General features: G+C 40.4%; 3 protein-coding genes across 5 annotated transcripts in view; 2 read left to right on the top strand and 1 right to left on the bottom strand.

Moving 5' to 3' along the window:
• The first annotated feature begins 13,403 nt into the window (after positions 1 to 13,403).
• On the top strand, positions 13,404 to 28,624 carry LOC124144722 (protein O-mannosyl-transferase TMTC4-like). Its single transcript, XM_048391029.1, has 17 exons — positions 13,404 to 13,476; positions 14,078 to 14,418; positions 15,248 to 15,467; positions 16,150 to 16,237; positions 16,586 to 16,698; positions 17,357 to 17,449; positions 18,539 to 18,703; positions 20,065 to 20,267; positions 20,744 to 20,924; positions 22,200 to 22,256; positions 23,155 to 23,226; positions 23,992 to 24,071; positions 24,480 to 24,587; positions 25,078 to 25,219; positions 25,739 to 25,853; positions 26,394 to 26,576; positions 26,935 to 28,624. The coding sequence occupies exons 2-17, from the start codon at positions 14,111 to 14,113 to the stop codon at positions 27,069 to 27,071; spliced, it is 2,265 nt and encodes a 754-aa protein (XP_048246986.1). The 5' UTR covers positions 13,404 to 13,476; positions 14,078 to 14,110; the 3' UTR covers positions 27,072 to 28,624.
• A 988-nt stretch (positions 28,625 to 29,612) lies between these two features.
• LOC124144756 (serine/threonine-protein phosphatase 6 regulatory ankyrin repeat subunit B-like) lies at positions 29,613 to 41,974 on the bottom strand. The gene is made up of 2 exons (XM_046514301.2): positions 40,288 to 41,974; positions 29,613 to 31,639 (listed from the first exon to the last, which is right to left on the bottom strand). Exons 1-2 carry the CDS (start codon positions 41,972 to 41,974, stop codon positions 29,613 to 29,615), a joined length of 3,714 nt encoding a protein of 1,237 aa, XP_046370257.2.
• Positions 41,975 to 70,816: 28,842 nt separating this feature from the next.
• The window catches only part of LOC124144723 (protein O-mannosyl-transferase TMTC4-like), a 16,691-nt gene continuing 15,418 nt past the window's right edge, over positions 70,817 to 72,089 (top strand). For all 3 annotated transcript variants that reach the window (XM_048391027.1, XM_046514267.2, XM_048391028.1), the window contains exon 1: positions 70,817 to 71,128. The gene's annotated coding sequence lies outside the window, so the exon portion shown is untranslated. The remainder of the gene's footprint in view (positions 71,129 to 72,089) is intronic.

Raw genomic sequence — 72,089 nt, 5'->3', positions numbered from 1 at the left:
TCTACCATAACATATTGTGAACGCCTTACTAAGGCCTTGACAATGTCAAAGAGTATCTGTTCCTGTAGTGAAAACGTTCCTTTGTACTGTTTATCTAGGTGAGTGAGTGAGTATGGTTTTACGCCGCTTTTAGCAATATTCCAGCAATATCATGGCGGGGGACACCACAAATAGGCTTCACACATTGTACCCAGGTCGGGAATGGAACCCGGGTATTTGGCGTGACGAGCGAACGCTTTAACCACTAGGCTACCCGACCGCCCCGTTTTATTTAGGGGAATTATTCCCATGGAACAGATTATACTATGTGTTTTAGGCCCTGTATACATTTCCTCGTAAAAATGTACACTAAGCCTAATTTTTAAGAAATATACGACGAGGTGGAGTTATTTATCGTACACTAAAACTGTGCCCCTCGTGGTTTATTCTCCCTGCATTGTTTTATTGTGCGATAAACAATGACCACGAGTTGTTTATTTCTTATATGAGATATCAACATTATTTACATCATGCCAAGGAATGATAATAAATCATACAAGCTTTAAAAATATTTACTCGTATTTAAATAATGATGACTCCCTGAATACAACCCGATCGGAAATGTCGGACAAGTCCATTTTGTGAACAGCTAGGTTAAGTTTGGTATTTCCCGGATATTTGCTCAATTCTCACGGGGATAGTCTGAAACTTTTCTCCAAATACCGATTGTCATATCTCGCCCACTCTTGGGTACGATCGTTCCGCCATTGCATGTACTGTGTTGCCCAGCTACATCAGCGGGGAACGACTCACTAGACACTTCCTTCTTCAAGAAACATAAACACCAAAGGCTGGAGATACTTGAATACTGCAGGTACTGCTAGATATAAAATGACAGTTACACCCATTTCGAGATTGAAACAGTCAAATATCAGAACGTATCACAATGACCAAAAATATTCATAATAGAAGATCTTCCACGTGGTGACTGCCTCCGCGGTCTAGTGGTAGAACGTTCGCCACGAGAGCATCATAGCAAAAGCCGTACAAAGATGCTTGTTGTTACCCTGCCTGGCGCTAGGCATTAAGGGGCTAGGTCAAGGACTGGTCGGCTTTGAGTCAGTATACTGTGTCTGAGTGGGGTATTGATGTTAACTGTGGCATGGTAGCTCGGTGTGCTAGCAATATTAATCGGCATCAGTCCGGACTAGTACAAGCAGCCACACGCACGCACGCACGCACGCACGCACCACATGCATGCAAGTCGCTATATAAGGGAAACAATCTTGGACACGACATTAAACCCCATTTCACCACACCTCTTCCACGTGGTTGTAGTGGCATGATCTGTTTCACAGTGAATGTTTGATGTATTACCAACCTCGGTAGAGCCTCTGACAATAAGCCCCGACAAATCCCTCGACACAGTGGCAGGTCCTGTTTTGCGGGTAGAAGACAGCCCCATTCTCGCATGGATTTATCTGTGGATATTACAATTATAACATATGTAACATTGAATGTGAGCCTGTGCGTGTTGACTCGCCGCTGTGATTTTAATGTATTTCATAATGTGTCCAATGTATAATGGGGAAGGAGATGCAGATGCAGAACGGTGCAGTCAGCAGTGAGCAAGTTTTATCACGATATAGCCTGAAAAAAATGCGCTTAATAACAGGGCAATACTGCCCCCGACACAACATGAATCTGAATCCACACAGGTACTTGCCAATCAAGGAGAATACACGACCATCGGGTACGCGACCCAGTGCTATTAAACATCTCAGATAATGCAGAATCATGTCAACTGGCTATATTAATTAAGAATTGACGCGACTACGTTCATACGATGTTAGGTGAGTTGGGTTTAACGCTGCTTTTAACAGTATTCCAGTTATATCACGTCATGTCAGCTTAATGAGGGAAACATAATCGGGGCGAACCCGGATTCGAACCCACAATCATATGTTTCTGGCGTGCCCAAGGGACGCAACTCTGCACAGCGAATCTCGGCGCCTTAGACGACTGGGCGACCTGTGCCCCCTTACTCTATGAAGGTTCACACTCACGCAAAGTGAAAGTCAGTTCATATAATTTTTATCAAAATGTTTTTTTTACCTTAAAAGATGTAGGCCTAGATTTTTATTTAGTACGTGCGACTTCATGTTTACAGTGACGGCCATACAACAACCAGCTGTGTCGCGGAATAAAATAAGTAAAAAAGAGAGGTGACAAGAGCAAATGTATGCACAACTGGCACTTCAACACCAGTGGACACAACACGTGTATTCAAATACTATCACCATTAGATGAGACAGGTCTGTCAAAAACTACTCTAGTCAGTCACAATGACAGCGCGTCGTAATACATTTACATCAAGTACAAGACGCCGAAATGGCCGACACAATAAATGTGACGGGAGAGATTTGTTGTTGTTAATGAATCTGTGGCGGTTACATAATTTAGTCATCATTGATCAGATGGCCGATCATTGAAAGATGATTAAAGATGTGTCAAATATACACTAAGATAAATGCATAGTTTGCTGAAGTCTGTCACTGTCAGTCTAGACACGGACGGAGTCGATACAACGATAGTGTGGATGTGCATTTCTTCGTTTTGTTCACAAGGGTGGATCACAGCCAGGATATTCCTCAACGATCATGCAGTCAAACTATCTATAAATGATCAGATAGAACGCTTCTGTATTTATTCGCGCTTGGGAATTCCCAGGTGTTCCCCAGGAATCTGTAAGTAGGCCGTCCGTGTTTACATCATTTTAAGAACACGTCTCGTGAAAAACGTATGGACGTCAAATTGTGTCGTTCATACACTTATGAACGTCATTTTCGCGGTCATGTGACCTCTCGTCCAATGGAAAAGCCGTATATCTTGTATACTTCAAATTAAAACATTATAGTCGGTTGACAACTGATCACTTACAAAAGTTCTGCATATTTTGTTTCTCGACTAACGTGGAATGAAGGAAACTAGTAACGATATGTACTGAACACGTCAACACGCTAGAACAACACAATAATGGAGTGGTTCATCACATAAATCACAAACTATATTGTACTGCTTTTGTTATACTATAGGCACGTATGTGATGAAAAGTGTTGACCTTAGAATCTACATTTGTCATATAAATCAACCTTAATCCAACCGTGAGGTTACGTGGCAGAATAGGTCCTCAGCAACCCATGCTATTAAGGCGACTATTTTGTCATAGGAGGCGACTAACGGGATCGGGTGGTCAGGCTAGCTGACTTGGTTGAAACATGACATCGATCGTAATTGCGTGGATCGATGCTCATGATATCAATCACTGGATTGTCTGGTCAAGACTTGATTATTTACAGACCACGGTCACATAGCTGGAATATCGCTGAGTGTGGCGTTAAACAACAAACCAACAAACCAGCCAGTTACTTACTATTGCCGTTTGGCTACAGTCAGCAGTAGTTGCAATCCCTGAACAGTTTCCCTCTGTGTAAAACCGACTCAGCTGACACGCGTAGCCACCTGGAATCTTGCAGTAGGAGGCTGAGAGACATTCCGGGTCATTCAGGCAGATCACCGAGCATTCGATCCTGCTTCGGGCTCGCTTGGTTGTCACAACGTCACTGTTTGTTCTTGTGAACGGGCAACTCCTGAACGAAACACGTCTTCTTTCAGCAAAGATACGTCCAGAGTACGCCTGTAGCAGCAGGAAGACCAGGACTGGCTTCATCTTCCATACAGTCAGTCGTTGCCTAATTGATGTGTGTCTTAAGAAATCCCCTTAGGAAAAAAACCACAATTATTTTGATGCAGAAAACAAGATCGGTTTTGAAACGAATATGCACACTTATTAATACAGAAGTTGCTACATTAATATTAATATATATATTTTAATACAGTCGGTCTTCATCAACCCATGCTTGCCGTAAAAGGCGACTATTCTTGTCGTAGGAGGCGACTAACGGGATCGGGTGGTGAGACTCACTGACTTGGTTGATGCATATGATGACCACCAAATTGCGTGGATCGATGCTCATGATGTCAATCACTGGATTGTCTGGTCCGGACTCGATTATTTACAGACCGCCGTCATACAACTGGAATATTGCTGAGGACGGCGCTAAACAACAAACAAACAAACAAACCAAACTTATACAGAAGGTTATATTTCCATATATAAGTATACCGATATAAATATAATTTCTCAACAAATGTGAGCACGGCAATACAGCTACAACATTGTTTATGCTGCTAGCTACATTTCTTGTGTGCGTTTTAAACAGTTTCGGAAGCTTAACAAGTTGGGTATACACGGTTCTATAATTCCAACTTCATGAAACAACGTTTGTCTGAGCCCTTGTTCACCTTCTTGATGGATTTCTGTGTTTGTTTGGTTGTTGTTTAACGCCGCACTCAGAAACAGTCCAGCTATATGAGGGTGGTCTGTACAAAATCGAATCTGGATAAGAAAATCCAATGATTAATATCATGAGCATTGATCCACGCAATTTGGATAAGATGACATGTTTCAACCATGTCAGCGAGCCTGACCACCCGATCCCGTTAGTTGCCTCTTACGACAAGCATAGTCACCTCTTGCGGTAAGCATGGGTTGCTGAAGACCTATTCTATCCCGGATCTTCACGGGTGTACTGGATGGAAAGAACGATTCGAGCAAATTATTTGGGAAGATACATATTATTGTTTAAAATCACTGTGTTATTACTGCTGAAAAACATCGATCAACACAATCGTTCAAGCCGTGCTTTTACTGGTTTCAGCGTTTCTGAAGTCGAATATATGATGACGAAAAGTCAACGCAAAATAAATACATATCTTCACAAAAATGCGAATAATAGCGTACCAAAAATGAATCAAAATATTTCTATATAATTTGACAGTTTTCTTATTCCAAAAAAATCAAACTTACAGTTTTGTAGTTGAGCTACCGTTTCAGATTTAATGTTTAAAGTAACGTACCCTCTGGACGTTCTCCGAGCTTGCTGCTGACGCTCCTTAATAAATAAGCAAAAAGTAGTTCATCCACGACACAGAGCTAGAAAAGAGGAAAGTCAGCAAAGACACGTTTACACAATGATGCCTGGATGTTGTCACAATATAACTACTTCCTTGCTGTAATGTCACAACTCAGTGTTTCCCAGCTTTCCACTGACTTAAAGTGTTCGAGTTGTGTAGCCGTTTTGCATAATTGATTAACCTTATACCTTAGAATTGATTTTCACATTGTGCGAGGTCGATGGAGTAAGGTCATTTATAGTGTAAGGGCAGCAATGTATGAAAGTCCGAGCTTGCGATGTTTATGATCACAAAATGAAAGCAAATTCATATTTTTCCATATATTTTTGTAGGTATTTCGTAGGAGTTTTATATACTATCATTCCGTACATGTGACATAATGTGTCTGTATGTGTGCAAAATTACTACCAAAATTGTCTTGTGCTAAATAGTAGACGAAAAGCTAGCGATTACATGAGCATTTGGACCTATGAAGACCCTGGTTAGAATTGGTCTTCAGAACCGCAATTCGCTGTGCAGAGTTGCGTCCCTTGGGCGTTCCAGAAATATATAGTCGTGGATTCGAATCCAAACTTTCCTCTGATTTTGATTCTAGTTTTTTCAGCACCATACCGCGTGTGTGGATTTCCCAAAACTCGCAAAGGCCTGGGGCCTGCAGCCTGTCGGTCTTTCCTCCCACACCATGCTGACATGCCTTGATGTAACACCTTCATTGCAATAGGGCTAAAAACTATTTTAGTAGTATTTTTGGGAATGAGTGAGTTGGGTTTAACGCCGCTTTTAACAGTATTCCAGTTATATCACGGCGTGTCAGCTTAATGTAGAATGAAAGCCCGTTGTGATGTAGGTCTCAGACGTTTACCACTTCGGTGAAACCACGAGCACGGGTATGGTGCTGACAAACCTAGAAACATAATCGGGGCGAACCGGGATTCGAACCAACAAACAAAGGTTTCCGGCGTCCCCAAGGGACGCAACTCTGCACATCGAATCGCGGCGCCTCAGACGACTGGGCCGCCCGTGCCCCCTGTAGTATTACTGGATTAATTGGGGTGCCGGTTGTACCTAAAAACCCCGTTAAGGGTCTGTCGGAGATATAGTTTCATTGTCAGCTTAACATATAAGAGAAATACTATAATTCGATAATTAGTCATATTTATTTATAAACCTCGGCGGGATACGAACCTGCAATCTCTTGGTTTGTAGTCCTCCACGTTACCACCATTAACCGAGTTTGGTTAAGTTGTAGATTTTTATGTCAATATTCTACCAAGGGCGTGCGAAGACCTGGTATGTGTGGTATGCAAGTGCCCGTGAATATGATTTGCACAGTTTAAATTCGAAACATTTTTAAACCCGTTAAATTCTAAACATGTTTAAATTTTACAAATGTTCAAAATCTAAACATGTTAAAACATCTTTTAACGTGTTTAAATTCTGAACATGTTTAGATTATGGAGATGTTTAGGGTGTGAGGCGAAAGCTCATTTCATGTGTTTAGACCTTAATGCGTTTTGATAAAATACACCAAATGTATACTGTAAAACAGGAAAATAATGCGAGCAGAATATTAATGCTAAAAATGCGAGTGACGGAAGGTCGCATTAATTTAAATATTCCATTTAGGATTTAAACACATTTCTAGTCATTTTTAGATCTAAACATGTCTTGTCTGTGTTTGCATTCTAAACACATATTTCACAGCCTAAACAACGGAAGTACTAATAAAATGCATGCCAGTCAGGACACCCGTGTTATACCAACCAGTTAGAAGTGGCGTTGTGAATAGCGCGGTAATATGCCTCGTTTTGGGATTAAGCAGGACACCCATGTTAAACCAACCAGTTAGAAGTGGCGTTGTGAATAGCGCGGTAATATAAGCCTCGTTTTGGGATTAAGCAGGACACCCATGTTATACCAACCAGTTAGAAGTGGCTTTGTGAATAGCGCGGTAATATATGCCTAGTTTGGGGATTAAGCAGGACACCCATGTTATACCAACCAGTTAGAAGTGGCGTTGTGAATAGCGCGGTAATATATGCCTAGTTTGGGGATTAAGCAGGACACCCATGTTATACCAACCAGATAGAAGGGGCGTTGTGAATAGCGCGGTAATATATGCCTAGTTTGGGGATTAAGCAGGACACCCATGTTATACCAACCAGTTAGAAGTGGCGTTGTGAAAAGCGCGGTAATATAAGCCTCGTTTTGGGATTAAGCAGGACACCCATGTTATACCAACCAGTTAGAAGTGGCGTTGTGAATAGCGCGGTAATACATGCCTCGTTTGGGTATTAAGCAGAACACCCATGTTATACCAACCAGTTAGAAGTGGCGTTTTGAATAGCGCGGTAATATATGCCTCGTTTTGGGATTAAGCAGGACACCCATGTTATACCAACCAGTTAGAAGTGGCGTTGTGAATAGCGCGGTAATATAAGCCTCGTTTGGGGATTAAGCAGGACACCCATGTTATACCAACCAGTTAGAAGTGACGTTGTGAATAGCGCGGTAATACATGACTCGTTTGGGTATTAAGCAGCGCTTGGAATGAGCAATCAATGGCTACCTTTAAAGAGGTGCTATGTTCCACAGGCCTATGATAATTTACAACGATCATTTTCCTGCTAGATTCATACACATTATTAAACAATTTGAAGATGAAGACCAACAAGGGTGTGTTTGAACGACTTTTCTACTGGCCCAAGCTTGTTATCGCTTCAACAATGCACATTCATCGTTCAAGTTATTGTAAGGGGTCGTGCATTTTACAGCACACATTCACTGTAAATAGAGCTCTAGGAGCCCATGCTTGGCATAAGAGCCAACTAGTGAGATCGGGTGGTAAGGCTCGCATGTCATCGTATCCCAGTTACGTAGATATATGCTCATGATGTCGATCACTGGAAAGTCTGATCCAGACGAGATTATTTACTGACCGCCTTGATATACCTAAATATTGCTGGCATTTTGAACAAACGCAGAAGCCAACAAAACTTTATCAAACGTGGATATAATAAATAATGGGATGTAAATAACCGTGGTATACATCCACACTTGAACTTTAACAAAATCTCAAGCAGTACTAGCAACGGGAAATGTACACTTGTGTGTAAACAGACGCCTTCTGGTTCGTGACTGGGCCTCGAACAATTCGCGTCACGACCGCGATCACGAGACGTATTGACTTCTGCAGTGTCTATCTGTTCAAAACAAGTCCCCTCAATCTCGACCGGGGTATGGAATAGAAATATATTCTAAACGTTAGAGCGTTTTATAAAATAGTCAATGATAGTATTGAAATAAAAACTACTAAAAATGTCCAGTCGCGGACACGGTCGCGGTGTAGGGACGCGTTGTGAACAATGCTTCATTGATGTAACAGCCACCGTAGATCGGCGTTATCAATACCACGCTACAGTACTGAACGGCATCTGTTCTGTTCAACTCTAAACACAGTGGAGAAATCAGGCGTGGCAGGTTCTCCACGTTGACTGCGGCTACATTTAACCTGAAACACGCGTGGCTGCCAATTGATCTGAAAAACAGCCGGAGTCTCTCGGCTGGGAACACTCTGCTTAAACTATATACATAACAGCCACTTACCTGGTTAACATTAACTCATGTCGTTTGTTCCTAATCAAATTGTGGATTAGCTTGTTGCAATAAAAGGAGCTGCATGGTAGATTGTTTGTCATGTACATGTACACAATCTCCATGGTTTGTTGCAATACACGAGCTGATAGATTGTTTGTCATGTACACAATCTCCATGGTTTGTAGCAATACACGGGATGGTAGATTGTTTGTCATGTACATGTACACAATCTCCATGGTTTGTTGCAATACACGATCTGGTAGATTGTTTGTAATGTACACAATCTCCATGGTTTGTTGCAATACACGGGCTGGTAGATTGTTTGTCATGTACATGTACACAATCTCCATGGTTTGTTGCAATACACGACCTGGTAGATTGTTTGTAATGTACACAATCTCCATGGTTTGTTGCAATACACGAGCTGGTAGATTGCTTGTCGTGTATACAATCTCCATGGTTTGTTGCAATACACGAGCTGGTAGATTGTTGTCGTGTGCACAAGCTCCATGGTTTGTTGCAATACACGAGCTGGTAGATTGTTTGTCATGTACATGTACACAATCTCCATGGTTTGTTGCAATACACGAGCTGGTAGATTGTTTGTCGTGTATACAGTCTCCATGGTTTGTTGCAATACACGAGCTGGTAGATTGTTTGTTGTGTACACAATCTCCATGGTTTGTTGCAATACACGATCTGGTAGATTGTTTGTTGTGTACACAATCTCCATGGTTTGTTGCAATACACGACCTGGTAGATTGTTTGTCATGTACACAATCTCCATGGTTTGTTGCAATACACGGGATGGTAGATTGTTTGTCATGTACATGTACACAATCTCCATGGTTTGTTGCAATACACGAGCTGGTAGATTGTTTGTCGTGTATACAATCTCCATGGTTTGTTGCAATACACGAGCTGGTAGATTGTTTGTCGTGTACACAATCTCCATGGTTTGTTGCAATACACGAGCTGGTAGATTGTTTGTCGTGTGCACAAGCTCCATGGTTTGTTGCAATACACGAGCTGGTAGATTGTTTGTCATGTACATGTACACAATCTCCATTGTTTGTTTCAATACACGAGCTGGTAGATTGTTTGTCTTGTACATGTACACAATCTCCATTGTTTGTTTCAATACACGAGCTGGTAGATTGTTTGTCGTGTATACAATCTCCATGCTTTGTTGCAATACACGAGCTGGTAGATTGTTTGTCATGTACATGTACACAATCTCCATTGTTTGTTTCAATACACGAGCTGGTAGATTGTTTGTCATGTACATGTACACAATCTCCATTGTTTGTTTCAATACACGAGCTGGTAGATTGTTTGTCATGTACATGTACACAATCTCCATGGTTTGTTTCAATACACGAGCTGGTAGATTGTTTGTCTTGTACATGTACACAATCTCCATGGTTTGTTGCAATACACGACCTGGTAGATTGTCTGTAATGTACACAATCTCCATGGTTTGTTGCAATACACGAGCTGGTAGATTGTTTGTCGTGTATACAATCTCCATGGTTTGTTGCAATACACGAGCTGGTAGATTGTTTGTCGTGTACACAATCTCCATGGTTTGTTGCAATACACGAGCTGGTAGATTGTTGTCGTGTGCACAAGCTCCATGGTTTGTTGCAATACACGAGCTGGTAGATTGTTTGTCATGTACATGTACACAATCTCCATGGTTTGTTGCAATACACGAGCTGGTAGATTGTTTGTCGTGTATACAGTCTCCATGGTTTGTTGCAATACACGAGCTGGTAGATTGTTTGTTGTGTACACAATCTCCATGGTTTGTTGCAATACACGATCTGGTAGATTGTTTGTCGTGTACACAATCTCCATGGTTTGTTGCAATACACGACCTGGTAGATTGTTTGTCATGTACACAATCTCCATGGTTTGTTGCAATACACGGGATGGTAGATTGTTTGTCATGTACATGTACACAATCTCCATGGTTTGTTGCAATACACGAGCTGGTAGATTGTTTGTCGTGTATACAATCTCCATGGTTTGTTGCAATACACGAGCTGGTAGATTGTTTGTCGTGTACACAATCTCAATGGTTTGTTGCAATACACGAGCTGGTAGATTGTTTGTCGTGTGCACAATCTCCATGGTTTGTTGCAATACACGAGCTGGTAGATTGTTTGTCATGTACATGTACACAATCTCCATTGTTTGTTTCAATACACGAGCTGGTAGATTGTTTGTCTTGTACATGTACACAATCTCCATTGTTTGTTTCAATACACGAGCTGGTAGATTGTTTGTCGCGTGTACAATCTCCATGCTTTGTTGCAATACACGAGCTGGTAGATTGTTTGTCATGTACATGTACACAATCTCCATTGTTTGTTTCAATACACGAGCTGGTAGATTGTTTGTCATGTACATGTACACAATCTCCATTGTTTGTTTCAATACACGAGCTGGTAGATTGTTTGTCATGTACATGTACACAATCTCCATGGTTTGTTTCAATACACGAGCTGGTAGATTGTTTGTCATGTACATGTACACAATCTCCATGGTTTGTTGCAATTCACGAGCTGGTAGATTGTTTGTCATGTACATGTACACAATCTCCATTGTTTGTTTCAATACACGAGCTGGTAGATTGTTTGTCATGTACATGTACACAATCTCCATGGTTTGTTGCAATACACGAGCTGGTAGATTGTTTGTCTTGTATACAATCTCCATGGTTTGTTGCAATACACGAGCTGGTAGATTGTTTGTCGTGTACACAATCTCCATGGTTTGTTGCAATACACGAGCTGGTAGATTGTTTGTCATGTACACAATCTCCATGGTTTGTTGCAATACACGAGCTGGTAGATTGTTTGTCGTGTATACAATCTCCATGGTTTGTTGCAATACACGAGCTGGTAGATTGTTTGTCGTGTACACAATCTCAATGGTTTGTTGCAATACACGAGCTGGTAGATTGTTTGTCGTGTGCACAATCTCCATGGTTTGTTGCAATACACGAGCTGGTAGATTGTTTGTCATGTACATGTACACAATCTCCATTGTTTGTTTCAATACACGAGCTGGTAGATTGTTTGTCTTGTACATGTACACAATCTCCATTGTTTGTTTCAATACACGAGCTGGTAGATTGTTTGTCGCGTGTACAATCTCCATGCTTTGTTGCAATACACGAGCTGGTAGATTGTTTGTCATGTACATGTACACAATCTCCATTGTTTGTTTCAATACACGAGCTGGTAGATTGTTTGTCATGTACATGTACACAATCTCCATTGTTTGTTTCAATACACGAGCTGGTAGATTGTTTGTCATGTACATGTACACAATCTCCATGGTTTGTTTCAATACACGAGCTGGTAGATTGTTTGTCATGTACATGTACACAATCTCCATGGTTTGTTGCAATTCACGAGCTGGTAGATTGTTTGTCATGTACATGTACACAATCTCCATTGTTTGTTTCAATACACGAGCTGGTAGATTGTTTGTCATGTACATGTACACAATCTCCATGGTTTGTTGCAATACACGAGCTGGTAGATTGTTTGTCGTGTACACAATCTCCATGGTTTGTTGCAATACACGAGCTGGTAGATTGTTTGTCATGTACACAATCTCCATGGTTTGTTGCAATACACAAGCTGGTTGATTGTTTGCGAAACATGTACACAATCTCCATGGTTTGTTGCAATACACGAGCTGGTAGATTGTTTGTTGTGTACACAATCTCCATGTTTTTTTGCAATACACGAGCTGGTAGATTGTTTGTCATGTACATGTACACAATCTCCATGGTTTGTTGCAATACACGAGCTGGTAGATTGTTTGTCATGTACATGTACACAATCTCCATGGTTTGTTGCAATACACGAGCTGGTAGATTGTTTGTCGTGTACACAATCTCCATTGTTTGTTGCAATACACGAGCTGGTAGATTGTTTGCGAAACATGTACACAATCTCCATGGTTTGTTTCAATACACGAGCTGGTAGATTGTTTGTCGTGTACACAATCTCCATGGTTTGTTGCAATACACGAGCTGGTAGATTGTTTGTCATGTACACAATCTCCATGGTTTGTTGCAATACACAAGCTGGTTGATTGTTTGCGAAACATGTACACAATCTCCATGGTTTGTTGCAATACACGAGCTGGTAGATTGTTTGTTGTGTACACAATCTCCATGTTTTTTTGCAATACACGAGCTGGTAGATTGTTTGTCATGTACATGTACACAATCTCCATGGTTTGTTGCAATACACGAGCTGGTAGATTGTTTGTCATGTACATGTACACAATCTCCATGGTTTGTTGCAATACACGAGCTGGTAGATTGTTTGTCGTGTACACAATCTCCATGGTTTGTTGCAATACACGAGCTGGTAGATTGTTTGCGAAACATGTACACAATCTCCATGGTTTGTTGCAATACACGAGCTGGTAGATTGTTTGTCGTGTATACAATCTCCATGCTTTGTTGCAATACACGAGCTGGTAGATTGTTTGTCATGTACATGTACACAATCTCCATGGTTTGTTGCAATACACGAGCTGGAAGATTATTTGTTATGCATACAAGCACAATGTAGCACTTCAGTCACCACCTCTGTTTAGTTTAAGATTTATTATACAGGGACCAGTGTCTGTAACGCACAATACTAAACGTGTTGAAATTGTTTGTCACAAGCAAAATTGATTTGTGCACTCTGACTTGTGTAGTCGATATGATACACGTGTCACCACAACGGCCCCTTCGACTGTTGGGTCAATGAATACGCCACTGAATATCAAGCGTTCCTAAATTACATTCACGGCCCAAACAGGACCTGGTGAAGCATGGAATAGCCAGTAAGTGAAATACTCATATAAATGTGTAATATTTACATTTTTCTTTAGTACGAAAGCCTACTGGAGCCACTGTAGTAACATAATGTTTTGTCAAATCGAAATTTCCCGTTGTTTCTATAAATAATAGAAATAGCGAGAAAATTCGATTAAACAAAAATGGTACCAGAGTTGCATCATTAGGCTTTCGTACTTTAGTAAGTGTACAATTGGTACTATGTGTAAGACTAGTGAAGATCCGGGGAATATAATGTCTTCAGCAAAAAAGCTTGCCGTAAAAGGCGGCTATGCTTGTCGTAAGAGGCGACAAACGAGATCGCTTGGTGAGGCTCGCTGACTTGGTTGATGCACGATATCGCATCCCAACTACGTGGATCGATGCTCATGATGTCAATCTGATACAGACTAGATTATTAACAGGCCGCGGTGATACAGCTGGAATATAGCTGAGTGCGGCGTTAAATAACAAATAAACGAAACACACAATACTATGCGAGAAGCCTAAAAGTGACTCACATATGCACTACCCTACTGACAGTGCTCTTATTTACATATAAAAAACGTCTACCATCTACTAGTATCACATGCAACCTCTCCTCCCCAGGATAATATATCAGTCATCATAGTAAGCGCTGAGATGTCCAGGCCAAGATTCCTCAAGACCAACATGAGCAACTCCCAGCAACCAGAGTGGGATGACGTGCTGCCTGTACCCAAACTCAGCTTCTCTGTGGCATCTGTCATCGTCTTCTGTCTGGCGGTACTGTGTTTCGCGAACAGCTATGATGGGGAGTTTGTTCTTGATGACAGCGTGGCCGTCAAACATAACAAAGACTTGCTTCCCGGAACACCACTCTCTACCCTGTTTGCTCACGACTTCTGGGGGAACACGCTGGGCAATAGAAGCCACAAATCTTACAGACCCCTCACCGTTATGACGTACAGGTGAGGAAGTTCATCATCTTCAGCAACTGAGGATGTAATGTAAATATAGATTGTCAGTGCAAGAGAATAACCATCCTAGAATTTCTACCGAAACAGATTCCATTTGGGGTAAGGGGCAAAATAGCTGTGGAAATGATATGACGTACAGGTGAGGAAGTTCATCATCTTCAGCAACTGTGGTTGGTAACGTAAATATAAATTGTCAGTGCAAGAGAATAACCATCCTAGAATTACTACCGAAACAAAATAGCTGTGGAAATGATATGAATGGACCACTGAAATTCAGTGATGACACCAGGTGTTCGCGAAAAGTAGTAAAAGCGACAAAACTCTTTCCATGATCTTAAAAAATAACATCCAAACAGCACCTTGTACAAGTAATTTGAATTCTATAAGCAACACACGTCGCCATGAGCAGATAAAGTCCTGAGCCTATAACTGACCCATTATGTTTCACTGATGTAATTCCTGTTTCATGTTGGTTTGACCAATGTGATGTTGATTATGCCAGGGACTCTATAGTCTTTGGATAGTCGCCATGTTTATACTGTTGCTTTGATCAAACACGGAGTGGTGTTAGATACTGCTACAAAAACACATCTTATTCTCTGACGGGAGCCGTAACAAATACTATTTTACACCCAGGTGGTCCAGCGAAGTTAAACCTGAGAACATTTTTTAAGAATATATGCATTTTGTCAAAAAATCCCAGCAGTAAATTAAATGCTAATGTTATTGCTTGTAGACGTGATAATCTCAAGTTAATAAAAGTAACATTTCACGCCAGGTGATTTATACCAGAATAACATCTTTGTCTTCTCCATTGCAGATGGAACTACGCATGGTCAGGATCTCTGCACCCTGAAGGCTTCCACGTTGTCAACATCATCCTGCACGGCTTGGTGTCGGTCATCTTCCTGGCAGTATTCTCTGTCCTCATGTCTGGTTACCAGGTGGACCAGGAATCTGCCAGGCCGGTGTTTGCCTCGCCCCGAGCTGCTCTCCTGTGTGCTGTGTTGTTTGCTGTGCATCCCATTCACACTGAAAGTGTGAGTCAATCTAAATGCATGTGTATCTACGGAATCCCAAACAAGCTACATGGAAGTAGGAATTACTATCCTGGGTGAATTAAAAGTCTCAAGTCTTGGCGATTGACTGACTTTCAACAATACTTCACGAGGGACATACATTCCGTAATTCATCGTAATTCGGATGTTACTGCATTCATGACCTGTAGTCTTGTTACAAAGAAAATGTAGCAAAATGTGCATTTTCCGATCACAAGAATACACATCAGTTCAGTAAATTTAATTCTAAAGTCTTCTTCTGACGTCTCTTTGCGACAATGCTTTTGATAAGGCCCGCTTTGAAAACAATGAAATCAATGGACCAGTTGGATTGAACTGGCTAGGCCGTATACATTTTACAATTTGATTTGACTTGATTTGAAGGATATGCATATCAGAATAGGAAACGAATGTACACACGATTCTTTCAAGGGGTAAAGACAATTCATCTTTCCCTCAATGTCTTGTGGGGGCACGGGTTACCAAGTCGTCTAAGGCGCCGCGATTCCCTGTGCAGAGTTGCGTCCCTTGGGCACGCCAGAAACCTATGATTGTGGGTTCGAATCTCGGACCACCAGGAACCTCAAAGTTAATCTATTTATTCACTTTGTCTTTTATTACCTACATACTAAATATGTGTCTCTTTAATACCCACTTGTTCCAGGTAGCAGGGGTCGTGGGTCGGGCTGATCTGCTGTGTGCCTTGACCTTCCTCCTTTCATTCCTGCTGTATGCCAGGGCCTGCCTCTCACGTAAGTTCTTGTAGCTACATCCCTACCTTAGCATACAAGTTGGTTTCAAATATTTTCTGTGAACTGGGTGTTGAACGTATGGCTACTGTGGCTATGCGTACCTGGAGACTCTTCTTGTTGATGTCTGTCGTAGATGTTATAATGTTCCTGCGGTTTCATCTCTGGGAAGAGGTTGTGTGTTAACCATGTGATTAACGGGCAGGCACGTCGAGCCCCGGCGTCAACTCCATGCGTGGATATATTGCATGAAGCCAATTACAGCTGTCACTCACTCACTCACTCACTCACTCACTCACTCACTCACTCACTGGTTTCTCTCATATCATGGATCTTGTTGCTGTTTTACAGCTTCATCCCTGGCGAGTTACCGTCCCGCATCCTTCTCCCTGGTGTCTGTACTGGCCAGTATGTGTCTGTGTGTCGTGTCCACCTTCTGTAAGGAGCAGGGCATCACTGTCATAGTAAGTGTATTCAGGGTGTCATCCCTGGTCAGTTACCGTCCCGCGTCCTTCTCCCTGGTGTCTGTACTGGCCAGTATGTGTCTGTGTGTCGTGTCCACCTTCTGTAAGGAGCAGGGCATCACTGTCATAGTAAGTGTATTCAGTGTTTCATCTATGGTCAGTTACCGTCCCGAGTCCTTCTCCCTAGTGTCTGTACTGGCCAGTATGTGTCTGTGTGTCGTGTCCACCTTCTGTAAGGAGCAGGACATCACTGTCATAGTAAGTCGGTGCCAATGTACATCGTTTTTATGTGAGCCATATTTATTGTTTTCAGTCCCGTCACCCCGAACACTTCCGCCTGCATCAGAATTCATCTTACATGATTTTCTCATAAATGAAAAGTAGCACTCTAGCACACGATGCGTGTTGCCACACTGTATACTCCCTGACTTGATTACTTTTATGAATTATATAATGTAATTCTCTTCAAATATATTTTGCCAGATAGACACACTATTAATGCTATCCAATGACAGCGACTGCTCGAGTTCTTTTATAATTCGACACTGCTCAGTTTCCATAGAAAATCTCTTTGTATCTATTCAGCTTGATACACATTATCCAAGTTTGTTTTATAGTGATTAATAGTATAGTGAGTATGGACCCGGTGTATATGCAGGGCATCTGTAGCGTGTTTGACATCGTCGTTGTGTGTGAAGTGGACCCATTCCAGTGGCTCGGACTTAAGAAGGCAAAGGACTCTTTAAAGAAGGTAAGTAAATCATATTAACGAAACTAAACATACCAAACTCTGCAGACAGATATAGTGAGTGAGTGAGTGAGTGAGTGAGTGAGTGAGTGAGTGAGTGAGTGAGTGAGTGAGTGAGTGAGTGAGTGAGTGTTTTTCTTACATTGGTTTCTATAACACCTGGTGTCATCACTGATTTTCAGTGATCTATTAGTTTTTTTCATTTTTTTCACAATTTTGCATTTTGCGCCCAGTGGAGTCCGTTTGAATAGATAGAGACATTATTCTCTGGCGTTGACATCTTATTTTGCATGGATTGTGCCGGGTTGTCTCTGGTAGTGTTTGACTGTGTTTGATTATGTTTGAATGTGTAGGATTATGTCGGCGCTTAGTAAGATTGTTTACTTGTTTTGTATTGAGTACTGGGAGTCTATTTGTTTGTATCCTTGTGTAACCACGATTTGGACAGATACGAATCAACGTAATTCCAAGTTAGGTGAGGTCGGAAAGGTTTAAAAAGAATGTGCTACTGTTTTTAGACACAGAAGCACCGACAGTAACGTCGTCTCATAACTCTTAACAATATACATTCCAAACACATTCTGTATTCAAGGGTATCGGTCCAAGGAGGTATAATAATGTCCACGATATTCTGTGATAAGCACCATGGCGGAGATTTTGAAGGCATGTTCTACATCAGCATTCGACATCAGTAGACCCTCATGAAGGGGCAAATCTTACAATGTAGCTATCAATTATCAGTCAGAAGATGTCGGATATTAAGTGATTGCGTGAGTTCGCTTTTAACAGTATTCAAGTTATATCACGACGTGTCAGGTTAATGTAGGAGGAAAGCCCGAAGTGATGCAGGTCTCAATCGTTTACCACTTCGGTGAAACCCACGAGCACGGGTATGGTGCTGACAAACCTAGAAACATTAACGGGGCAAACCGTGATTGGAACTCACAATCATAGGTGTCTGGCGTGCCCAAAGGACGCAACTCTGCACAGCGATTCGCAACGCCTAAGACGCCTTGGCCACTCGTTCCTCCCGGATATTAAGAGCGGAGCAGCATGTACGATATTGTTGTATGTCTTTCCTATATGTTCCAGTTTAACCGACCTCCATGGGTTAATGGTCTCCTCCAGCGCCACCTCATCCTGTTCATTACCGGCGTGTCTCTCCTCAGCATCCGACTGCAGGTCATGGGATCAACACCTCCTGTATTCGAAGTGGATGCTAACCCACACTCTTTTGTCAATGGCACAATATTAAGAGTGAGTATATTTAGCAGAAAAAAGGTTTTAAGCTCATAGTTTTAAACTGTCCCCAAATGTTTCATGTTTCCTGTGTTTCATGTTCCCTTTAAAGGCCTAAATCGTATGAACGTGACGCAATGGACAATGATTTAACTGTGCATGAGAATCTTAAATTCTTTTTCCATGACACTCCCATAAATATTGCTTTCATGACCTCATATGCCAAACAATTCTTACGTGCCCTCCAGTTGTCATTAAGTGACCTGGAGTATCCCTCCTCTGCCAAAGACTATCACGTGGCCCCTAGGTATCATTAAGTGACGGGGAGTGACGCTCCTCTGCCAAAGACCATCACGTGCCATCTAGTTGTCATTAAGTGACGGGGAGTGAAACTCTTTTGCCAAAAACTATCACGTGCCCTCTAGTTGTCATTAAGGGACGGGGAGTGAAACTCTTCTGCCAAAGACTATCACGTGCCATCTAGTTGTCATTAAGGGACGGGGAGTGAAACTCTTCTGCCAAAGACTATCACGTGCCCTCTAGTTGTCATTAAGGGACGGGGAGTGACACTCCTCTGCCAAAGACTATCACGTGCCATCTAGTTGTCATTAAGTAACGGGGAGTGACACTCCTCTGCCAAAGACTATCACGTGCCCTGCAGTTGTCATTAAGTGAGGGGGAGTGAAACTCTTCTGCCAAAGACCATCACGTCCCCTGCAGTTATCATTAAGTGACGGGGAGTGAAACTCCTCTGCCAACGACTATCACGTGCCATCTAGTTGTCATTAAGTGACGGGGAGTGACACTCCTCTGCCAAAGACTATCACGTGCCATCTAGTTGTCATTAAGTGATGCGGAGTGAAACTCCTCTGCCAAAGACTATCACGTGCCCTGCAGTTGTCATTAAGTGAGGGGGAGTGAAACTCTTCTGCCAAAGACCATCGCGTCCCCTGCAGTTGTCATTAAGTGACGGGGAGTGAAACTCCTCTGCCAAAGACTATCACGTGCCATCTAGTTGTCATTAAGTAACGGGGAGTGACACTCCTCTGCCAAAGACTATCACGTGCCATCTAGTTGTCATTAAGTGATGCGGAGTGAAACTCCTCTGCCAAAGACTATCACGTGCCCTGCAGTTGTCATTAAGTGACGGGGAGTGAAACTCCTCTGCCAAAGACTATCACGTGCCCTGCAGTAGCTCTGGTCATATTCCCGTATAAAGCTATGAATAACGCAGACTGGAAAATTGTGATAACTATTCGTACGATTTCATTTTATTACCTCTGAAAATATATCAAATGAAATTTGGGGAAGGCTTGTATAAAGCAAGTATGTATGATCAGCTCGTGGCATATTTTAAAACTACCTTTTTACGGTTTTAGGTTTTAAACTACAATTACCTCTACGCAATCAACACTTGGTTGCTGTTGAATCCATGGTGGCTGTGCTGTGATTGGTCGATGGGCTGTATACCTGTCATCACCTCATTGGCTGATCCCAGAATACTGGCAGACATAGCTCTCTGGACTGTCTTTGGTGCCTTGATATTCCATTGTTGGAATGGTGATCTTACACGTAATCGCCGGTGAGTTGTCCTTATAGCCTTAGGGGTTACTGTATACAAGTTGCATTCGGGTTGTTGTTTGTTTGTAGCGTAAATATCAATCACGCATATGCTCATGCTGGCGGCACGTGCTACTGCTCACGGCGCACGGGTCTCAAATCAGGCGACATTAATCACTGGCCTGGACAGATTGTGTTCGCCCATCTTTAGACCTTCTCGGGCTTCCGTACAGCCCCACATGAAAACAAAAAGTACATTTGGTGTCTCTATAGACCATTTTCGGAATGCATCTATTCCACAAGCAGTGAAAGGGGCATTGTAGCATAAATTAAAACCTTCTTTAAAAAGGGTTTCTTAGGTTTTTATACTCCCAAGAGAGCTGAGATTACATTTTCGAGTGCACACCGAATCACTGAACGTTTTTTTTTGATACACTGACATTTCGATATTTACGCCTAGTTCATCTGTTTCCATATTGTAAATGTGTCTCTGTCCAGGATCCTGATAACCTCCCTGGCAGTGTTGGGTATTCCCTTCCTGCCCGCCAGCAACCTGTTTTTCCGTGTGGGCTTCGTGATCGCAGAGAGGATCCTGTACCTGTCCTGTGCTGGCTTCTGTATGTTGGTGGTGCTCGGGGCAAGGCAGATATGTTACAAATTTCATTCCACTGCTAGACAGGTGAATTTATATGTACACTCATGCTGTTTATTTCATACTTGAAAGAGATCCGAATAATAAGTGCGGCGTTAAACAACAAACAAAACACACTTGAGAGGTATCTCTGATGTGAAATGTTAGCACACTGCTTGTTTCGAAGGACCAACAAACCATTTGGATACAAATAATATCAGTTCACCGCTGTTCTGATTTGTCCTAAGAACATAGTTCAGTGGGTTACAGTTATTTTGACGAAATTTCAAAAGCGCATTATTATAGACGTACTTAAATCAGACACTGAGTGAAAGGGCTGGATACTGCTTCTTCGCCACATGGCGAATAGTAACTCTGTGAGTACATACGGCGTCTCCGGTTAACCAGGACCTTCACTCTGCTGTATTCCTGTACGTTCCCATGAGTATAAGGGCTGGGGGGAAGCCTTGTGGTTAAACCATTCGCTCGTCACGCCGAAAGTCCGGGTTCGTTTCCCCAAATGGGAAAAATGCGTGAAGCCCATGTCCGGTGAAGATTGTTAAATCACTCCATGCGTACATATGGAGGACACCAGTGGTCACTGACAAAATATCCCCTTCTTTGAAATGGTTTTATGCCAATTGAATCTGTTTCGGCGGATACTCTAGGTCTAGTGTGTTTATGTTCTTGCATTGTTTGTTTGTTGTTTAACGCCGCACTCAGCAATATTCCAGCTATATGACTGCGGCCTCTAAATAATCGAGTCTGGTCCAGACAATTAAGGGACTGATGTCATGAACATCGATCCACGAAATTGGGATACGATGACATGTTTCAACCAAGTCAGCGAGCCTGACCAACCGATCCCGTTAGTCGTCTCTTACGACATGCATAGTCGCGTTGTACGGCAAGCATGGGTTGCTGAAGACCTATTCTGCCCCGGATCTTCACGGGTCTTTTTTGCATTGACAATTTAGGTTTGCATGATACACATACCACCGAAAATATAGTCATGGCTTATGTATTCAATAAGTGCGATATTACTGTAAATCGTGAAATTAATGCGTCTCCAAATGAAAGCGACCGCTGGTATATACAGCGTTAAATCTGTAATAGTCAATATTGGTTAGATTTGTATCGAATTCATCTACAACACTGTTTCGTGGATATTTTCATTAGTAGTCCTTAGGAAAGTAGTACTATCAATAGTTTGATCACTTCCAGTGCTTGCTGTAATATGCAGTAAACAACAACGTAAATCTAACTGTATGTGTTTTAGCTTGCAAAGTTCCCATGTTATATTTGACACTGTCTATTTTACAGATAGTCTCAGCTGGCTTCATATTCCTCACAGTTGTGTTTGTTCTTCGGTCTATTCAGGTAGGCGAGAATTAATTCCCACTGACGTCTGTAGCTACTGGGACCTGTTTCAATACAGTTCTACAGCAACATCCCACATAGCTACCCCCCTACTACTACCCATTCAAATCCTTCTTAGAACACCTATCCCTACCTGTCTCACTACCCATTCACCTCTACCTTCCTATCCATCAGGTCCTTCTCAGCACATCCATTCCTACCTCCCTCAGGGGCGGTGGAGTAGCCTAGTGGTTAAAGCGTTCGCTCGTCACGCCGAAGACCCGGGTTCGATTCCCGACATGGGTACAATGTGTGAAGCCCATTTTCCGTTTTCCCCGCCGTGAAATTGCTTGAATATTGCTAAAATCGGTTAAGAACATACTCATTCACTCACTCCTACCTCCCAGTCCTTCCAAATCTTTCTCAGTAACATGTCCCTACATATGACGTTATTCATTCATCCCTACCTCTTCATTCATCCAAATCATTATCAGTACACCCCTACCTCCCTACCCCCTATCCATTCACCCCTACCCCCCGCTCCACCAACCCTTATGTACCTATTTCCCCTACATCTATCCTACCGTCCACACCCACTTCCCTATCCACAGCCCCTATCTCCCTATCATTCCACTCCTACCTCCATCAGTTTCTATCTTTCCAGACATCTCCCACATGTTAGTGGGGACACGGGTTGCCCAGTCGTCTAAAGCGCCGCAATGCTGTGCAGAAACCTGCACGTAGGTTTGGTTTCACCAAAGTGTTTAACGTCTGAGACCCGCATCACTTGGGGTTTTCCTCCCCCGTTAAGCTGACACGCCTTGCTTGTACTAGAATGCTGTTAAAAGCGGCGTTAAATCCAACCCACCCACTCACTTACTCACACATGTAAGAGATACACACGGGCTTTCCTTTCCAGAGAAGTAACGAATGGAGAGTCCCGCTGGCTTTGTTCACGTCAGGAGATAGAGTCTGCCCAAACAATGCAAAGGTAAGCCTGGTAGCATTACGTAGAGGGGAATGTCCGAGTAACTCTCCATTCCTTAAAATTAAAACACATCTGTGACGTCATTCTATTGTTTGAACGCTCCATTATTTTTCAGGAATGGAGAGTTGCTTGTCAACTGAACATTATCTTGAAGCAGCATTTGAACTTTTCAAATATTTTCAACTACAGAATATTGTAAAGTGTAAAAGTAGGGATGAGTTTTAAGTAGGGGAATATCCTCGTAACTCTCCATTCCTTAAAAATAATGGGCCTCGGCCCCTGCGGGGCCTCTGCTCCATTATTTTTAAGGAATGGAGAGTTACTCGGACATTCCCCTCTACACACACACACACACACACACACACACACACACACACACCTGCATAAGTGCAATAATCTTGGACGCGACGTTCAACACCATTTCACCTCACCTCATAAATCTCTTCTGGGCCCTGAATGCGACTCATCTAATCAGGAACATGTCCACCGATGTTTTTTTTAATTTTTAATAAACACTTTGCTGTAGTCATGCAATACTGTAGCCCCAACACAGTGGGACCTCCTGGTTAGAATCGGTCTCTGGTAACCTATGTTTGTTGCAAGAAACGATCTTAATGGATCGGGTGGTCAGGCTCGGTGACGGGGCAGATAGCGGTGATCGTACACTGACGTTGTCGGACGTTGCATACTTCATCTATCACCGGTTTATCTGGTCTAAACTCTTCTATTTGTGTGCAGTGTTAAACAACCATATTTTTGTAATTTTAGATTCAGCTTGGACAGGCCCTGTATTATGATTCTGTCAACAATACAGACTACGCCATGATAAAATACAGACAGACTATCGAGTAGGTGCTCATTTTTTCAATTGGTCAGAGTTTTTTTATGAGCATATTAAGCATTGTTGCTTCCCAGCTGCAGAAACTTCCGGCATAAATATTGAGGACTAAACACTGATACTAAAATCCTAATGATTTGGAGAAGATGTGATGTCATCATAGAAAGAATTATACATGTCCAAATTTGGCTTCCTCATTCTGGCAATTTCAAAGGACATTTACCAAAAATTTGAGTAAATATAATAACAGTGTGTCATTGCGTCAAAGTCCAACTACTAACGGCACACACACCAACAGTCATTACATTTTGAATTACAAACAGGCATGAGTTATTGTCACACACATGTTCTTGAATATGGCTGCTTACATTGTCCGGAACATTAGTATATTGTCATTGAAAGATCGGTGTCCCGACAGGTTGAATCCTCGAGAGAACACAGCAATGCTCAACCTGGCCGTCATCCTCAGACGTAAAGGCGAAATCCTTGAAGCCGAGCAGCTGCTGGAGAGATCTATCACTATCGGGTACTGCATCTGTCATCACGCCCTCTCTCATTTTTTTACCTCGTCCCTTCATTAACAGTATTTTCTGTCAGGACCTTAAAAATATTTTTCATCACACGCTTTCGTTAAAGTTAATTTGTATCACGTTCTTTCGCTCAAATTATTTTGCATCGGGCCCTATTCTTGTATATCGAGTCTTCGGCGTCAGGTTACAATCAAAAACTTCCTTTTGTATGCACAGTGTGTGAGTGGCGGTTGCAACCGATAGGGGCAGGACATGCGCACCCTTTTCGCGAACACCTGGTGTCATCACGGATTTTCAGTGATCCATTCTTATAATTTACATAGCTATTTGGCCTTTTTCGCCCAGTGGAATCGGTTTCGGCAGATTATTGTCTAGCGTTGGCGTTAGATGTTGTATTATGTTTATTTTGACATCGTATCCAAGGAAATATTTGTGAGTCAAGCATTTTAAAAAGAGGCCTTTACTTAACGTTTCGTACATTGACAGATCGGTCAACACAGAGGCGTTGATGAACCTCGGCGTGGTTCGAGCAGAACTGAAAAAGAATAAACTGGCAGAGGAAAGCCTTCTTGAGGCTATTCGACAAAACAATAAATGCGCAGACTGCTACTTTAATCTTGGGAACCTGGTATGTTTTCCTCCACAGATACATACAGTCTGTACCTCCTTAAATTTACTGAAACACCTTTAATACTATTTTGGGAAAAGGAAATGAGTACTACTAACAAAGGTTAGCTTGTGATTTGAGATGATTCTTGCATCCCCCAAAATAATGATAATGTTGTAGCCGATATATTTGTGACAAGTTTATGGTCGACTGAACACCTTTGGATTAATGATAATGTCCCCTGTGAGGGCATTTGTCATCGCCGAAGAAATTCAAAACTGGTTGAACGTTCATGTATATTTCTAATAGCCATTGCACCTCTAGTTTCTCTTGTTATAGTACACTTGTCGAAAGTTTCACACAGCGACATCCACAGAAATAATGTTGCCTTCGTTACCTTTGTGTAACATTCTTATCCATGGTACTCGTAATGTAACGTTTTGAATTCATGTGTTAAAAGTATTAACTTTATGAGATCCTACATGGAAGGTCAGCTTCAGTTCCTTCGTTATGACAGTCGTTACCTTCATGTTTTATTAGTACCGAGACACGGGACGGCCGACAGAGGCAGTCAGTGCATGGGGGAATGCTACACATATTTACCCCCACTACACGTCAGCCTGGAAAAACTCCATCCTGCTTCTTGATGACCTGGGTAAGACATAAATAACGTGAACACATATTTACCCCCACTACACGTCAGCCTGGAAAAACTCCATCCTGCTTCTTGATGACCTGGGTAAGTTCTTTATGCTTAAATCCGCACTCAGCAATTGTCCAATAATATGACTACGGCCTGTAAATAGTGGAATCTGGACCAGATAATCCAGTGATCGATATTGTGAGCAACGACTCACACGACAACTACGACGACACGCAACAAGGCACAGCTTCCATCCATCCAACGATGATGACATAAATAATTTAATTTCGAAAACCTGTTTAAACACATATATTGATCTTCATAGTTATATGTGAACAGAAAAGGAAAATAGACTACTCTTAAGTTTGAAATAACCTTCCAGTGATATAATAACCTTTTTCGTTATGAAAACATTCTCTGAAAAACTATATTTATCCAAATTGCATAATAGTAGGTTTTTTTATATATTATTATGAACATTTACGTTCTTGAATATACTATACATTTTGTATACACATGGTTTGGAAATCCGTATACTTGTCTCTCCTTCAGGGAAGTACGACCATGCTATTGAGGTTGGTAAGGCAGCATTGAAGGCACTCCCAAAAGAAGCAGATCTGATATTTCATGTGGCCAATATTTACATCCTGGCAGATAAGTACAAGGAGAGTGAGGACCTCTTCCTGGCTGGTATACAGATAGACGAACACAGCGCCCGATTCCATCAAAATCTAGGTAATATTGCATTGTGGTTGTTAAATCTTTTCCTGTGCGAAAAGGATGTCCTAAATATTTTCTGTGCTGTTCAAGATATTGATAGACCTCTTGCATTGAGTTATGAATCTATCCAGTGGAAAACTCTAACATAACTCTAACTCCCATTTATAAATGTTCAAAATCCCACTCTCAATTTCATAACTTGGTGATTTTTGTAAGGGTGATGAACTGTCGTACTCTCCTAAATGTGTTTGTATTATCAAAACCTTTAGTTTAACGCATCGGTTGATTAAAGTTATGAAAGATAAATATTCTTCCACCAGTCTATTGTCCTGTCTTGCGTGTTTACTCAAGCTGATCTTTATTTTATTCCCAGGTGTATTATATCATCGATGGGGAAAGAATGAGAAAGCCGAGGCAGCCTTCACGCGGGCAGTACAACTTAACCCAAATGATGCGACGTACGCTAAAAACCTGCAGCTGATTCAAGCCAAAATAAGAAACAACGTATAGGCAATATTTGACGTGCAGATACCAATTTCATATTCGTTAGAAACTATAAACTCAGTGGCAGCTACTTGGCATTCAAAGAAACCAAAGGCTGGATGATATAACGTAAGGCGTGGCCTCAATATACCGATGGAACACCGTTTCTGCACATACTAAAAGGCTGGCTCCCGAAAAGTACTGTAACCTAAATTCGTCACAACGAAATTTCTTTTCTGTACATGACTTCAGCGGTGTAACAACCACTCAGGACTTATGTGTGATAAAACTTGGAATGAACGCCTGGTGGTTACCCCAGATTGAGCTAATATAGCAATGGCGACCCACATCTACGAAGGGCCAGTCAAGGTAGCATCAGTGACGCGCGTGTATATTTTGGAATATATTCACACAATCAATCCACAAACAAGCTCATCTACAGACTGAAATGGATTATGTAACCGAAGATGACACCCACAAGGTATACCACCAATACGTTAACTGTGAATCTTGACACTGATGGTTCTTGTGAGTTTACTGTGAGGAACGTCTTTGTCAGCGAATAGCTCTTGAGTTATGTTTGGTTTGACCTGAAATATCCTGGTATTGTGAAACACTTTCAACTAGCGAGTAGCTTTGGAGTTATATTTGTTTTGACCTGAAATATCTTGGCATTGTGAAATACTTTCAATCAGCGAGTAGCTCTGGAATGATGTTTTGTTTGACCTGAAATATCCTGAAATATCCTGGCATCGTGAACTACTTTCAACCAGCGAGTAGCTTTGGAGTTATGTTTGGTTTGACCTGAAATATCCTGGCATTGTGAACTACTTTCCAACAGCGAGTAGCACTGGAGTTATATTTTTTTTGACCTGAAATATCCTGGCATTGTGAAATACTTTCAAACAGCGAGTAGCTTTGGAGTTATGTTTGGTTTGACCTGAAATATCCTGATATCTTTGCATCGTGAACTACTTTCAACCAGCGAGTAGCTTTGGAGTTATGTATGATTTGACCTGAAATATCCTGGCATCGTGAACTACTTTCAACCAGCGAGTAGTACTGGAGATATGTTTGTTTTGACCTGAAATATCCTGAAATATTCTGGCATTGCGAACTACTTTCAACCAGCGAGTAGCTCTGGAGTTATATTTGTTTTGACCTGAAATATCTCGGCATTGTGAAAAACTTTCAATCAGCGAGTAGCTCTGGAATTATGTTTTGTTTGACCTGAAATATCCTGAAATATCTGGCATCGTGAACTACTTTCAACCAGCGAGTAGCTTTGGAGTTATGTTTGGTTTGACCTGAAATATCCTGAAATATCCTGGCATCGTGAACTACTTTCACCCAGCGACTAGGTACAATGTGTGAAGCACATTTATGGTGTCCCTCGCCGTGATATTGCTGGAATATTGCTAAAAGCAGCGTAAAATCATAGTTACTCACTCACTCATAATGTGAGGATGTTGCTGGTTATAAGGTAAGGATATCGTGACAGTATGGAAGAGAGTAGCGCCAAATGTCAAGCAATCTCAAAGTACCTAGTAGCTGAGTACGTTTCACAATAAACTCTTACATTGGCAATGCTTTGGTTTTTCTGTTTCAATATTACTAAATTTGATTAAGTGATATAATTTAGTTTCACAAAATAATATTCTGCACACCAGAAACGAACCCAATTTCTGAACCAATGTCCAACTTTTTGAATTGGAAAAACAATAATATAAATAAATCTCTCATTCCTGAACAGCAAAAGCCACCGTTCAACACTTGCCTATTTTTCGCTTCACGAGGAAAGATAAACCGTTTCTGAATTATGCTCCGGAAACTATCCCAACCCTCATTTGAACCTAAATTCAATGTTTTTCTCTGGAAAGAAATATCAAATAATCTCTGTATATATATTATAAAACGTTTCAAGGGGAAATACTGGATTTATGAATGATGCTGCGGAAACGAAACATAAACAGCCGTTGGAACCCTTTTCTCAAATCCCCCGCAAACCCGATACCTGATACACTTGACTGCACTTTCTAATCAGGGCGTGTGTCATATGAAATATAGTATAGGATGACACTATAGTGAATGAGTGATAGGAATTGTAACGCCACTTTGAACAGTATTTCAGTCACATCATGGCGTGTCAGCTTCATGTTGGATGAAAGATCCAAGTGATGCATATCTTTGAGGTTTACCACTTCGGTCACGGATGACGGGGAGACACCAGCGCGAATGTTGGATTCGAACCCACGATCATAGATTTGAAGGAATGGACTTGCGGCGCCTTAGAAACACAGAGATTGTTGCAATCGACCAATCTTGTTTACAGCTTTTATTTACCTTGCTTATTAACAACATTTGCCACGTAACACGTCGGGGACCATTTAATATTCCAAAGGGAAGGGTAAGGGCTTCATTATGATACATGTTGTACAGTCGTCGCTTCAAGACACACACGTTCGTTTGTATGGAGGAGCCAAGGGAGCTCTCCCGGTTCACAGCCACATTCTCATGGGGATAGATGAAGTTTACTTCTTTACTTCTCACTATCAAATAGTTTAGCCTCTAAATAGAGGTTTGAGACAGTAAAAAATTATACGCTACTTCATTGTCTTCTTTCTTTGCTACCATTGTTGCATTTAATCCGTTCTTATTTCTGAGGGTTAGATCTACAATCGCATTTACAACGATGTATTTCACAATGTCAACATGTGTTCTCATACATGCAAGATGAAGTATGTTGTTGCCGTCTTTATCTACTAGTGATGGGTTAGATCCTTTCCTCGTGAGCAACTCAAATCCAGTCTTACTACCCAAAAGTGCTGTCATCATCAATGGCGTCCTACCATTTCTTCCTCTTCTGTTGATGTCCACAATGTTGCGAGAAAGGAGGAATTTGACTATCTTCCAATTTTGCGTACAAGCCAGATGAAGAATAGTGTTGCCATCGTTATTTATTTGTGCCAGATCAGCACCTTTCTTCACAAGTAAATCGAACACTTCTTTGTTACCCTGGAATACTGCAAACATCACTGGTGTCCAGCCGTTCCAACCTATTCTGTTGATGTCCTGTAACATGTTGTCCTGTGCCAGGACATACTCCACTATGTCCACATTTCCTCCTAAACAGGCTGACTGAAGAATGCTTTTACCTGCAACATATCTACTTGAAAGATCAGCTCCTTTACTAACCACTAAATCAAACATGTCTATGCATCCATTCTCTGCTGCCAGTAGCACTGGTGTCATTCCATCCTTTTGTGCACCGTTGATGTTGACAACCTCTTGTGTTAGGATATATTTCACCATCTCCATATTTTCACACAATAAGGAAATATGAAGAACGTCTTTACCATGACTATTAACGAGGGACAGATCAGCTCCTTCATTCACTAGCAGCTTCAACATGTCTTTGTGTCCCTTGGAGGCTGCTATCATTGCTGGCGTTCTCCCATCCTCTGTTCTGCTGTTAATATCCACACTGTTCAGCGCGAGGACATACTTAACTAACTCCACATTTCCCCCTTCGCATGCCATGTGGAGAAGGTTGTTGCCATCGTCATTAGTTGGGGACAGATCAGGTCTTTTCTCCAGAAGTAAATAGAACACAGCCTTGTGTCCCCCAACGGCTGCTTTCATTGCTGGTGTCAATCCATTATATCCTTTACTGTTGACATCCACAATGTTCTGATTGAGAACGTACTTCACTATTTGGACATTTCCTCCTCTACAAGCCTCATGAAGGATGGTGTCACCGTCATTGGCCACAATTAACAGATCAGCTTCTTTCTCAACAAGCAGGTCAAACACTTCATCATGTCCATTTAATGCTGCCAAGAACACTGGTGTCATTCCTCCAATGTCTCTGGTGTTTATGTTCACAATATTCAGCGTGAGAACATTCCTTACTATTTCGATATTGCCTCCTCGACTGGCGGCGTGAAGAACACTGTTATCGTCATCACCCAATATGGTCAGGTCAGCTCCTTTCACCACGAGTAAGTCAAAGACGTTTCTATGTCCAGCGGTGGCTGCAATTATTGCTGGTGTGTAGTTGTTTTCGTCTGTACTGTTTATGTCCACAAGTGCCTCTGTTAGGAGATAGTTAACTATCTCGATATTTCCTCCTGTGCAGGCTAGGTGTAATATGCTGGAACAGTTTAAATCCGTAAGTGACAGATCAGCCCCTTTCCTCACAAGTAGGCCAAACATGTCCTCGTGTCCCTTGAATGCTGCTTTCATTGCTGGCGTTTGCTTGTCTTGGTTTGCACTGTTGATGTCCGTCACGTTCTGTGTGAGGACATACTGCACTATATCTATGTTTCCTCCTTCACAGGCCAGGAGAAGAATCGAGTTGTCGTCATCATCCACGGGGAGCAGATCAGCGCCTTCCCTCACAAGTAAGTCGAACACATCTTTGTGTGCTTTCTCTGCTGCAAACATCAATGATGTCTTCATGTTTAGCTCTATAGCGTTGATGTTTGCCAGGCCCACAGACAAGAGGCATTGGACTCGGGACAGGTCTCCATCCATACTGGCACTGATAAGTTGGCTGTTAGCCCGTGTCAGGAGGTGCGGCTTCTTTTCTTTTGCTGTAAGACAACAGGGAGTGAGTGGGTTGTTTGGTCTGACGGTCTGACGGTCGGTCGGTCGGAGTGAGTGAGTGAGTGAGTAAGTGAGTGGAGTTATCACGACATTAAGACATAAAAACATCGTTTAATATAACAACATAATTATGCATTGCTGCCTATCACATGTTGGATATATTTAGCTACATTTAATGTCTGAAAATAAAAGCGACAGAGTTATTGTCGATATCATGTAAACTGCTAAGTTTGGAATATATTTAGCTAATCTATAAAATGTCAGGTTTCTATCAGGCGGGTGTGCAGACACATGCGATGGCATGTCCCCTTCACAGGCCCGGGTTCGATTCCCCACATGGGTGCAATATGTGAAGCCCACTTCTGGTAACCCCTAGCCGTGATATTGCAGGACTATTGATAAAAACGGCTTAAAACCATACACACTCACTCTGAATAAAACAATTGTGATATTCTAGGTGTAATACTGTTCATAGGTGACAGGCGTTTATAATATAATAGAAAAACATGCATGGACTTTATTCTATTCATGCTATGCCTACATAACTGATGGCTGTTGTACGCTCTCATTCACTCACGCTTTTAGGAAACTCGTTGAAGGCTTATACATTCATTGCAATAAAAGCACCAAACCAGGAAAGGCGGACCTTTCTTTTGCCTTTTACGCCCAATGGAATCTGTTTCGCAGAACAATCGAGTTAGGTTATTCTGTTGCGTTGACGTTTTAAATATAGTGAGTGAGTGAGTTTGGTTTAACGCAGCTTTGAACAGTATTCCCGTTATATCGCGGCGTATCAGCTTAATGTGGGAGGAAAGCCCGAAGTGATGCAGGTCTCAGACGTTTACCACTTCGGTGAAACCTACGAGCACGGGTATGGTGCTGACAAACCTAGAAACATAATCGTGGCGAATCAGGATTCGAACACACAGTCATAGGTTTCTGGCATGCCCAAGGGACGCAACTCTGCACAGCGAATCACGGCGCCTTAGACGACTGGGTCACCCGTGCCCCCGTTTTATATATAGAGATCCTTATGGTTGACTTTTTTTTTAAAGCGTTCCTCCCGTCACGCCTAAGACCCGGGTTCGAGTCCCCACATGGTCATGTATGAATCCAATTTTCTTGTGTCCTGCTGCTGTGCTATTGCTAAAGTAATGCTAAAAGCGGTGTAAAACCATATTCACTCACCCATTCAATACATGCTATTGCGAAAGATATGTTTTACAAATATTTTAAACTAAAAACAAAATATGTAGTTATACATTGTCGGTTAAATGGGTTTAGATAAAGATGACAGTCTGTAGTTTAACTAAACATCATGTTTCAATGGAGACGTTAACAGGAACCGACCAAAAGACTGACATGCACTGAAGATGGATGAATGATTAGATACCAGTTTAGAAGAAAATATGTCGGCAGTTACCTTCCACACAGACACCTTTCCCTGTACGGGTCTCGAGGCATCTAACACCTTGGCATGTTGGGGAATAGGTTCCAGTGTGGACCTAAAGAAAGAAGTGATTTGGAAAAAATGGCAAATAATTGGTCTTGTTTTGACTTGGTAGATAACTCATTATTTCTCCTGCAAATGCACGATTGTCTTTGCAACACGCCCGCCCGCACGCACGCACGCACGCACGCACGCACATATAGAGTATGAAACTGGACTGGTACGTGTGAAATGCTAGTTTGCTTCCAGGTAACACCACACTTTCGCAAGAGATGCCATTCGATGTTTTGGAAGAATTGTTTATTCTGAAATGACATCTGTCCTCATGCTACTATAACTACCGAATGCAACAGAAACAAACAAGGAGAAATACAAGGGAAATAGTTGTTTCCTCAAAGGATATCCTTCGGCTTTACTATGGAGTTGAGAGATTACTCACCAAACTCCATTATACAGTATGACTAAATCAAACGTACTTTGAAAACAATATTAATGTGACAATAATGAAAGTCCATCAGGTATACCGACATTTGACTGGAACTGTTCTATCGGGTACACAGCGTAGATTATTTTTGTGTGGTGTTTTTGGGATGCTACTTATCATCAGAAAAGGTGGATTTTGAACAAAAATGTCCCCAATTATTCCTTGCAGAATATTTATATTAAATCATACGGTTGACAAAACACTTTAATGCAGTATCTATGACACTTTATTAATGTGCCGTCTTATGGAATTGAGGGAACCAGGAAATTAAAAATGTTTAAATGTATATTTCTACATGGGATCCACTGTGTCTTAAAATACTAAAATACCTCTCAAAACCATTTACTCAAGGATTTGTTCTTTTCAAAAATGCCTGGTTAGGTTCCTCGACAGCAACGACTAGGTATCCTGCACACACAAAACAATGTCTGTATAGCGAACATCATCTAAATGTTCAAGGTAATCATTGCACTGCTGGGTCGTTGTACTCAGATCATGGAACACACAGTGTGGTGGCTCGTTGTAGCCAGGCCACGTGGCCGACTAGATCATCGAACACAGATAGATACCTTGCCGGATCATCGAACACAGATGAATACCTTGCAGGATCGTCGAACACAGATAAATTACTCGCTAGATCATTCAACACAGATAAATACCTTGCTAGATCATCGAACACAGATAAATACCTTGCCGGATAGTCGAACACGTTTAAAATACCTTGCTGGATCATCTAAAACAGATAAATACCTCGCATGATCATCGAATACATTTAAACTACCTTGCTGGATCATCGAATACAGATACATACCTAGCCGGATCATCGAACACTTTTATAATTCCTTGCTGGATCATCAAACACTTTTAAAAAACTTGCCGGATGATCGAACACAGATAAATACCTTGCTGGATCATCAAACACTTTTAAAATACCTTGCCGGATCATCGAACACAGATAGATACCTTGCTGGATCATCGAAACTTTTAAAATACCTTGCAGGATAATCGAACACCGATAAATACCTGGCTGGATCATCGAATACAGATGAAATATCATGCAGGATCATCGAACACAGATAAATACCTTGCAGGATCATTGAACACAGATAAATAACTTGCAGGATCATTGAAGACAGATAAATACCTTGCCGGATAGTCGAACACTTTTAAAATACCTTGCTGGATCATCTAAAACAGACAAATACCTCGCATGATCATCGAATACATTTAAACTACCTTGCTGGATCATCGAATACAGATACATACCTAGCCGGATCATCGAACACTTTTATAATACCTTGCTGGATCATCAAACACTTTTAAAATACCTTGCCGGATGATAGAACACAGATAAATACCTTGCTGGATCATCAAACACTTTTAAAATACCTTGCCGGATCATCGAACACAGATAGATACCTTGCTGGATCATCAAAACTTTTAAAATACCTTGCAGGATCATCGAACACCGATAAATACCTTGCTGGATCATCGAATACAGATGAAATACCATGCAGGATCATCAAACACAGATAAATACCTTGCTGGATCATCAAACACTTATAAAATACCTTGCCGGATCATCGAACACAGATAGATACCTTGCTGGATCATCGAAACTTTTAAAATACCTTGCAGGATCATCGAACACCGATAAATACCTTGCTGGATCATCGAATACAGATGAAATACCATGCAGGATCATCGAACACAGATAAATACCTTGCAGAATCATCGAACACAGATAAATAACGTGCTGGATCATTGAAGACAGATAATTGGTTATTAAAAGGGTAACGCGATTTTTCAGGGCATAATCATTTGCAGAAGCCTGAGGTCTTCCATTAAGTGCCCGACGAAGGAGGGCAGTTGAAAAGACTGAGGGCTTCTGCAAATGATAATGCCCTGAAAAATAGCGTTACCGTTATTATAGCTAAAATGGATGGAATTCTGTATCAAATAATAAGAAACAACAATATCGGTTTTGAAACATTTACTGCAATCAACCAAAATGTCACTGACCAACTTTTACAAATATGGAAATGTGATAGAACAAACCACATGACGTCACTTATCCCTACCCTATGACGTCACCTAACAACGGGCGTGATAATGGCCCGTCATCAAGCAATATGAGGGCATTATCAAGTTACAGTGGCCCGCTGATTCTTGAAAACATGCAGGTGGTTTAATGATATTTCTATCCATTTTAGCTATAAAACGTGTTGAAACATTCTTCAACATTCCTGTCATGCAAGTCACATTACAGAATCCTTTAAATACTTACTTTTGTGTTTGGTTTTGGTATTAAGAGAAATCTTCCACATTTCACTGTCTGGTCCAGCTGCAGTCTCAACAAATAACACATCAGGTTAACCGAATCGTAGCCAAAGCTTCTGCATAAACTTCTCGTTGTACATTTTTCATGACACAACTTGATGCCAACGCTGTCGAATATTTCTTCTGCCTTATTTTCTATCATTTCTTCCTTAATGTGAGAATGTTTCATTAGTCCATTGCTGGCACTGAAGAACCCGATAAGACAGGGTAGAATCAGATACATGATCCTGGACTGTTTAGTGATTGGTTGTTTTTATATTGTATCAGATCCTTAAACCTTCTTAGGAAACAAGTGCTTGTTGTCTTCACGACGGGCAATGGTGTTTGTCCCATAACATGGATCAACATCTCAGCCTTATGGTTTATTTTTTAGACTATAGTTTATCTATATCGTAAATTTAATTGTAAATGAACCTTATTTTGAAACTTAATAATGATATTCAATGCAGCATATATTTATATTTATATTGTATCTACAAATGCCCTGTGATTAACATTTACTGCTCTGTGCCTTTGCAATGGATACTTTAGATAAAGTGAACTCTAACTCGTCCTATGAGTGTCATATTTGCTGTCAGCAAAGGTCATCAGACTGATAGTGCTGAGATTGTTTGAAGATAGATATATAGATATATATCATCGCAAAATATATTTTACCACTCTGAAAGACGCAAACATGATACCGTTCAGAGTATAATTCCTGTAGTATTGTTTAAATGCTACAAGTCTTGCTTGTAGACCTCAAACCCATGCACTTATACTGTAGATATGTTCAGATCAAGTTTATATACATATACACAAGATAAGATAACGGGACTGCTCAGCTTATATCAGTTGAATCAATATGAAATGATACTATGAATATAAGGTAAAAGGAGTATTTACATAAAATATGTAAATGTTGGATGGAGGCATATTTCAACACGTCTGAAAATAGCCTACCGGAGCAGCAGGGCAATCTGGTTTAGTGGTAGAGTAGTCGTCCTGATATATACTACTCAAAATAAGTTAAGGGTCAAACGTATATTCCTGAACGATCGTAAATTTGACAAATTACAAATTTCTAATCGCAAGACCGGTTGAAATGAGTTTAATGTGGCCTAAAGCTTGAAGTGTGTGCAAATCGTATTCACATGCAACCACATCGACTGTGAGAATCTTTTGACAAATCACCAATTCAGCCTGAAAAACATGGCTCAACGAAACTGTTTGCATCGCCCGAACGCAGTGTTGCCCGATCATTGTGCGTTTGTTTTGTCAATGCACCCGCAGTCTGTGTTCACTGTGAACAATTAGGACATACAAATCGCTACCATGGTCGTGATGTTATCACTTGAAAGTTCATCATGGTCATGAAAAGGTCAACTGAGCAATGTTGATAAAGGAAGAGCCATTGCGCGGCTGCAGGATAGTTATTCACAGAGGACTTTGGACCAGAGAATTGGATGTAGCCAAAGTGTGATTGGTAGACTATGGCAGCGATTCCAAGCCACCAATTTCAGTCAGAATCGTCCTCGTCTGGTGGGCCAAGATCAATATCACAGCGCGATAACCGATATATCCTACACATGGCATTACGTCAATGCCCCGTCACAGCTAGACATCTGAGCGATGAACTGCGACATGCAACTGGTATTCGGGTATCGGACCAGGCCACACGGAATCGTTTGCGAGCCCAAACTATTCGATCTCAGCAGCAAGCAGTTCGACCACTGCTTCTCCAACGTCATAGGGGTGCAGTAGGGCCAGGTGCACACGTCACAGAGACAGGGCGAGTCGTCAGTGGGGGCGGATAATCTTCAGGGATGAATCTAGGTTTGCTTTACAATTCAACGATGGCAGACTCTGCTCACAGTTTGGAGAGAGATTTGCTGACGTATTTGCTGACGTCAACGTCAGATAGCGTTATCATTTTGGCGGCGGTACAGTGATGGTTTGGGATGGAATGTCTGTGTTCCACAGGGCTCCTCAGGGATTCTTCAAGATAGTAATTCTAGACCCGATTGTGCCAGGCTCGTGAATAATTTTCTCAACCAAAATGGTATTCAGCAATATCACGTTACATATCCAGTGATTGACATCATGAGCATCGATCCACGCAATTGGGATCGATGACATGCATCAACCAAGTCAGCGAGCCTATCCCGTTAGCTGCCTCTTACGACAAGCATAGTCGCCTTTTAGGGCAAGCATGGGTTGCTGAAGACCTATATACAATTGGACGATGTATACAATCAGGGATATACAATCACAAGGCAAAGCGGACTGAACAGCCTTTGAAAATCAAGAGACCATTGAAGATCCGGGTTAGAATAGGTCTTCAGCAACCCATGCTTACCGTAAAAGGCGACTATAATTGTCGTAAGAGGCGACTAACGCGATCGAGTGTGCCCTGCAAATACAACATACATATACATTAATGGACCAAAGGGGTTCCTAGATGAAAAGGTGGAGTGATCTCCATAGACACATACACGTGTCAGTATCGTAACCAGGGAGTTAATAACTGTGCATTGTAGCTGTGATGACAGATGTATTGTCCCGCCTGGTCCACTTCCTAAATCATCAGGGCAGACATGCCAGTATTGAAAACAGGGAGTAATGTGCCAGTCAGCGGCGTCAAGCCATGTGTATATCTCAACTGCACATACTCAAACCGTAGGTTCTTCCTCAATGCTGAACGCTCAAAGCAGCAATACAACCTTTAATGGAGACCAGCTTAGAGACCCTTCATGAGACGACCCTTGAGACATTATATTCTAAACTCCACATGACTATTGTGAGGTCATAATGTTGTAGGGGCGGTCGGGTAGCCTAGTGTTTAAAGCGTTCGCTCGTCACGCCGAAGACCCGGATTCGATTCCCGACATAGGTACAATGTGTGAAGCACATTTATGGTGTCCCCCGCCGTGATATTGCTGGAATATTGCTAAAAGCAGCGTAAAATCATAGTTACTCACTCACTCATAATGTGAGGATGTTGCTGGTTATAAGGTAAGGATATCGTGACAGTATGGAAGAGAGTAGCGCCAAATGTCAAGCAATCTCAAAGTACCTAGTAGCTGAGTACGTTTCACAATAAACTCTTACATTGGCAATGCTTTGGTTTTTCTGTTTCAATATTACTAAATTTGATTAAGATGATATAATTTAGTTTCACAAAATAATATTCTACACACCAGAAACGAACCCAATTTCTGAACCCATGTCCAACTTTTTGAATTGGAAAAACAATAATATAAATAAATCTCTCATTCCTGAACAGCAAAAGCCACCGGTTCAACACTTGCCTATTTTTCGCTTCATGAGGAAAGATAAACCGTTTCTGAATTATGCTCCGGAAACTATCCCAACCCTCATTTGAACCTAAATTCAATGTTTTTCTCTGGAAAGAAATATCAAATAATCTCTGTATGTATATTATAAAACGTTCAAGGAGAAATACTGGATTTATGAATGATGCTGCGGAAACGAAACATAAACAGCCGTTGGAACCCTTTTCTCAAATCCCCCGCAAACCCGATACCTGATACACATGACTGCACTTTCTAATCAGGGCGTGTGTCATATGAAATATAGTATAGGATGACACTATAGTGAATGAGTGAGAGGAATTGTAACGCCACTTTGAACAGTATTTCAGTCACATCATGGCGTGTCAGCTTCATGTTGGATGAAAGATCCAAGTGATGCATATCTTTGTGGTTTACCACTTCGGTCACGGATGACGGGGAGACCCCAGCGCGAATGTTGGATTCGAACCCACGATCATAGATTTGAAGGAATGGACTTGCGGCGCCTTAGAAACACAGAGATTGTTGCAATCGACCAACCTTGTTTACAGCTTTTATTTACCTTGCTTATTAACAACATTTGCCACGTAACACGTCGGGGACCATTTAATATTCCAAAGGGAAGGGTAAGGGCTTCATTATGATACATGTTGTACAGTCGTCGCTTCAAGACACACACGTTCGTTTGTATGGAGGAGCCAAGGGAGCTCTCCCGGTTCACAGCCACATTCTCTTTGGGATAAATGAAGTTTACTTCTTTACTTCTCACTATCAAATAGTTTAGCCTCTAAATAGAGGTTTGAGACAGTAAAAAATTATACGCTACTTCATTGTCTTGTTCCTTTGCTACCATTGTTGCATTTAATCCGTTCTTATTTCTGAGGGTTAGATCTACAATCGCATTTACAACGATATATTTCACAATGTCAACATGTGTTCTCATACATGCAAGATGAAGTAGGTTGTTGCCGTGTTTATCTACTAGTGATGGGTTAGCTCCTTTCCTCATGAGCAACTCAAATCCAGTCTTACTACCAGAAAGTGCTGTCATCATCAATGGCGTCCTACCATTTCTTCCTCTTCTGTTGATGTCCACAATGTTGCGAGAAAGGAGGAATTTGACTATCTTCCAATTTTTCGTACAAGCCAGATGAAGAATAGTGTTGCCATCGTTATTTATTTGTGCCAGATCAGCACCTTTCTTCACAAGTAAATCGAACACTTCTTTGTTACCCTGGAATGCTGCAAACATCACTGGTGTCCAGCCGTCCAAACCTATTCTGTTGATGTCCTGTAACATGTTGTCCTGTGCCAGGACATACTCCACTATGTCCACATTTCCTCCTGAACAGGCACACTGAAGAATGCTTTTACCTGCAACATATCTTCTTGAAAGATCAGCTCCTTTACTAACCACTAAATCAAACATGTCTATGCATCCATTTGCTGCTGCCAGTAACACTGGTGTCATTCCATACTTGTCTGCACCGTTGATGTTGACAACGTCTTGTGTTAGGATATATTTCACTACCTCCATATTTTCACACGATAAGGAAATATGAAGAACGTCTTTACCATGACTATTAACGAGGGACAGATCAGCTCCTTCATTCACAAGCAGCTTTAACATGTCTTTGTGTCCCATGGAGGCTGCTATCATTGCTGGCGTTCTCCCATCCTCTGTTCTGCTGTTAATATCCACACTGTTCAGCGCGAGGACATACTTAACTAACTCCACATTTCCCCCTTCGCATGCCATGTGGAGAAGGTTGTTATCATGGTCATCAGTTGGGGACAGATCAGGTCTTTTCTCCAGAAGTAAATAGAACACAGCCTTGTGTCCCCCAACGGCTGCTTTCATTGCTGGTGTCAATCTATTGTATCCTTTACTGTTGACATCCACAATGTTCTGATTGAGAACGTACTTCACTATTTGGACATTTCCTCCTCTACAAGCCTCATGAAGGATGGTGTCACCGTCATTGGCCACAATTAACAGATCAGCTTCTTTCTCAACAAGCAGGTCAAACACTTCATCATGTCCATTTAATGCTGCCACTAACACTGGTGTCATTCCTCCAATGTCTCTGGCGTTTATGTTCACAATATTCAGCGTGAGAACATTCCTTACTATTTCGATATTGCCTCCTCGACTGGCGGCGTGAAGAACACTGTTATCGTCAGCATCCAATATGGTCAGGTCAGCTCCTTTCACCACGAGTAAGTCAAAGACGTTTCTATGTCCAGCGGTGGCTGCAATTATTGCTGGTGTGTAGTTGTTTTCGTCTGTACTGTTTATGTCCACAAGTGCCTCTGTTAGGAGATAGTTAACTATCTCGATATTTCCTCCTGTGCAGGCTAGGTGTAATATGCTGGAACAGTTTAAATCCGTAAGTGACAGATCAGCCCCTTTCCTCACAAGTAGGCCAAACATGTCCTCGTGTCCCTTGAATGCTGCTTTCATTGCTGGCGTTTGCTTGTCTTGGTTTGCACTGTTGATGTCCGTCACGTTCTGTGTGAGGAGATACTGCACTATATCTATGTTTCCTCCTTCACAGGCCAGGGGAAGAATCGTGTTGTCGTCATCATCCACGGGGAGCAGATCAGCGCCTTCCCTCACAAGTAAGTCGAACACATCTTTGTGTGCTTTCTCTGCTGCAAACATCAATGATGTCCTCCTGTGTAGCCCTGTAGCGTTGATGTTTGCCAGGCCCTCAGACAAGAGGCATTGGACTCGGGACAGGTCTCCATCCATACTGGCACTGATAAGTTGGCTGTTAGCCCGTGTCAGGAGGTGCGGCTTCTTTTCTTTTGCTGTAAGACAACAGGGAGTGAGTGGGTTGTTTGGTCTGACGGTCTGACGGTCTGACTGTCGGTCGGAGTGAGTGAGTGAGTAAGTGAGTGGAGTTATCACGACATTAAGACATAAAAACATCGTATAATATAACAACATAATTATGCAATGCTGCCTATCACATGTTGGATATATTTAGCTACATTTAATGTCTGAAAATAAAAGCGACAGAGTTATTGTCGATATCATGTAAACTGCTAAGTTTGGAATATATTTAGCTAATCTATAAAATGTCAGGTTTCTATCAGGCGGGTGTGCAGACACATGCGATGGCATGTCCCCTCCACAGGCCCGGGTTCGATTCCCCACATGGGTGCAATATGTGAAGCCCACTTCTGGTAACCCCCGCCGTGATATTGCAGGACTATTGCTAAAAACGGCTTAAAACCATACACACTCACCCTGAATAAAACAATTGTGATATTCTAGGTGTTATACTATTCATAGGTGACAGGCGTTTATAATATAATAGAAACACATGCATGGACTTTATTCTATTCATGCTATGCCTACATAACTGATGGCTGTTGTACGCTCTCATTCACTCACGCTTTTAGGACACTCGTTGAAGGCATATACATTCATTGCACCAAGCACTAAACCAGGAAAGGCGGACCTTTCTATGCCTTTTACGCCCAATGGAATCTGTTTCGCAGAACAATCGAGTTAGGTTATTCTGTTGCGTTGACGTTTTAAATATAGTGAGTGAGTGAGTTTGGTTTAACGCCGCTTTGAACAGTATTCCAGTTATATCGCGGCGTATCAGCTTAATGTGGGAGGAAAGCCCGAAGTGATGCAGGTCTCAGACGTTTACCACTTCGGTGAAACCCACGAGCACGGGTATGGTGCTGACAAACCTAGAAACATAATCGTGGCGAATCAGGATTCGAACACACAATCATAGGTTTCTGGCATGCCCAAGGGACGCAACTCTACACAGCGAATCACGGCGCCTTAGACGACTGGGTCACCCGTGCCCCCCCCCCCTTTATATATAGAGATCCTTATGGTTGACTTCATCACAAGGCAATCTCCTCAATGAATTTGTTTAAAGCGTTCCTCCCGTCACGCCTAAGACCCGGGTTCGATTCCCCACATGGTCATGTATAAATCCAATTTTCTTGTGTCCTCCTGCTGTGCTATTGCTAAAGTAATGCTAAAAGCGGTGTAAAACCATATTCACTCACCCATTCAATACATGCTATTGCGAAAGATATGTTTTACAAATATTTTAAACTAAAAACAAAATATGTAGTTATACATTGTCGGTTAAATGGGTTTAGATAAAGATGACAGTCTGTAGTTTAACTAAACATCATGTTTCAATGGAGACGTTAACAGGAACCGACCAAAAGACTGACATGCACTGAAGATGGATGAATGATTAGATACCAATTTAGGAGAAAATATTTCGGCAGTTACCTTCCACACAGACACCTTTCCCTGTACGGGTCTCGAGGCATCTAACACCTTGGCATGTTGGGGAATAGCTTTCAGTGCTGACCTAAAGAAAGAAGTGATTTTGAAAAAAATGGCAAATTTACATCTGCAGCAAATGCACGATTGTCTTTGCAAAACGCACGCACGCACGCACGCAAGTACACACGCACGCACGCACGCACGCACGCACGCACGCACGCACGCACGCACACACACACACACACACACACACACATATATATAGAATATGAAACTGGACTGGTACATGTGAAATGCTAGTTTGCTTCCAGGTAACACCACACTTTTGCAAGAGATGCCATACGATGTTTTGGAAGAATTGTTTACTCTGAAATGACATCTGTCCTCATGCTACTATAACTACCGTATGCAACAGAAACAAACAAGGAGAAATACAAGGGAAATAGTTGTTTCCTCAAACGATATCCTTCGGCTTTACTATGGCGTTGAGAGATTACTCACCAAACACAATAATACAGTATGACTAAATCAAACGTACTTTGAAAACAATATTAATGTGACAATAATGAAAGTCCATCAGGTATACCGACATTTGACTGGAACTGTTCTATCTACCTCGGGTACACAGCGTAGATTGTTTTTTGTGTGGTGTTTTTTGGATGCTACTTATCATCACAAAAGGTGGGTTTTGAACAAAAATGTCCCCAATTATTCCTTACAGAATATTTATATTAAATCATACGGTTGACAAAACACTTTAATGCAGTATCTATGACACTTTATTAATGTGCCGTCTTATGGAATTGAGGGAACCAGGAAATTAAATATGTTTAAATGTATATTTCTACATGGGATCCACTGTGTCTTAAAATACTAAAATACCTCTCAAAACCATTTACTCAAGGATTTGTTCTTTTCAAAAATGCCTGGTTAGGTTCCTCTACAACATGATCATCGAATACATTTAAACTACCTTGCAGGATCATCGAACACTTTTGAAGTACCTTGCCGGATCATCGAACACTTTTAAAATACCTTGCAGGATCATCGAACACAGATAAATGCCTAGCAGGGTCATCGAACACTTTAAAAATACCTTGCCGGATCATCGAACACTTTTAAAATACCTTCCCGGATCATCGAACACTTTTGAAATACCTTGCCGGATCATTGAACACTTTTAAAATACCTTGCAGGATCATCGAACACAGATAAATACCTTGCCGGATCATCGAACACAGATAAAATACCTTGCCGGATCATCGAACACTTTTAAAATACCTTTCTGGATCATCTAAAACAGATAAATACCTCGCATTATCATCGAATACATTTAAACTACCTTGCCGGATCATCGAACTCTTTTGAAGTACATTGCCGGATCATCGAACACTTTTAAAATACCTTGCCGGATCATCGAACACAGATAAATACCTTGCCGGATCATTGAACACTTTTAAAATACCTTGCAGGATCATCGAACACAGAAAAATACCTTGCCGGATCATAGAATACAGATGAATACCTTGCTGGATCATTGAACACAGATAAATACCTTGCTAGATCATCGAACACACATAGATACCTTGCTGGATCATCGAACACTTTTAAAATACCTTGCTGGATCATCTTAAACAGATAAATACCTCGCATGATCATCGACTACATTTAAACTACCTTGCTTGATCATCTAAAACAGATAAATACCTCGCATGATCATCGAATACATTTAAACTACCTTGCTGGATCATCGAATACAGATAAATACCTTGCCGGATCATCGAACACAGATAAATACCTTGTTGGATCATCGAAAACAGATAAAATACCTTGCAGAATCATCGAATACAGATAGATACCTTGTTGGATCATCGAAAACAGATAAAATACCTTGCAGGATCATCGAACAAAGATAGAATACCTTGCAGGATCATAGAATACAGATAAATACCTTGCCGGGTCATCGAACACAGATAAATACCTTCCTAGATCATCGAACACAGATACAATACCTTGCCGGATCATCGAACACTTTTAAAATACCTTGCTGGATCATCTAAAACAGATCAATACCTCGCATGATCATCAAATACATTTAAACTACCTTGCTGGATCATCGAATACAGATAAATACCTTGCCGGATCATCGAACACAGATAAGTACCTTGTTGGACCATCTAACACAGATAGAAAACCTTGCGGGATCATCTAATACAGATAAATACCTTGCTGGATCATCGAACACAGATAAATACCTTGTTGGATCATCGAAAACAGATAAAATACCTTGCAGGATCATCGAACAAAGATAGAATACCTTGCAGGATCAAAGAATACAGATAAATACCTTGCCGGATCATCGAACACAGATAAATACCTTCCTAGATCATCGAACACTTTTAAAAAACCTTGATGGATCATCTAAAACAGATAAATACCTCGCATGATCATCGAATACATTTAAACTACCTTGCCGGATCATCTAAAACAGATAAATACCTCGCATGATCATCGAATACATTTAAACTACCTTGCTGGATCATCGAACACAGATACATACCTTCCTAGATCATCGAACACAGATACAATACCTTGCCGGATCATCGAACACTTTTAAAATACCTTGCTGGATCATCTAAAACAGATAAATACCTCGCATGATCATCGAATACATTTAAACTACCTTGCTGGATCATCTAAAACAGATAAATACCTCGCACGATCATCGAATACATTTAAACTACCTTGCTGGATCATCGAATACAGATAAATACCTTGCCGGATCATAGAACACAGATAAATACCTTGTTAGACCATCTAACACAGATAGAATACCTTGCAGGATCATCGAATACAGATAAATACCTTGCCGGATCATCGAACACAGATAAATACCTTGTTGGATCATCTAAAACAGATAAAATACCTTGCAGGATCATCGAACAAAGATAGAATACCTTGCAGGATCATAGAATACAGATAAATACCTTGCCGGATCATCAAACGCAGATAAATACCTTCCTAGATAATCGAACACAGATAAAATACCTTGCCGGATCATCGAACACTTTTAAAATACCTTGCTGGATCATCTAAAACAGATACATACCTCGCATGATCATCGAATACATTTAAACTACCTTGCAGGATTATTGAACACAGATAAATACCTTGCTGGATCATCGAATACAGATAAATACCTTGCTGGATCATCGAATACAGATAAATACCTTGCCGGATCATCGAACACAGATAAATACCTTGTTGGATCATCGAAGACAGATAAAATACCTTGCAGGATCATCGAACACAGATAGAATACCTTGCAGGATCATATAATACAGATAAATACCTTGCTGGATCATCGAACACAGATACATACCTTCCTAGATAATCGAACACAGATAAAATACCTTGCCGGATCATCGAACACTTTTAAAATACCTTGCAGGATCATCTAAAACAGATAAGTACCTCGCATGATCATCGAATACATTTAAACTACCTTGCAGGATCATCGAATACAGATAAATACCTTGCTAGATCATCGAATACAGATAAATACCTTGCCGGATCATCGAACACAGATAAATACCTTGCTGGATCATCGAATACAGATAAATACCTTGCCGGATCATCGAACACAGATAGATACCTTGCCGGATCATCGAACACTTTTAAAATACCTTGCTGGATCATCTAAAACAGATAAATACCTCGCATGATCATCGAATACATTTAAACCATCTTGCTGGATCATCGAACACAGATAAGTACCTTGCAGGATCATCGAATACAGATAAATACCTTGCTGGATCATCGAATACAGATAAATACCTTGCTGGATCATAGAACACTTTTAAAATACCTTGCTGGATCCTCAAATACATTTAAAATACCTTGCCGGATCATCGAACACAGATTAATACCTTGCCGGATCATCGAACACTTTTAAAATACCTTACAGGATCATCAAACACAGATAAATACCTTGCTGGATCATCGAATACAGATAAATACCTTGCCGGATCATCGAACACAGATAAATACCTTTCCGGATCATCGAACACTTTTAAAATACCTTGCTGGATCCTCAAATACTTTTAAAATACCTTGCCGGATCATCGAACACAGATTGATACCTTCCCGGATCATCGAACACTTTTAAAATACCTTGCAGGATCATCGAACACAGAAAAATACCTTGCTTGATCATCTAAAACAGATAAATACCTCGCATCATCATCGAATACATTTAAACTATCTTGCTGGATCATCGAACACAGATAAGTACCTTGCAGGATTATTGAACACAGATAGATACCTTGCTGGATCATCGAATACAGATAAATACCTTGCTGGATCATCGAATACAGATAAATACCTTGCAGGATCATCGAACACAGATAAATACCTTGCCGGATCATCGAACACTTTTAAAATACCTTGCTGGATCATCAAATACTTTTAAAATACCTTGCCGGATCATCGAAGACAGATTAATACCTTGCCGGATCATCGAACACTTTTAAAATACCTTGCAGGATCATCGAACACAGATAAATACCTTGCTGGATCATCGAATACAGATAAATACCTTGCCGGATGATCGAACAGAGAAAAAATACCTTGCCGGATCATCGAACACTTTTAAAATACCTTGCTGGATCATCAAATACTTTTAAAATACCTTGCATGATCATCGAACACAGATTAATACCTTGCCGAATCATCGAACACAGATAAATACCTTGCTGGATCATCGAACACAGAAAAATACCTTGCCGGATCATCGAACACAGAAAAATACCTTGCAGGATCGTCTAACACAGATAAATAACTCGCTAGATCATTGAACACAGATAAATACCTTGCTGGATCACCGAACACAGATAAATACCTCTCCGGAAAGTAGAACACTTTAAAAATACCTTGCTGGATCATCGAACACAGATAAATACCTCGCATGATCATCGAATACATTTAAACTACCTTGCTGGATCATCGAATACTTTTATAATACCTTGCTGGATCATCAAACACTTTTAAAATACCTTGCCGGAACATCGAACACAGATAAATACCTTGCTGTATCAGGAAACACTTTTAAAATACCTTGCCGGATCATCGAACACAGATAGATACCTTGCTGGATCATCGAAACTTTTAATATACCTTGCAGGATCATCGAACACAGAAAAATTCCTTGCCGGATCATAGAATACAGATGAATACCTTGCTTGATCATTGAACACAGATAAATACCTGCTAGATCATCGAACACACATAGATACCTTGCTGGATCATCGAACACTTTTAAAATACCTTGCTGGATCATCTTAAACAGATAAATACCTCGCATGATCATCGACTACATTAAAACTACCTTGCTTGATCATCTAAAACACATAAATACCTCGCATGATCATCGAATACATTCAAACTACCTTGCTGGATCATCGAATACAGATAAATACCTTGCCGGATCATCGAACACAGATAAATACCTTGTTGGATCATCGAAAACAGATAAAATACCTTGCAGAATCATCGAACACAGATAAATACCTTGTTGGACCATCTAACACAGATAGAATACCTTGCGGGATCATCTAATACAGATAAATACCTTGCCGGATCATCGAACACAGATAAATACCTTGTTGGATCATCGAAAACAGATAAAATACCTTGCAGGATCATCGAATACAGATAGATACCTTGTTGGATCATCGAAAACAGATAAAATACCTTGCAGGATCATCGAACAAAGATAGAATACCTTGCAGGATCATCGAATACAGATAAATACCTTGCCGGATCATCGAACACAGATAAATACCTTGCTGGATCATCGAATACAGATAAATACCTTGCCGGATCATCGAACACAGATAGATACCTTGCCGGATCATCGAACACTTTTAAAATACCTTGCTTGATCATCTAAAACAGATAAATACCTCGCATGATCATCGAATACATTTAAACCATCTTGCTGGATCATCGAACACAGATAAGTACCTTGCATGATCATCGAATACAGATAAATACCTTGCTGGATCATCGAATACAGATAAATACCTTGCCCGATCATCGAACACTTTTAAAATACCTTGCTGGATCCTCAAATACATTTGAAATACCTTGCCGGATCATCGAACACAGATTAATACCTTCCCGGATCATCGAACACTTTTAAAATACCTTACAGGATCATCGAACATAGATAAATACCTTGCTGGATCATCGAATACAGATAAATACCTTGCCGGATCATCGAACACAGATAAATACCTTGCCGGATCATCGAACACTTTTAAAATACCTTGCTGGATCCTCAAATACTTTTGAAATACCTTGCCGGATCATCGAACACAGATTAATACCTTCCCGGATCATCGAACACTTTTAAAATACCTTGCTGGATCCTCAAATACATTTAAAATACCTTGCCGGATCATCGAACACAGATTAATACCTTGCCGGATCATCGAACACTTTTAAAATACCTTACAGGATCATCGAACACAGATAAATACCTTGCTGGATCATCGAATACAGATAAATACCTTGCCGGATCATCGAACACAGATAAATACCTTGCCGGATCATCGAACACTTTTAAAATACCTTGCTGGATCCTCAAATACTTTTAAAATACCTTGCCGGATCATCGAACACAGATTGATACCTTCCCGGATCATCGAACACTTTTAAAATACCTTGCAGGATCATCGAACACAGAAAAATACCTTGCTTGATCATCTAAAACAGATAAATACCTCGCATCATCATCGAATCGTTTAAACCATCTTGCTGGATCATCGAACACAGATAAGTACCTTGCAGGATTATTGAACACAGATAGATACCTTGCTGGATCATCGAATACAAATAAATACCTTGCTGGATCATCGAATACAGATAAATACCTTGCAGGATCATCGAACACAGATAAATACCTTGCCGGATCATCGAACACTTTTAAAATACCTTGCTGGATCATCAAATACTTTTAAAATACCTTGCTGGATCATCAAACACTTTTAAAATACCTTGCCGGATCATCGAACACAGATAAATACCTTGCTGGATCAGGAAACACTTTTAAAATACCTTGCCGGATCATAGAATACAGATGAATACCTTGCTGGATCATTGAACACAGATAAATACCTTGCTAGATCATCGAACACACATAGATACCTTGCTGGATCATCGAACACTTTTAAAATACCTTGCTGGATCATCTTAAACAGATAAATACCTCGCATGATCATCGACTACATTTAAACTACCTTGCTTGATCATCTAAAACAGATAAATACCTCGCATGATCATCGAATACATTTAAACTACCTTGCTGGATCATCGAATACAGATAAATACCTTGCCGGATCATCGAACACAGATAAATACCTTGTTGGATCATCGAAAACAGATAAAATACCTTGCAGAATCATCGAATACAGATAGATACCTTGTTGGATCATCGAAAACAGATAAAATACCTTGCAGGATCATCGAACAAAGATAGAATACCTTGCAGGATCATAGAATACAGATAAATACCTTGCCGGGTCATCGAACACAGATAAATACCTTCCTAGATCATCGAACACAGACACAATACCTTGCTGGATCATCGAACACTTTTAAAATACCTTGCTGGATCATCTAAAACAGATAAATACCTCGCATGATCATCGAATACATTTAAACTACCTTGCTGGATCATCTAAAACAGATAAATACCTCGCATGATCATCGAATACATTTAAAATACCTTGCTGGATCATCGAATACAGATAAATACCTTGCCGGATCATCGAACACATATAAATACCTTGTTGGACCATCTAACACAGATAGAATACCTTGCGGGATCATCTAATACAGATAAATACCTTGCCGGATCATCGAACACAGATAAATACCTTGTTGGATCATCGAAAACAGATAAAATACCTCGCAGGATCAGCGAATACAGATAGATACCTTGTTGGATCATCGAAAACAGATAAAATACCTTGCAGGATCATCGAACAAAGATAGAATACCTTGCAGGATCATCGAATACAGATAAATACCTTGCCGGATCATCGAACACAGATAAATACCTTGCTGGATCATCGAATACAGATAAATACCTTGCTAGATCATCGAACACAGATAGATACCTTGCCGGATCATCGAACACTTTTAAAATACCTTGCTTGATCATCTAAAACAGATAAATACCTCGCATGATCATCGAATACATTTAAACCATCTTGCTGGATCATCGAACACAGATAAGTACCTTGCAGGATCATCGAATACAGATAAATACCTTGCTGGATCATCGAATACAGATAAATACCTTGCCCGATCATCGAACACTTTTAAAATACCTTGCTGGATCCTCAAATACATTTAAAATACCTTGCCGGATCATCGAACACAGATTAATACCTTCCCGGATCATCGAACACTTTTAAAATACCTTACAGGATCATCGAACACAGATAAATACCTTGCTGGATCATCGAAATACAGATAAATACCTTGCCGGATCATCGAACACAGATAAATACCTTGCCGGATCATTGAACACTTTTAAAATACCTTGCTGGATCCTCAAATACTTTTAAAATACCTTGCTGGATCATCGAACACAGATTAATACCTTCCCGGATCATCGAACACTTTTAAAATACCTTGCTGGATCCTCAAATACATTTAAAATACCTTGCAGGATCATCGAACACAGATTAATACCTTGCCGGATCAACGAACACTTTTAAAATACCTTACAGGATCATCGAACACAGATAAATACCTTGCTGGATCATCGAATACAGATAAATACCTTGCCGGATCATCGAACACAGATAAATACCTTGCCGGATCATCGAACACTTTTAAAATACCTTGCTGGATCCTCAAATACTTTTAAAATACCTTGCCGGATCATCGAACACAGATTAATACCTTCCCGGATCATCGAACACTTTTAAAATACCTTGCAGGATCATCGAACACAGAAAAATACCTTGCTTGATCATCTGAAACAGATAAATACCTCGCATCATCATCGAATCGTTTAAACTATCTTGCTGGATCATCGAACACAGATAACTACCTTGCAGGATTATTGAACACAGATAGATACCTTGCTGGATCATCGAATACAGATAAATACCTTGCTGGATCATCGAATACAGATAAATACCTTGCAGGATCATCGAACACAGATAAATACCTTGCCGGATCATCGAACACTTTTAAAATACCTTGCTGGATCATCGAAGACAGATTAATACCTTCCCGGATCATCGAACACTTTTAAAATACCTTGCAGGATCATCGAACACAGATAAATACCTTGCTGGATCATCGAATACAGATAAATACCTTGCCGGATGATCGAACAGAGAAAAAATACCTTGCCGGATCATCGAACACTTTTAAAATACCTTGCATGATCATCGAACACAGATTAATACCTTGCCGGATCATCGAACACAGATAAATACCTTGCCGGATCATCGAACACAGAAAAATACCTTGCCGGATCATCGAACACAGAAAAATACCTTGCAGGATCGTCTAACACAGATAAATAACTCGCTAGATCATTGAACACAGATAAATACCTTGCTGGATCATCGAACACAGATAAATACCTTGCCGGATAGTAGAACACTTTAAAAATACCTTGCTGGATCATCGAACACAGATAAATACCTCGCATGATCATCGAATACATTTAAACTACCTTGCTGGATCATCGAATACTTTTATAATACCTTGCTGGATCATCAAACACTTTTAAAATACCTTGCCGGATCATCGAACACAGATAAATACCTTGCTGGATCATGAAACACTTTTAAAATACCTTGCCGGATCATCGAACACAGATAAATACCTTGCCGGATCATCAAAACTTTTAATATACCTTGCAGGATCATCGAACACAGAAAAATACCTTGCCGGATCATAGAATACAGATGAATACCTTGCTGGATCATTGAACACAGATAAATACCTTGCTAGATCATCGAACACACATAGATACCTTGCTGGATCATCGAACACTTTTAAAATACCTTGCTGGATCATCTTAAACAGATAAATACCTCGCATGATCATCGACTACATTTAAACTACCTTGCTTGATCATCTAAAACAGATAAATACCTCGCATGATCATCGAATACATTTAAACTACCTTGCTGGATCATCGAATACAGATAAATACCTTGTCGGATCATCGAACACAGATAAATACCTTGTTGGATCATCGAAAACAGATAAAATACCTTGCAGGATCATCGAATACAGATAGATACCTTGTTGGATCATCGAAAACAGATAAAATACCTTGCAGGATCATCGAACAAAGATAGAATACCTTGCCGGATCATAGAATACAGATAAATACCTTGCCGGGTCATCGAACACAGATAAATACCTTCCTAGATCATCGAACACAGATACAATACCTTGCCAGATCATCGAACACTTTTAAAATACCTTGCTGGATCATCTAAAATAGATAAATACCTCGCATGATCATCGAATACATTTAAACTACCTTGCTGGATCATCTAAAACAGATAAATACCTCGCATGATCATCGAATACATTTAAACTACCTTGCTGGATCATCGAATACAGATAAATACCTTGCCGGATCATCGAACACAGATAAATACCTTGTTGGACCATCTAACACAGATAGAATACCTTGCGGGATCATCTAATACAGATAAATACCTTGCCGGATCATCGAACACTTTTAAAATACCTTGCTGGATCCTCAAATACTTTTAAAATACCTTGCCGGATCATCGAACACAGATTAATACCTTCCCGGATCATCGAACACTTTTAAAATACCTTGCAGGATCATCGAACACAGAAAAATACCTTGCTTGATCATCTGAAACAGATAAATACCTCGCATCATCATCGAATCGTTTAAACTATCTTGCTGGATCATCGAACACAGATAACTACCTTGCAGGATTATTGAACACAGATAGATACCTTGCTGGATCATCGAATACAGATAAATACCTTGCTGGATCATCGAATACAGATAAATACCTTGCAGGATCATCGAACACAGATAAATACCTTGCCGGATCATCGAACACTTTTAAAATACCTTGCTGGATCATCAAATACTTTTAAAATACCTTGCCGGATCATCGAAGACAGATAAATACCTTGCTGGATCATCGAATACAGATAAATACCTTGCCGGATGATCGAACAGAGAAAAAATACCTTGCCGGATCATCGAACACTTTTAAAATACCTTGCATGATCATTGAACACAGATTAATACCTTGCCGGATCATCGAACACAGATAAATACCTTGCCGGATCATCGAACACAGAAAAATACCTTGCCGGATCATCGAACACAGAAAAATACCTTGCAGGATCGTCTAACACAGATAAATAACTCGCTAGATCATTGAACACAGATAAATACCTTGCTGGATCATCGAACACAGATAAATACCTTGCCGGATAGTAGAACACTTTGAAAATACCTTGCTGGATCATCGAACACAGATAAATACCTCGCATGATCATCGAATACATTTAAACTACCTTGCTGGATCATCGAATACTTTTATAATACCTTGCTGGATCATCAAACACTTTTAAAATACCTTGCCGGATCATCGAACACAGATAAATACCTTGCTGGATCATGAAACACTTTTAAAATACCTTGCCGGATCATCGAACACAGATAAATACCTTGCCGGATCATCAAAACTTTTAATATACCTTGCAGGATCATCGAACACAGAAAAATACCTTGCCGGATCATAGAATACAGATGAATACCTTGCTGGATCATTGAACACAGATAAATACCTTGCTAGATCATCGAACACACATAGATACCTTGCTGGATCATCGAACACTTTTAAAATAACTTGCTGGATCATCTTAAACAGATAAATACCTCGCATGATCATCGACTACATTTAAACTACCTTGCTTGATCATCTAAAACAGATAAATACCTCGCATGATCATCGAATACATTTAAACTACCTTGCTGGATCATCGAATACAGATAAATACCTTGCCGGATCATCGAACACAGATAAATACCTTGTTGGATCATCGAAAACAGATAAAATACCTTGCAGGATCATCGAATACAGATAGATACCTTGTTGGATCATCGAAAACAGATAAAATACCTTGCAGGATCATCGAACACAGATAGAATACCTTGCCGGATCATAGAATACAGATAAATACCTTGCCGGGTCATCGAACACAGATAAATACCTTCCTAGATCATCGAACACAGATACAATACCTTGCCAGATCATCGAACACTTTTAAAATACCTTGCTGGATCATCTAAAATAGATAAATACCTCGCATGATCATCGAATACATTTAAACTACCTTGCTGGATCATCTAAAACAGATAAATACCTCGCATGATCATCGAATACATTTAAACTACCTTGCTGGATCATCGAATACAGATAAATACCTTGCCGGATCATCGAACACAGATAAATACCTTGTTGGACCATCTAACACAGATAGAATACCTTGCGGGATCATCTAATACAGATAAATACCTTGCCGGATCATCGAACACAGATAAATACCTTGTTGGATCATCGAAAACAGATAAAATACCTTGCAGGATCATCGAACAAAGATAGAATACCTTGCAGGATCATAGAATCCAGATAAATACCTTGCAGGATCATCGAACACAGATAAATACCTTCCTAGATCATCGAACACAGATACAATACCTTGCAGGATCATCGAACACTTTTAAAATACCTTGCTGGATCATCTAAAACAGATAAATACCTCGCCAGATCATCGAATACATTTAAACTACCTTGCTGGGTCATCTAAAACAGATAAATACCTCGCATGATCATCGAATACATTTAAACTACCTTGCTGGATCATCGAATACAGATAAATACCTTGTCGGATCATCGAACACAGATAAATACCTTCCTAGATCATCGAACACAGATACAATACCTTGCCGGATCATCGAACACTTTTAAAATACCTTGCTGGATCATCTAAAACAGATAAATACCTCGCATGATCATCGAATACATTTAAACTACCTTGCTGGATCATCTAAAACAGATAAATACCTCGCATGATCATCGAATACATTTAAACTACCTTGCTGGATCATCGAATACAGATAAATACCTTGCCGGATCATAGAACACAGATAAATACCTTATTTGACCATCTAACACAGATAGAATACCTTGCGGGATCATCGAATACAGATAAATACCTTGCCGGATCATCGAACACAGATAAATACCTTGTTGGATCATCGAAAACAGATAAAATACCTTGCAGGATCATCGAACAAAGATAGAATACCTTGCAGGATCATAGAATACAGATAAATACCTTGCCGGATCATCGAACAAAGATAAATACCTTGCTAGATCATCGAACACAGAAAAATACCTTGCCGGATCATAGAATACAGATGAATACCTTGCTGGATCATTGAACACAGATAAATACCTTGCTAGATCATCGAACACACATAGATACCTTGCTGGATCATCGAACACTTTTAAAATACCTTGCTGGATCATCTTAAACAGATAAATACCTCGCATGATCATCGACTACATTTAAACTACCTTGCTTGATCATCTAAAACAGATAAATACCTCGCATGATCATCGAATACATTTAAACTACCTTGCTGGATCATCGAATACAGATAAATACCTTGCCGGATCATCGAACACAGATAAATACCTTGTTGGATCATCGAAAACAGATAAAATACCTTGCAGGATCATCGAATACAGATAGATACCTTGTTGGATCATCGAAAACAGATAAAATACCTTGCAGGATCATCGAACAAAGATAGAATACCTTGCAGGATCATAGAATACAGATAAATACCTTGCCGGGTCATCGAACACAGATAAATACCTTCCTAGATCATCGAACACAGATACAATACCTTGCCAGATCATCGAACACTTTTAAAATACCTTGCTGGATCATCTAAAATAGATAAATACCTCGCATGATCATCGAATACATTTAAACTACCTTGCTGGATCATCTAAAACAGATAAATACCTCGCATGATCATCGAATACATTTAAACTACCTTGCTGGATCATCGAATACAGATAAATACCTAGCCGGATCATCGAACACAGATAAATACCTTGTTGGACCATCTAACACAGATAGAATACCTTGCGGGATCATCTAATACAGATAAATACCTTGCCGGATCATCGAACACAGATAAATACCTTGTTGGATCATCGAAAACAGATAAAATACCTTGCAGGATCATCGAACAAAGATAGAATACCTTGCAGGATCATAGAATCCAGATAAATACCTTGCAGGATCATCGAACACAGATAAATACCTTCCTAGATCATCGAACACAGATACAATACCTTGCAGGATCATCGAACACTTTTAAAATACCTTGCTGGATCATCTAAAACAGATAAATACCTCGCCAGATCATCGAATACATTTAAACTACCTTGCTGGGTCATCTAAAACAGATAAATACCTCGCATGATCATCGAATACAGATAAATACCTTGTCGGATCATCGAACACAGATAAATACCTTCCTAGATCATCGAACACAGATACAATACCTTGCCGGATCATCGAACACTTTTAAAATACCTTGCTGGATCATCTAAAACAGATAAATACCTCGCATGATCATCGAATACATTTAAACTACCTTGCTGGATCATCTAAAACAGATAAATACCTCGCATGATCATCGAATACATTTAAACTACCTTGCTGGATCATCGAATACAGATAAATACCTTGCCGGATCATAGAACACAGATAAATACCTTATTTGACCATCTAACACAGATAGAATACCTTGCGGGATCATCGAATACAGATAAATACCTTGCCGGATCATCGAACACAGATAAATACCTTGTTGGATCATCGAAAACAGATAAAATACCTTGCAGGATCATCGAACAAAGATAGAATACCTTGCCGGATCATAGAATACAGATAAATACCTTGCCGGATCATCGAACACAGATAAATACCTTGCTAGATCATCGAACACAGATAAAATACCTTGCCGGATCATCGAACACTTTTAAAATACCTTGCTGGATCATCTAAAACAGATAAATACCTCGCATGATCATCGAATACATTTAAACTACCTTGCAGGATCATCGAATTTCAGATAAATACCTTGCCGGATCATCGAATACAGATAAATACCTTGCCGGATCATCGAACACAGATAAATACCTTGCTAGATCATCGAATACAGATAAATACCTTGCCGGATCATCGAACACTTTTAAAATACCTTGCTTCATCATCTAAAACAGATAAATACCTCTCATGATCATCGAATACATTTAAACTACCTTGCTGGATCATCGAACACAGATAAGTACCTTGCAGGATTATTGAACACAGATAAATACCTTGCTGGATCATCGAATACAGATAAATACCTTGCTGGATCATCGAATACAGATAAATACCTTGCCGGATCATCGAACACAGATAAATACCTTGTTGGATCATCTAACACAGATAGAATACCTTGCGGGATCATTGAACACAGATAAATACCTTGCCGGATCATCGAAAACAGATAAATACCTTGTTGGATCATCGAAAACAGATAAAATACCTTGCAGGATCATCGAACACAGATAGAATACCTTGCAGGATCATATAATACAGATAAATACCTTGCTGGATCATCGAACACAGATACATACCTTCCTAGATAATCGAACACAGATAAAATACCTTGCCGGATCATCGAACACTTTTAAAATACCTTGCAGGATCATCTTAAACAGATAAATACCTCGCATGATCATCGAATACATTTAAACTACCTTGCTGGATCATCGAATACAGATAAATACCTTGCTAGATCATCGAATACAGATAAATACCTCGCCGGATCATCGAACACAAATAAATACCTTGCTGGATCATCGAATACAGATAAATACCTTGCCGGATCATCAAACACAGATAAATACCTCGCATGATCATCGAATACATTTAAACCATCTTGCTGGATCATCGAACACAGATAAGTACCTTGCAGGATCATCGAATACAGATAAATACCTTGCTGGATCATCGAATACAGATAAATACCTTGCCCGATCATCGAACACTTTTAAAATACCTTGCTGGATCCTCAAATACTTTTTAAATACCTTGCCGGATCATCGAACACAGATTAATACCTTGCCGGATCATCGAACACTTTTAAAATACCTTGCAGGATCATCGAACACAGATAAATACCTTGCTGGATCATCGAATACAGATAAATACCTTGCCGGATCATCGAACACAGATAAATACCTTGCAGGATCATCGAACACTTTTAAAATACCTTGCTGGATCCTCAAATACTTTTAAAATACCTTGCCGGATCATCGAACACAGATTAATACCTTCCCGGATCATCGAACACTTTTAAAATACCTTGCAGGATCATCGAACACAGAAAAATACCTTGCTTGATCATCTAAAACAGATAGATACCTCGCATGATCATCGAATACATTTAAACTATCTTGCTGGATCATCGAACACAGATAAGTACCTTGCAGGATTATTGAACACAGATAGATACCTTGCTGGATCATCGAATACAGATAAATACCTTGCTGGATCATCGAATACAGATAAATACCTTGCAGGATCATCGAACACAGATAAATACCTTGCCGGATCATCGAACACTTTTAAAATACCTTGCTGGATCATCAAATACTTTTAAAATACCTTGCCGGATCATCGATGACAGATTAATACCTTGCCCGATCATCGAACACTTTTAAAATACCTTGCAGGATCATCGAACACCGATAAATACCTTGCTGGATCATCGAATACAGATAAATACCTTGCCGGATGATCGAACACAGAAAAAATACCTTGCCGGATCATCGAACACTTTTAAAATACCTTGCTGGATCATCAAATACTTTTAAAATACCTTGCATGATCATGAAACACAGATTAATACCTTGCCGGATCATCGAACACAGATAAATACCTTGCCGGATCATCGAACACAGAAAAATACCTTTTCCGGACCATCGAACACAGAAAAATACCTTGCAGGATCGTCTAACACAGATAAATAACTCGCTAGATCATTGAACACAGATAAATACCTTGCTGGATCATCGAACACAGATAAATACCTTGCCGGATGGTAGAACACTTTTAAAATACCTTGCTGGATCATCGAACACAGATAAATACCTCGCATGATCATCGAATACATTTAAACTACCTTGCTGGATCATCTAAAACAGATAAATACCTCGCATGATCATCGAATACATTTAAACTACCTTGCTGGATCATCGAATACAGATAAATACCTTGCTAGATCATCGAATACAGATAAATACCTTGCCGGATCATCGAACACAAATAAATACCTTGCTGGATCATCGAATACAGATAAATACCTTGCCGGATCATCAAACACAGATAGATGCCTTGCCGGATCATCGAACACTTTTAAGATACCTTGCTTGATCATCTAAAACAGATAAATACCTCGCATGATCATCGAATACATTTAAACCATCTTGCTGGATCATCGAACACAGATAAGTACCTTGCAGGATCATCGAATACAGATAAATACCTTGCTGGATCATCGAATACAGATAAATACCTTGCCCGATCATCGAACACTTTTAAAATACCTTGCTGGATCCTCAAATACTTTTAAAATACCTTGCCGGATCATCGAACACAGATTAATACCTTGCCGGATCATCGAACACTTTTAAAATACCTTGCAGGATCATCGAACACAGATAAATACCTTGCTGGATCATCGAATACAGATAAATACCTTGCCGGATCATCGAACACAGATAAATACCTTGCAGGATCATCGAACACTTTTAAAATACCTTGCTGGATCCTCAAATACTTTTAAAATACCTTGCCGGATCATCGAACACAGATAAATACCTTCCCGGATCATCGAACACTTTTAAAATACCTTGCAGGATCATCGAACACAGAAAAATACCTTGCTTGATCATCTAAAACAGATAGATACCTCGCATGATCATCGAATACATTTAAACTATCTTGCTGGATCATCGAACACAGATAAGTACCTTGCAGGATTATTGAACACAGATAGATACCTTGCTGGATCATCGAATACAGATAAATACCTTGCTGGATCATCGAATACAGATAAATACCTTGCAGGATCATCGAACACAGATAAATACCTTGCCGGATCATCGAACACTTTTAAAATACCTTGCTGGATCATCAAATACTTTTAAAATACCTTGCCGGATCATCGATGACAGATTAATACCTTGCCCGATCATCGAACACTTTTAAAATACCTTGCAGGATCATCGAACACCGATAAATACCTTGCTGGATCATCGAATACAGATAAATACCTTGCCGGATGATCGAACACAGAAAAAATACCTTGCCGGATCATCGAACACTTTTAAAATACCTTGCTGGATCATCAAATACTTTTAAAATACCTTGCATGATCATCAAACACAGATTAATACCTTGCCGGATCATCGAACACAGATAAATACCTTGCCGGATCATCGAACACAGAAAAATACCTTTTCCGGACCATCGAACACAGAAAAATACCTTGCAGGATCGTCTAACACAGATAAATAACTCGCTAGATCATTGAACACAGATAAATACCTTGCTGGATCATCGAACACAGATAAATACCTTGCCGGATGGTAGAACACTTTTAAAATACCTTGCTGGATCATCGAACACAGATAAATACCTCGCATGATCATCGAATACATTTAAACTACCTTGCTGGATCATCTAAAACAGATAAATACCTCGCATGATCATCGAATACATTTAAACTACCTTGCTGGATCATCGAATACAGATAAATACCTTGCCGGATCATAGAACACAGATAAATACCTTATTTGACCATCTAACACAGATAGAATACCTTGCGGGATCATCGAATACAGATAAATACCTTGCCGGATCATCGAACACAGATAAATACCTTGTTGGATCATCGAAAACAGATAAAATACCTTGCAGGATCATCGAACAAAGATAGAATACCTTGCAGGATCATAGAATACAGATAAATACCTTGCCGGATCATCGAACACAGATAAATACCTTGCTAGATCATCGAACACAGATAAAATACCTTGCCGGATCATCGAACACTTTTAAAATACCTTGCTGGATCATCTAAAACAGATAAATACCTCGCATGATCATCGAATACATTTAAACTACCTTGCAGGATCATCGAATTTCAGATAAATACCTTGCCGGATCATCGAATACAGATAAATACCTTGCCGGATCATCGAACACAGATAAATACCTTGCTAGATCATCGAATACAGATAAATACCTTGCCGGATCATCGAACACTTTTAAAATACCTTGCTTCATCATCTAAAACAGATAAATACCTCTCATGATCATCGAATACATTTAAATTCCCTTGCTGGTTCATCGAACACAGATAAGTACCTTGCAGGATTATTGAACACAGATAAATACCTTGCTGGATCATCGAATACAGATAAATACCTTGCTGGATCATCGAATACAGATAAATACCTTGCCGGATCATCGAACACAGATAAATACCTTGTTGGATCATCTAACACAGATAGAATACCTTGCGGGATCATCGAACACAGATAAATACCTTGCCGGATCATCGAAAACAGATAAATACCTTGTTGGATCATCGAAAACAGATAAAATACCTTGCAGGATCATCGAACACAGATAGAATACCTTGCAGGATCATATAATACAGATAAATACCTTGCTGGATCATCGAACACAGATACATACCTTCCTAGATAATCGAACACAGATAAAATACCTTGCCGGATCATCGAACACTTTTAAAATACCTTGCAGGATCATCTAAAACAGATAAATACCTCGCATGATCATCGAATACATTTAAACTACCTTGCTGGATCATCGAATACAGATAAATACCTTGCTAGATCATCGAATACAGATAAATACCTTGCCGGATCATCGAATACAGATAAATACCTTGCCGGATCATCGAACACAGATAGATGCCTTGCCGGATCATCGAACACTTTTAAGATACCTTGCTTGATCATCTAAAACAGATAAATACCTCGCATGATCATCGAATACATTTAAACCATCTTGCTGGATCATCGAACACAGATAAATACCTTGCAGGATCATCGAATACAGATAAATACCTTGCTGGATCATCGAATACAGATAAATACCTTGCCCGATCATCGAACACTTTTAAAATACCTTGCTGGATCCTCAAATACTTTTAAAATACCTTGCCGGATCATCGAACACAGATTAATACCTTGCCGGATCATCGAACACTTTTAAAATACCTTGCAGGATCATCGAACACAGATAAATACCTTGCTGGATCATCGAATACAGATAAATACCTTGCCGGATCATCGAACACAGATAAATACCTTGCCGGATCATCGAACACTTTTAAAATACCTTGCTGGATCCTCAAATACTTTTAAAATACCTTGCCGGATCATCGAACACAGATTAATACCTTCCCGGATCATCGAACACTTTTAAAATACCTTGCAGGATCATCGAACACAGAAAAATACCTTGCTTGATCATCTAAAACAGATAGATACCTCGCATGATCATCGAATACATTTAAACTATCTTGCTGGATCATCGAACACAGATAAGTACCTTGCAGGATTATTGAACACAGATAGATACCTTGCTGGATCATCGAATACAGATAAATACCTTGCTGGATCATCGAATACAGATAAATACCTTGCAGGATCATCGAACACAGATAAATACCTTGCCGGATCATCGAACACTTTTAAAATACCTTGCTGGATCATCAAATACTTTTAAAATACCTTGCCGGATCATCGATGACAGATTAATACCTTGCCCGATCATCGAACACTTTTAAAATACCTTGCTAGATCATCGAACACCGATAAATACCTTGCTGGATCATTGAATACAGATAAATACCTTGCCGGATGATCGAACACAGAAAAAATACCTTGCCGGATCATCGAACACTTTTAAAATACCTTGCTGGATCATCAAATACTTTTAAAATACCTTGCATGATCATCAAACACAGATTAATACCTTGCCGGATCATCGAACACAGATAAATACCTTGCCGGATCATCGAACACAGAAAAATACCTTGCCGGACCATCGAACACAGAAAAATACCTTGCAGGATCGTCTAACACAGATAAATAACTCGCTAGATCATTGAACACAGATAAATACCTTGCTGGATCATCGAACACAGATAAATACCTTGCCGGATAGTAGAACACTTTTAAAATACCTTGCTGGATCATCGAACACAGATAAATACCTCGCATGATCATCGAATACATTTAAACTACCTTGCTGGATCATCGAATACTTTTATAATACCTTGCTGGATCATCAAACACTTTTAAAATACCTTGCCGGATCATCGAACACAGATAAATACCTTCCTGGATCATGAAACACTTTTAAAATACCTTGCAGGATCATCGAACACAGATAAATACCTTGCTGGATCATCGAAACTTTTAATATACCTTGCAGGATCATCGAACACCGATAAATACCTTGCTGGATCATCGAACACAGATAAATACTTCGCATGATCATCGAATACATTTAAACTACCTTGCTGGATCATCGAATACTTTTATAATACCTTGCTCGATCATCAAACACTTTTAAAATACCTTGCCGGATCATCGAACACAGATAAATACCTTGCTGGATCAGGAAACACTTTTAAAATACCTTGCCGGATCATCGAACACAGATAAATACCTTGCTGGATCATCGAAACTTTTAATATACCTTGCAGGATCATCGAACACCGATAAATACCTTGCTGGATCATCGAACACAGATAAATACCTTGCAGGATCATTGAAGACAGATAATTGGTTATTAAAAGGGTAACGCGATTTTTCAGGGCATTATCATTTGCAGAAGCCTGAGGTCTACCATTAACTGCCCGACGAAGGATGGCAGTTGAAAAGACTGAGGGCTTCTGCAAATGATAATGCCCTGAAAAATAGCGTTACCGTTATTATAGCTAAAATGGATGGAATTTTGTATCAAATAATAAGAAACAACAATATCGGTTTTGAAACACACTGCAATCAACACAAATGTCACTGACCCACTTTTACAAATATGGAAATGTCATAGAACAAACCACATGACGTCACTTATCCCTACCCTATGACGTCACCTAACAACGGGCGTGATAATGTCCCATCGTCAAGCAATATGAGGGCATTATCAAGTTACAGTGGCCCGCTGATTCTTGATAACATGCAGGTGGTTTAATGATAATTCTATCCATTTTAGCTATAAAACGTGTTGAAACATTCTTCAACATTCCTGTCATGCAAGTCACGTTACAGAATCCTTTAAATACTTACATTTGTGTTTGGTTTTGGTATTAAGAGAAATCTTCCACATTTCACTGTCTGCTCCAGCTGCAGTCTCAACAAATAACACATCAGGTTAACCGAATCGTAGCCAAAGCTTCTGCATAAACTTCTGGTTGTACATCTTTCATGACACAACTTGATGCCAACGCTGTCGAATATTTCTTCTGCCTTATTTTCCATCATTTCTTCCTTAATGTGAGAATGTTTCATTAGTCCATTGCTGGCACTGAAGAACCCGATTAGACAGGGTAGAATCAAATGCATGATCCTGGACTGATGAGTGATTGGTTGTTTTTATATTGTACCAGATCCTTAAACCTTCTTAGGAAAAAAGTACTTGTTGTCTTCACGACGGGCAATGGTGTTTGTCCAATACAATGGATCAACATCTCAGCCTTATAGTTTATTTAATAGACTATAGTTTATCTATATCGTAAATTTAATTGTAAATGAGCCTTATTTTGAAACTAACTAATGATAAAGAATGATATTTTATCTTCATATTTTATTTACAAATGCACTGTGATTAACATTTACTGATCCTTGCTTTGCAATGGATACTTTAGATAATGTGGACTCTAACTCGTCCTATGAGTGTCATATTTGCTATCAGCAAAGGTCATCAGACTGATAGTGCTGAGTTTGTTTGAAGATAGATATATTTATATATATATTTGATCCAAGGGCTAAGGACAGAATTCGGGTAATCTAATAGCCACTAAACGGGTACCTAACCCTAATGATCGAAAAGTAGTGATTGATCGTAAAGGGGATCCAAGGGCTGAGGATAGAGTTTGGGGTAACCTACCCTAACACTAGCGATATTTGGATGTGTTCAGCTGGTTCAGCGCCATTATCATATCCCTAATAAACTACATTCTTCTGCATAATAATGAAAATATATCATCGCAAAATATATTTTACCACTCTGAAAGACGCAAACATGATACTGCTCAGAGTATAATTCCTGTAGTATTGTTTAAATGTTACAAGTCTTGCTTGTAGACCTCAAACCCATGCATTTATCCTGTAGATATGTTCAGATCAAGTTTATATACATACATAAAAGATAAGATAAAGGGCCTGCTCAGCTTTCATATCAGTTGAATCAATATGAAATGATAATACCGTATTCGACATAAAAAGCGTCCCGCTCTAATAAGCGCCCACGGCGATATTTGCTAATACATTGGCAAGTAATCAATTCCAATAAGCACCCCTTCCGATTGATCAATGTACACAAGACTTATTTATTCGTGTATAATACGCACTCGTGTGTTATATGCACCCTTAATTATGGGCAATTAAATTCTGGAAAAATATATCTGTCGCATATAAACAGTCAGAACGTCAGCATAAACCACGAAATGTATCTTTCAACTCTGTTTTTTCCACCAAAATAATATTCTAATAAGAGCCCCCTATTTCTAATTTTGAGAGCGCCCTAGATGCTTATTACGTCGAATACGGGATGTATATAAGGTAAAAGGAGTATTTACATAAAATATGTAAATGGTGGATGGAGGCATATTTCAATACGTCTGAAAATAGCCTACCGGAGCAGCAGGACAATCTGGTTTAGTGGTAGAGTAGTCGTCCTGATATACTGCTCAAAATAAGTTAAGGGTCAAACGTATATTCCTGAACGATCGTTAATTTGACAAATTAGACATTTCTAATGGCAAGACAGGTTGAAATGAGTTTAATGTGACCTAAAGCTTTGAAGTGTGTGCAAATCGTATTCACATGCAACCACATCGACTGTGAAAATCTTTTGACAAATCACCAATTCAGCCTGAAAAACATGGGTCAACGAAACTGTTTGCATCGCCCGAACGCAGTGTTGCCCGATCATTGTGCGTTTGTTTTGTCAATGCACCCGCAGTCTGTGTTCACTGTGAACAATTAGGACATACAAATCGCTACCATGATCGTGATGTTATCACTTGAAAGTTCATCATGGTCATGCAGTAGGGCCAGGTGAACACGTCACAGAGACAGGGCGAGTCGTCAGCGGGGACGGATAATCTTCACGGATGAATCTAGGTTTGCTTTACAATTCAACGATGGCAGACTCTACTCACAGTTTGGAGAGAGATTTGCTGACGTATTTGCTGACGTCAACGTCAGATAGCGTTATCATTTTGGCGGCGGTACAGTGATGGTTTGGGATGGAATTTCTGTGTTCCAAGGGCTCCTCTTTATGAAGTCCAAGGACATCTGACCGGTATCAGATACAGAGATTGAGATTTTACACCCATTTGTTGTTCCCCCTCGCCAAATTGGAGCTGTTTCGCTTCTTCAAGATGACAATTCTAGACCCCATTGTGCCAGGCTCGTGAATAATTTTCTCAACCAAAATGGCATTCAGCGAATGGATTGGCCTGCATACTCGCCTGATTTGGCACCGATTGAGAATGCATGGGATGAGTTGGGCAGACGAGTGAGAGACAATCATAGACATCCTGATACCCTTCAAGAATTGGCCCAGTTCCTTCATTCCACAACCGTTCTTTCAACATCTGATCGACAGCTACCTGAACGGTGTGTCGACTGTTTACGAGCACGAGGTTGTTTCACTCGGTATTAACTTGGTAAACGTTGTGTAACAGAATTCGGTTTGACTCCTCACTGCTGACGTATTGTCTGGGGCTTCCATGGCGCGTCTCACGTGTTGATTTGCATGCTTCTGGTACTCACATCTGACCAAACTTTATTACAATGAATTTATAATATTTCTCTTTCTGTATTGTATCAAAATATCAACAGCAAATGTTATTACCCTTAACTTGTTTTGAGTTGTATATATCATGTAGTAGACTCTCTGTATTGTAAAGTGGGCTGCAAAAGAAAGTATAGGTCGAGTTCCATGATCGATACAAAAATAACACGAAGAGGTTTTTTTGTGAATTATAATATAATCTAGGGAGGGGTAACCAATTATTGATCAACCACAGTTTGAATGGAATTGTGCAATCACTGGTATTAGAAACCTAAGGTAAACAATGACGGGGTAAGAAATTTAATTTTCTAAAGTTGTCTGAAATGTAATTTTTTTTTTTGTCAGACACACTACAGGTTCATTGTCGACACAGTTGCCTTCAATAGCGTGTATGACCTCCAGCTGCCTCATTGCATGCTGTGATACGCCGCCTCATCGATGACGTCAGTCTTCTGATGACGTGGACTGGAATCCGTTGCCACTCGTCTCTCAGGGCCTGCTGCAATTCTTATCTGTTGATGGGAGGCTGATGGCGTGCTCTAATCTGTCTGTCAAGATGGTCCCACAGATGTTCAGTAGGATTCATATCGGGTGAGTGGGCAGGCCAGTGCAAAACGACAACGTTCTGCTGGTTTGGTTCCGAGTCAGACTTGCAGTATAGGGCCTGGCATTGTCGTGTTGAAACAATGTCCCCTGCTGTTGGTTTTTTTAAGAACGGAAGCACAACTGGCTGCAACACGTGGTCTGTGTACTGCACAGCATTCAGGTTTCCCTGTATAATCACCAAATCAGTCTTCTGATCTCCACAAATATCGCCCCACACCATGACACCTCCCCCGCCGAATGGATGGACCCCTCGAATACACACCGGAGCCAAACGTTCCCCTCTGCGTCGATAAACTCGTTCTTTGCCGTCATTTCGAAACGAGTTAAACCGACTTTCATCAGTAAACAGCACTCGACGCCAATTTCTCACATGCCAGCGTCGAACCTGACTCGCCCACCGCAGTCTGGTGTTGGAAGAGAAAGAAAGTGATGAAGGTCTCCGACTGCATATGAGTGAGGGAGTTGGGTTTAACGCCGCTTTAAACATTATTCCAGTTATATCACGGCGTGTCAGCTTAATGTGGGAGGAAAGCCCGAAGTGATGCAGGTCCCAGACGTTTACCACTTCGGTGAAACCCACGAGCACAGGTATGGTGCTGACAAACCTAAAAACATAATCGGGGCGATTTCAGAGGTTTCTGGCGGGCCCAAGGGACGCAACTCTGCACAGTGAATCGCGGCGCTTTAGACCACCTGTGCCCCCGACAGCATATGAAATGGCTGGTAAAATATCTGTTGATGTCATGTCATGTGTCCAAGCGTTACACATATTGGATGCATTCTTTTATCAGTCATAGCTTTACCCAATCATGTGACATGCCCCAACACACGGAACATGGGGTAATAATAGCTGTCTCACAACCACGTAACTTCTTCGTTCGTTTGTTCGTTTGTTGCTTAACACCGCCCTCAGCGGTATTCCAGCTATATGACGGAGGTCTGTACATAATCGAGTCTGGACCAGACAATCCAGTGATTGACATCATGAGCATCGATCAACGCATCTGGGATACGATGACATGCATCGGCCAAGTCAGCGAGCCTGACCACCCGATCCCGTTAGTCGCCTTTTACGACAAGCATAGTCACCTTTTACGGCAAGCATGGGATGCCACCACGTAACTGATCTGTGTACAGCATGCTGCGTTTCCAACTCACACCGGTACCTCTGTGTCTGGCAATGCTGGCTGACACAAAAAGACCACGTTGTCATAAGAGTCCTCAAATTACCTTCCCGATAGCATGCTTGCTACTCGCATGACACACCTATCCTCCAACAAGTCATATGTCTACACACGGATGTAGGTGTAAATTCACGTACTAAAATATAGCCATTCACATAGCGGTTTGTGTCGCAGGAGTCCTATTGAGTCCAATATAGATTGTTGTGTGAACATATGTGCCGTATCGACTGCACAAATCCACGTTTCTTGTGTCATGGGTTTGAACGATACACGCGAGAATGCACTAAATGCACAACTTATGTTTGCAATTTGTGTTACTGTTCTCGAACGCATTCCACGTAATTGGTATTAATATACGAACATCAATCCGTTAAAAGGCGTGTCGTCCTTATAGGAGGGAAGTTGAAGTGACGCAGGTTGTGAAGTTTTGTGCTGACAAACCAAGGGATTCAAGCCCACCACGTGTGGCTCCTGGCACGGCTTGCAACGTGATTTGTGGCGTCCCAGACAACCTTGCCACTCGTACCCCGTCAAGGTAAGAAATGATGTCATTCGATAGATCCAACCGACACCCACTCAGTGTTCTAAAGGACACGTTTCACGATTTTAACATGCGTCATTGTCCTAGTTTTGTAAATAACGCTGTGATACAAACTCTGATTGGTTGTATCTCAGAGTCTTTATAGTCATCTGGAAGTTTTACAGAGTTATGACAAAAAGAATTATGAATATTAATAACTATAGTGTACATAACAGTTCAAGGCTATGTCTCGCGCCTCTGTGGGGTAAATGACAAGGTGGGATATCATGACATTTAACCTTCCTTATACACGAATGCCGTATTCTGATTGGCTAAGACCCATGTTATTATTTTCAATGTACATGTAAGGTACAACTCTTATGTTCCCAGCTCGTATTGACGACCTGACGGCATTACATTTAAAACATGCCAACCGTAATTTTGTATCTAGAATTAATTAGGTAAGACCTCATTTTCCGGATATTTACGACATTTTCCGAATGAAGTAGATCTAGGGGAAATAAATTTGTTTTTTGTCACCTGTTGCTTCGATGAATGGGAAAAATGAACTAAGTCGATAAATGCCTAACTGTGGTATTCTACCGATTCGGACCAACTATAATTAGGTGTGCGGTAGATATGTTATTTGCCTAGCGATACCTCGAGGGGACATTGGTTGATGTTCCCTCTATGTTAGTATATAACCCATCTCCCCTCGAGACGCGTGGACAACTTATAATGTATGTGACCCACCAGGGGAAAAGAGACCTTATGGGTACAAGGATACAATTGTGCTTTGAAGTCATAAAGACGTTTGACGTGAACTTACTTCAGTGAAGATTGCTATGTATGCGTACTGTACAAAAACAATTCTCTCGTTAGTTCGTAATGTAATAAAATCATTATGTCAAAATCTTTCTGCATACATGTCTACTTTTCAATGTCATCAGACATTATGGCTAAAAACTGCAATTAT

This window comes from Haliotis rufescens, unplaced genomic scaffold (assembly GCF_023055435.1).
Source record: "Haliotis rufescens isolate VD_foot unplaced genomic scaffold, xgHalRufe1.0.p SCAF_9, whole genome shotgun sequence".
Taxonomy (NCBI): Eukaryota; Metazoa; Mollusca; class Gastropoda; order Lepetellida; family Haliotidae; genus Haliotis; species Haliotis rufescens.
The sequence above is the reverse complement of the archived record's forward strand: the minus strand, read 5'-3'. Positions and strand labels throughout refer to the sequence as shown.

Excerpts from the sequence above, each read along its gene's own strand:
- LOC124144756 (XM_046514301.2), bottom strand. The coding sequence starts at position 41,974 with ATGGATGGAGACCTGTCCCGAGTCCAATGCCTCTTGTCTGAGGGCCTG. Across the intron at positions 31,640-40,287 it reads CAACAGAAGAGGAAGAAATG|CAAAAGAAAAGAAGCCGCAC; the intron begins GTAGGACGCCAT and ends GTTGTCTTACAG.
- LOC124144722 (XM_048391029.1), top strand. The coding sequence starts at position 14,111 with ATGTCCAGGCCAAGATTCCTCAAGACCAACATGAGCAACTCCCAGCAA. Across the intron at positions 18,704-20,064 it reads TCAATGGCACAATATTAAGA|GTTTTAAACTACAATTACCT; the intron begins GTGAGTATATTT and ends TTACGGTTTTAG. Across the intron at positions 23,227-23,991 it reads TCTGCCCAAACAATGCAAAG|ATTCAGCTTGGACAGGCCCT; the intron begins GTAAGCCTGGTA and ends TTGTAATTTTAG.